Below are 71,006 nucleotides of genomic sequence, written 5' to 3'. Positions count from 1 at the left end.
GAAAAAATCAAACAAAAACAAATTGAAATTACATTCCACAATTCAAATGAACCGGAAATCCCAAGATAAAAATTAGCACCATCTTCAAAAACGGGTGATCTCGGGCGGGATCGAACCGCCGACCTTCTGTGTGTTAGACAGATGTGATAACCACTACACCACGAGACCGCTGGCAAATAGAATTCTCCATTGCATACTTCTTATCGCTGCCCTTCTTTCGTCACCTCGCTATCTCCGCCGGTAATCTAATTGCCATTATGTCGGGTGTACTCTTGGCCTGCTTAGTATCACAGGTGAATCGCGACGTACGAGTTATCATATGCAGACGAATAAACAGGAAATTATTCACAAGTAGCGAAAATGGGGAGACAAGTAATACGCATGATCGCGAATGGGGTTTTGTGGATGAATAATTGACAAATAATTGACAAGTCGCGAAGAAGTCGCCGGCATTTTTTCTTCAAAAGATTTGAAGGTTCAACAGAGTTTTGTCTTGTTTTCGTTTTTTTATTATCATTTTTTGTAATTTCTGATTTTAATAAAATGCCCCGAACTAATTATAAGCTATTTGAACAATATATAGCGGAAGGTATGAAAGAAATTATTATGATAGCCCAAAAGAAACCATGTTTTTGCAGATGAAGGTCGTGCAGGTGTTGATCAGAATTCGTACAATAATGAAGGGAGAACGAATGATAATGGATGGCCAGAAGTAGATGAGAGTGAAGAAGAAGAAGTTGAAATGGATGAGGGTTGTGATATATCAATTATTGAAGAATCCGGTGTGTTGAGTGGAGGAGATAGCAACATGACATTGGATGATGAACAGACGGAAGAAAACGAATCAGTATCAGGTACTCAAAGAATGTTGCGCTATGGGCTGAAAATAGTTTCAGAAATGAGAGAAATGTTAAAAGTAGTCTCTACGCCAGCTCTTTTGGTAGTTGCGTCCTCGTGTATTTCGCGAGAGTCGAATCAAGGTATGAGAAGGTTAGGGAGGGTGAAAACGTAGTGAAAGATTTAGAATTCCAAAGACATCTTGTTGCACATGACGACAGCGTTGCAGAAGAAGCAGAGAAACTGTGGAATTTTAATAGGAACCGATTCACCACTCACTATTTATGTAATAACTGTGGAAAATTCCTGAATGCGAGGATGTCCGGGTGGTTAGTTCGATTTAAGTGATTGCTAGAATACGCAATTTGTTGTTTTAGTGATCAATGTGGGAGTACGGTAGTTGTCAGTTTTGTGAGGATTGGTGCATTCTGGCAAATTCTGGAGCTAGTGGAAACGTTTTTGCCTGAAATTCTGGAAATAAGAAGACGTTTAAAATCAGGAGAAAGTATGAATCACAACTTGAGAAGTCCATTTTTTTCTGAACGCTGGCAGGATGAGGAAGATGACCATCTGAATTTGTCAGTTGTTGTTTCGATAGACGGCGTACACGTGTCAGGGAACACTAAGTAAACGATATGTCAAGGGTAGAAAGATTATAGATTTTTCAGCAAACTTTGGCCAGTTAGTCTGATTCTGGTCGATTTACCAGCTGGAATTATGCAAAGAACAACGAGTATTGTAATGGAAGGATTATTGGAATGCAAGGAAACACCTTCGACAGCAGTTTGGAATTCCCTGCTTCCTATGCTTTTCGTTGATATTGAGAATGGTTATGGGAAAGTAGAGGGTGTGTCCTTTTCTTGCAGAATCATGACGTGCACGGGAGATCAGCCGGTATGGCTGAGACAGTAGATCAATACTTTCGAAAAGCATTTTCCAGGCGAAACGAGCGTTTTATGGGATGAAATCGCACCATTCTTCATTGTCGTGTTTCTACTGCCTGAGTGCAGGGACGTATTACAAGTTACATGGAGACAGTAGAAGAGAAGTCAGACCTGAAGATTTGACAGTGTGTGATTCTAGAGAGGGTAGAAATGGATTTGGCAGCGTGACTTCGGGACTGGTAGAAAGAATTCTACCGTATGACACACCTATCGATTTACTGCATGGAATGGGGGAAGGACTGTTTGACAAGATTAAGAGAGGTTTGAAAAATGTAAACTTTAGGAAATCGTCTGCAATTTGTAGAGCTGATGCCATTAGACACAAATGTTGCGAGGAAATCAGAACTGTTTTCGGTTGATCAGGCACGTCTCAAACATTTCATCGACAACGTGAGGTTGCATTCTTCCTTCAAAAATGTCGGTTACTGTCGAAATGGCACAGACAAAACAAGCGTGAGACGATTGTTTAAAAATGTAGTTTGAATGTTCCGTTTCAGTTTTTCCGGTTAGTGCTGTGTTTGGCAGCCTTAGAATGTGACGTCATCTCACCAGGAGCTAGAGTTGTTATTGTGGCACTCAATCTACTTGCAAATAAAATGTATACAGATGTTCATGCTGAAGATCTTTTCGATGTCCAACTGTGCGCCAGTGCTTGTTGGTTTCTCTCTGAAGCAAGTGAGCGATACATTTCTATGAAAGGGCACGTACGTAACAGTGATAAGTATTATTGTCCCGCCATCCGCAACGTTCTATTTAGGAAATCCTCTTTCATTTGCCCGAAGTTAACCGAATCTTCCGCAACACGGGACCTCTATCCACGCATTCCTTCGAAAGCTATTATCAATATGCTTTGAGTGGTTATAGCTCTTCTGTTACTCGATACTTCTCCCAAAACGCAGTTACGAAGTAGGTAGATGAGTAGAGACCCCACAAGATCTCGAAATTTCAGAGTTCTACTTCATATCAGTGTCAGGAGAGAGATTGCTAGGCGGGCATCTAAATTTCCATCAGCAAAGCTTCGTAAATTCATTTCCTTGACCCCGGATCTAATACCACAGAATACAAGTTGGAGCGGGGAAATTACACGGTTGGGCCCTCTGGATTTAGCCTTGATTCAGGAACCGGACACGATTTTTTTCGGAAAAATTCACTTGGGAATCGGAAATTTAACTTCTAAGCATTCTTCAATTCATACTTCCGATGACATGTTTTTCGCGTCCTGGGGGAATGAGCACAAATGTTATCGATTCGTTGCTGCATTAGTGCGAAATGAATTGGAAGGGATATTGGCCGAACCGGTTGAAGAAGTATATCCAGACGAGAAGTTCCGAAGTTTCCAAAACCTGAGTGAAGTAGTATTTGGAACTGATTTGTATTACACTAAAGAAACCGTCAATGTTTTGAAAAGTTACGAGGGAATGCAATGTGGAAGATTATCTGGAAGACGTGTCATATTACCTAAGGAATCAGTTGTTGGAGTAGCTTGTTGTTTTCCTTCTACCAATTACACTATTTTTGTTCAAGCGAATGGCGCATTGTTGCATAATTAGATGAAATAAATTATGAATGACGATATATGGGATCTCACCGCACACGTCAATATTCTTTCAGAATTCATTCATCGCCCTGCACGATCTGCTTCATCTTCGCTTCAAATTTAATGACATCTCGAAACATACCCTTCTTACCATTACTTCTCCCTAACCAGGTTGCGTAAAGCTATAGTAGATTTTCAGAATGTTTCCAAACGGAACTCCTAAGTCTAGCCTCAAGACTGCTCCGTATCGAATTCCGTTGAACCGACGCGGAATGACCAATGCTTCTTCGATCGAAAATCTATCTCCTTCCAACTCAATGAGTCATCACCAAAGCGTGAATCGAAGTATGAAAATTCGTGAATCGAAGTATGATACCGGTAGCTCATCTTCCACTTCTGGTATGAGTAACCCGCAACTTGGTACGCTGCAAGCAACAGTAGACGGTCGATGGAGTCCATACGGATTCGCCGCAACACAGCTTTATGATAACATTCAAGGAGTTCCCTTGGACCGAGAAACTTGTGAAGTGAGATTGCAGATTATCTCAAAGTTATAATTTCCAAATTTGCAGGCGAATCTTCAGAAACTGGTCAGGAACATCAGGGAAATTGATTACTACGAGTTCCTTACTTCAGCTCAACAGTACCGAGAGCAAGGCAAGCCCCTTCTCGAAAAGACTTCTTTGCAACTTGCTTTCATGGCTGCTTTGGTAATCGTGACACAAACGAAAATCTCTGAAATTTTATATTTTATAGAGTAATAAACAGTATGGAAAGGCTTCTAATCATCCGAAACAAGAGGTGCGGTTATTTTCACGTCACAACGTTCACCCTGATTTTCAGAAACAATCGAATTTGGGTGGTTACCATCTCTTCTCTTTAGACAAGGCATGTGCCAAATTCGACGGGATTGTTGAGCTGCCAAACAGGAAATACTTCCAACTGTCGAAAGCTTTCCGTTTGGAAGCTGTCGCAGAATGGTGCGGATCGGATCAGCGAAAATCGTTGAGAAATTTTGGTCGATACCTTTTCGATGAGGTCGTTACTATTATGTAAAAATGACATTAGTCACAACAAAATTTTCCAGATCGGCAAGCGAGACAACCAAATGATTTGCTACTCTGCTTCACAAAATGCTGGAATGTATTTGCCTGTGAGCGACGCATTCTTCAAGACAATCACTGGTATCCTCTTTCAAGAATTATATCTGTTAAACCTGAGTTATAGATTTTGCTGTCGAAGGATTCGGAAAAGAGCACACCAGCGACGTCTCCGCGCTCTTCTTGTTAACACTAAAAGATGTCCTCGCAAACAAATTGTCAGTTTCTTATTTTTAATCTACAAACTCATTACATACGTGACATTTTTACAGGAATCGTCTCAGAAAAAGTTACAATCATCAATACGGAAAAGGGGGCAGCGAATCGGCAGTAATGTGGTTGAAAGAAGAATTGGCGAAGCCTAATGGAGCCCTCATTCGGTAATTTTAATATCAAACATCAAACCTCGTCTCAACAATTTTGAAAGCTCTTGAGTGCTCTCTTTCGGCTAACGAATTGCCCTGGGTCTCACCATTTCCTTCCGCTCTCCTGCCATTGGACCATTTGTCGAGTAGAAACAGTCCCTCTGAAAATTTCGGCGGAGAGTACCTTTAGTTACAATGCCAACTAACCGTACGACATCTTTGTATCGGAAAATCAATATAACAGCTCGTAAAACAGCCAGTGAAACAAAAATTTCTCAATACAGCTATGCATAATTACGGACGACTAAACAACGCGCACCCGGCATTTCGGAGCGTTGTAGTGAGACTACTTACTGTAGACAAGTATTCTATAGAACGATTGGAACGAGAATCCCCCAAAAACTCACACAAATAATTAAAACATTACATGAAATAAGTTAATAAGACTGAACAGTTTCAGTTTATATTTTTATTCCCGTTTTTTAGCTCCGAAATCGTCTTCTCACCCACAAACGACGGCTCCAACTACGTTTACGATGAAGTCGACCAGGAAGATACAATTCCGGAAGACGACGAAGATTACGAGAACCGCGAAGAACAAGTTATTGTAGATTATTAGGCGTTTTCATTGTAAACCAATTTCTCACTTTTACCCATTATTCATTGTTATCTTTTGTTTCCTTCCTATTCATTGTTAATTGTTTCCTTCTTTTTTTCTAATAAACCATTTTTGAAACCCATCGAATACAGCTCATTTTCGCGATACGTGAATAATTACCGATCGCGATCACACAAATATCATACGTTTTTAGTCGCGATTTGCGAGCAATATATCAATAATTCGTCAATTTTCGGGATTTACCAATTACACACCAATAATAGATATCATCGCTTGTACGTATCGGGACAAATCCGCGAACAATATTTGACAAATTACACGCTTGCCGCGATTCACCTGTGATAGTGGTTAGTACTCCACGTTGTGGCCGTGGCGACGCTGGTTCGATTCCAGCAGCAGGCAACTCTTTTTTGTTTGCTTTATTAGTTTTTCATAAAAAAGATTAGAAATGGATGAAAAATTGAGGAATCGTCATCAGCACAAACGAGGCAACTTTTTTTTCAGATTTCTCATAAAGATGATTTGGAAAAGAGAGTTTAAAAAATCTCAGCACCAGAGTTGAGCGGAATTCCGCCTTCCGCCTCCCGCCTTCCGCTTTCCGCCACTTTTTTCTTTCCAAAACTAACAATTTTCACGAAAAAAGGAAATTTAATACAGATTTAACCATTTTTTAAAGCTTTTTACAACAAAATAAGACCACTTTTTGCCAATTTTTTCATTCCGCTTTTCGCCTTCCGCCTTCCGATTTCCGCTTTAAACATTTTCATTCCGCTTTCCGCCTTCCGCCATTTCAAAAGTCGCATTCCGCTCAACTCTGCTCAGCACCCTTAAAACTAGAACGGGAACAAATAAATGTGAAAATACTACTTCAGGAAAATGAATGCGGTCATTAATTGAATTGAAAAGAAAAACAGCATGAGTAAATATTCTTGCAAAGTTCAGATTCATGAAACATTTATGCTGATTACAAAAATGAAACGAAATTATTACGAAAACTCTCTTCAAAAAAAGTTTTGCCGGCCAAAAAATTCTCAACAAAAATTAGTCCCATTGGAATACGACAAGTACAACTCACAAAATAACATACAACACCTGAAACAGAACATTTTTACTCAAAAGATTGCTGCTTCACGGAAAGTTGAATTGGAGAAACCGTAAGATCAATATGCTGTCACCACACAATATAACAGTTGCTTGATTAGTTTAGTATCATTTTTTGGGCTTAAAATTGGAATTCACAGCTTGTTACAGGAAACTGGGAATATATTTTGGATTAATTTTTTAACAATGCTGGGAAACAGCTTAAAATAATATAGGCCTTCGGTAAAAATATTTGCATATTCACACTAGCAAAAATGAAGAAAATTACTGATGAATGAGGAATGTTTTTGCGATCCACATAAAATTGACAATGCTAATGTTGCGTCTCGATTTCCAAATGTTCTCTGGCCCGTTATTCAGAATATAGCTTGAAATCTTTATCACTTCAATTTTCAGTTTTTTTTAAAGTGTTTTTCCACTTTTCTCAAAATGTTTTGTACCGTTTCAGGAAACTGTGTTCAACCGGAGTAGCAACATTAAAACGATAAACTATTAAAAGACTATAACCTAGAACTAAATTGTTGAGCATTGTTAGAGAAGCGATGAGCAGATGAACCAACGACGTCATTGTTCTCGAAGTTGTAAATCATAGATGAGATCGGCGTGGTAACAACTAAAGAAACGGCACTCGGTGTGTTTGACAAATAACTTTTGTCACTAACATCACATTACGTACCACCTGTTGGTATAATTGGCAAAACGTGTATTGATTCCCGACTACTATGGAGAAATAGAAATAAAGAAAGCTTAATTATCGGATCCGATTCTGTCCGAACAATGATTAAAAAAAGGTTGAGTAATGAAGTAAAACCCACAAAGGTGTGTTGGCATTGAAACCAACATGAAACGGAAGAATAAGAAATAGCAATTGAGCAGAGTTAGCTACTCTCAGAGCCGTTTCACAGGATAAGGAAACAGTGAATTCAAAAATTTATTGTTTATTCTTTGAGGCAATGTAAGAAACAATATTTCTGTTTTATCGTCCGCATGAATATGAAAAAAAAAGTGACTTACTAGTTAATGATGCAACCGCCGTAATTAGCAAAAATGAACCAAGTTAGGCTATAAAAGGTTTTCAACATTTTTTACGTTTTACACTGTCTTTATTGTACCTCGGACCGTTTTACTATGTAGTTTATTTGCCGAAAATGTGTGACAACTTTTTCATGGGATCCAGCAATTTCAGACTTGCAACGGTCCGGTCAAATTTTTTACTATGTTTTTGAATATCGATAAAAACTCAAGCTTACATAAGATTTTTGACTATTTTTGATGAAAATTTCGAAAAATTTAGAAAAATATTGTGAAAAAATTGTACAAATTTTTTGAATCCGGGTCGACAGGGCCGTGTTGAGATTTGGCAAATCTGAGAAATTAGTCTGGCTATAAAACGGTAATGCACTAAAAACTGAAAATTGTGTTTCACCCTAATTGTAAAAATTTAAAATTAAACTTTTTTTTTTGCTCAAAACAATATACATACTACTTAATTGTGTTGTCAGAATGATATTATCATTTGGGAAATCGTTTTCTTACCGTTTCCTTAATTTGTCGTAATGTAATACGCTGACTAAATTTGGTTTCATTTTGGGTTTTCATTCTTTCTACACTTGGAAGCAAATAACAGAAAAAATGTGGATTTTCAAATAGATATCTTTCAGTTTCAAATTGTTTAAAAAGTGGGTTGTTCTTTTATGAGTTACTGTGATCATTTACTTTATTAGATATCACATAGTCTCACAAATTGTTCTTCTGAATTTTCGAATTTTTTAGAAGTGATCAATATTGTGTTAAATTATATGATATTCATCTTCTTCAAACTTATAATTAAAACATTTCATTTCTATTGTCAAAATATTGTCGAAGCTGATTCGTGATTATATATCTGTTTATATTGAAACAGATTACATTGGCTCCTTTTTATAATACTCATCGGTTTCAATGAGATTTTAGGTAGTCGTGAAGATATTGGGTCAGAATTTGTCAATGTGTATCGTTCGAATTCACTAATAACACATGTGCTATCAGTTTTGATAAAACGATATGGAAAAACAGTACATATTTTTCTTGAAAATCCATTATTGAATGAAAGGAATCGGTTCTTTTGGAAGTTTTTGAGGTTATGCTGCACGGTAAATACGAATATCATTCACTTTATGTTCTTTCATATTAGAACTCCAACAAGTCTCTGCTCTCAGTGACATAGTGTTTCAAAATGTTACTGAATTTGTGCAACTTTCTATTAGAAAAGTTCTCATTCCTTCTTTCTGTCGATTATTTTGACAGTTTTCTGTGAGAGTTGAAAAACAAAATTGGTTGCTTTCAAATCAGAAAAACATCGTTGTGTAGATAGATTGGTGTGCCATATAATCCCGATAATCACAGCTGATCTAATATGATGTGGTAGTGAAGCGGTTAATAAATCCTATTTCAAAAATGTGACATTATCGTGTCAAGACCAGACTTACTGCTTTTGAAGTAAAGATGCCAGAAAAGAGTTACACTTTTTCAATTTTGCCAGCTTTACCCATTTTGAATGAAACGGTTTTCAGCGTTTAAATTTCCTAGGGGCGATAAGCGTCACCTTTCGGAAATAATCGTGATGGTTTTAATAGGAAATAAAGAAGGTGACGTTTTTTTCATTATGAGAGGGGCGTTGTTTCGCGGCACCGGGCGACAAAATGAGTCCAAAATTCAACGCGTGCATCATCGGAACACTATAAAAATGATTAAAACTGTTTGATATCAAGATTTAAAAACTGCGATTTTTTCCAGAATTAATAAGATTGTTTATTTATTAAACAAACCAATGAAAACAACACAAAATAAAATCAGTTGATTATATCCACCTCCTCTTCGAGGTTTGGCTCCGATTCTGATTCGTCTAACTTCGGAGACACTGAGTATTCTTTATTTTCCATACCATTTTCCATAACTTGCATAGTCGAGTTTCTGTTGTTGATGAATTGAACCCCTCCATTAAAATGAGTTGAACTGGATGAGAATGGAAACATTATAGGCATAAAAGGCATCGGTAATAATGGGGTCCGGATCGGAGTGAAGCCAATTGGAAATGGGTGGGAAGGTTGCGCTCTCAAAACGGGATTTATGCCATTATGTTTACTAAACCAGTTCTGAATTTGGGTCTCTGTCAAACCAGTTATGTTAGCCAATTCAACTTTTTTTCCGTGAGAAATCCGAGGACATTTTGAGAATTCTTTGTTTAAGACAGTCAATTGAAATTTCGTAAAAGTTCCTGTTTTTGAGGTAGTGTCTCTTCTTTCAGCTCGTTTCCTATTGGTTCTTTGCCTCGCAAACCACCACATGACCTGATTTGGTGATAATCCGATTTCTTTTCCCAAGTCGATTCTCTCCTGCTCATTGAGGAAGGCACATTTTGAAAATCGTGCATTCAAAATAGATAATTGAAGTTTTGTAAACCTTTTCGGATCAGGTATCGATTGATGGCTGAAAGAAAAAATTGAATTGAATACCACGACTCGCTTCTATTACCGCGCTCTACTGTAACAATATAAAATTGCGTGCGAAATCTAGAAACTCGGAGAAAATGATAAACATCTCAAAGGGATTTCAGTGGAGCGCAGTTATAAGAATTGTGCGGAGCTAATAAAAACTTATTTAGATATTTTCAAAACTCACCTGTCCCGTTTTTCCTCCAACGAGCCCCGCGAAGTGTGTCCCATTTGTAACGTAGTAAGCAATGGCAGACGAACCAAAACTGAAAATGTGGAATAAAAAGACCAATTGGGAATATTATGAATGGAAGGTAAAATACGACTTGTGGAATGGATGGAGGACCACAATGAAATGGACCAGATGTGAAAACTTCCTTTCTCAGAGACCAGAGAGAAGCGATGAGCAGATGAGCCAACGTCGTTGTTCTCGAAGTTGTAAATCACAGGTGAGATCGGCATGGTAACAACCAAAAAGGGACACTAAAAAGGAACACTCCGTTCGTTTGACAAATAACTGTTGTCACTAACATCACATTATGTACCATCTGTTCGTAAAATTGGGTAAACGTGTATTGATTCACGACTATTGTGGAGAAATACATAAAAATAGAGAAAGCTACTGATAGGATCTGATTCTGTCCGAACAACGATGAAAGAAAGCTTGAATGAAGTAAAAACCACGAAGGTGTGTTGGAATTGAAACCAACATGAAACGGAAGAATATGAAACTGTGATTAAACGGGATTGAGTTGTTTTGATGTCTGGAATAGTGAAAGCGCAAAAAAGTGGCTATGTCAAATATCTGAACACCGTTGCATACTTGTTTTGGGTTCCGCAATTATATCTGTTTCAAAAACTCCATCTAAAGTTTCAACCATACGGTGTAAATGATTCTGGAATTCCTAGCAGATGAATACTTTTCGCTAAATATACGAACATAACATGACGAAAATTTTTTCTTGCACCCATGTTCTACATATGCAATCTAAAATAAAGCGTTTTGCGTTTCTACTGAAATCTATGAAATTGTGTAACTTTTCTGTACACCATGGATCTGAGTTGTTTTGCTGTTTTTCGTTTTGAAATTGTGGCAACAGTTTCATTCGTTAATTTTCTGTAGGATGAACTGGATGTCCACAATTATTTGTGTTATTACGTTCTCACTAGCAATTTCAAGTAGTACACTGCGACAGAAACATTAGGTTAGTCGTTTTGTGCAATTTTGTCACGATTAAGAGTGATCGAACAGTTTTGGAATCTAAATTTACCTTACATAACTATCCATTTTTACGGGTAAACATTAGACTAATTTTTCGTAGTAAACCTGTTATCCCGATGGTGAAAAAGCAAAAATATCTTTATGCCTCTGCCATATACCTGAAAACTCGTTCAAACTTTTTTCCTGCTTCGCAATTATTTCAGTTTCAAACATATTGAATACTCTTTTATTAGTATTCTTTTTACTCCCTCTTCAAACACGTTCAGAACATTTTAAAAAACTTTCCCGACAACAAAGAGTGCACTCCTGGTAAGTCAGAATGTTCCATTAAGAGGTTTTGTGTCAGAGGTCTAAAACGCTGACTGCATAGAATTCGTGTTGCACATATTAACACGGCACGCTTCTTACAACTGCGCTCCACCGAAACCTAAGAAAATTGTGTGCGAAATTGAGAGACTCAGAGAAAAAGAGACATTTTTCAAGGGCATTTTGGTGGAGCGCAGTTGTAAGAACTGTGCCGAGCTAATAAGCTAAACCTTATTTTTCCAATCAATAGATTTTTGAGAGATTCATGGGAATTAGTGAGAAATTTTCCTTTGTAATAACTAATGTGCACATCGTGTAACAGAATTCCAATTCTCGTTTTTATTTTGAAATTATTTTCGGTTTCATTTGCTAATCTTCCGTCGGATATGTTAGCAGCCCACAATTTCGAATTTGTTAATTTAAATAAAACTTAGAAGTACAATTTGTCAGAAATTAAAATTCGTCAATGTCCCTCTTTTTCTTGATTCGAGAGATCCAACTTACTATTTTTGACCAGTACGACCAGAAAAACTAGAAATAAAAATGATAGTGGTTAGGCATGATTTTATCATTTCCTCATGTATTCTAACAACCGACTGCTGTTCTCTCCTGTTTCAAACCGCCAGGAACTTTGACGTTAGTTTTTTAACTGTGTTAATCTTCAAGCTATCTCCTGGGTTACAATCTAGGATATGTAACTCATCTGCTTAAGGTAGTGAAAGGAGAGTCAGAACAAATATTGATAAAAACTTTTCTGAACGAAACATTTTTTATTTGATAAAATGTGTAGCAAGTGTAAACCGCAATAATTGTCTTTCAACTGGGCCTGTAATTATAACTTTTACCTGAAACGGTAATCAGATTTGTTCTGTTTCGAAAGAACATTAAAGTCCTCATCTTGCCGCAATTAAACAGTTTTCTGGATTGACTGGTTTTAAGTTTGGCTGGAAGAAAGTGCATTTCTATTTAACAAGTTCCGTAAATCAAGCTAAACTTTTTTCTCATAGTAAGCAGGACAATAATCTACGCGTGCTTTCCGTCTCTAACTACTTGAATTAAGCAAACGTTTTTGCACATTAAATTCCTATATGAATAAGTAATGAGATACCTGCATTAAATGAACAGATAAGAAAACAGTATAATTTTAAAACTTTTTGTGGGCACCACCTACTGTTTCATAACTGTAATGGAAGGTTTTTCATTTTTAGACTGTTAATGTTTTTATCATCTCAACTTTCGAACAACCTCTAACTGAGTTCTGATATAAAAGAACTAAAAAAAATTAAATGATATTCGTATTTACCGTGTAGAATAATTTCAGTCAACAACAACATCACAAACTATAATAAAAACTGATTCCTTTCATTGAATAATAGTTTTTCAAGAAAAATATATACTGTTTTTCCATATTGTTTTATCAAAACTAATACATAGCACATGTGTTTATGACAAAATATATTTAAAAATATATCATCGTCAAGTTTAGACCTAAGTTCGCAATTGCATTCTCTTGCTATCAAATTTCTGCATGTCATTTTCCGCTCCCCAACTTCAATAACAAACGCACCCAATTAAAAAAAAAATTTCGACTGTTTTTACCTGTGACAATTCCACGTAACTGTTTCAATATTGCATTTAAAGTTTTCACAAATGGCAGGTTGATAGTCTTGTGGAGGGTTTCAAACTTTATATAATTTATGTAGTTTTGAGTCTTGACAAAGCAGTTCTCTCAAAATTAAAAATTTCTAGGGTTTTGTTAATGTTTCTGTAAAAGAACCGGTATATGCTAAAATCAAATAGAAACAGTTTCAGAAACTTTAGTTGTGATAAAACTTAGAGAAAAGGATATTCTGTTAACCTTGGGATTTAAAATTTTCAATTACAACGTCTCTGAGTCATCAGAATTATGATGTTCCGGAGCGAATTTGAATACTTGTTAGAGAAGTCAAAGTTGATTACATTACGCAATCTGAAAAATCTGCAATGCCTGTTTCAGCATTGGAGTAGTCAGATAAAAACAGATGAAATAAATTTTTTTTAATGTCGTAAAATTGTTCTGACTGTTTCAAAACCTGGAGATATCTTTTTTTCTACAAGGTTCCCATTATTGAAGGACTTATTGTTTTATTCTGCAAAACAGTAGTGCAAAGGGTCAACATTGAATAATCACTTGTTTGATACCACTCAAATCAAATTAGAAATGTTACATATTTGTATTTTTATAACTAAACAAATTCAATGTAAATTCAAAAATAAAATCATCGAAACAGAGAACTATTGTTTTGAAAATAGCAGTTGGTTTTGAAATAATGCGATTGCCTTCATTATGAATTTTTAAACTGTTTCAATGTGGTCAGAAAAAAACTCAGTAAAAATGATTATTAGTGGTTTGAATTATTTACAACTGTAATACCAAGAAGTTCTGATTCCGACAAAAACTTTCATTTACTAAATCATAAATCGAATTCTGTACGAAAAAATTTCAAAAAACTTCAAATTAGCTTTTCATATTGAGATTTTCTAACAGTAGGCTGTGATCGATTTGACCTTAAACAATTCTCAGGAACTGTTTCAATATCGTGTTAGAAATTTTCGCAAATGGCATATTGATAGTCTTTTGGCGGTCTCAAAATTTATGTAATTTTTTGTAGTTTTGAGTCTAGACGAAGCACTTCTCTCAAAATTGAAAATTGCCAAGATTTTGTGTGTGGTTCTATAAGTGAACCGGTATATGCTAAAAATCAAATATACAGTTTCAGAGACTTCAGTTGTGATAAAAACTAAATTTGAAACTGATGCATGAAAAAGAGTCTATCATTTACATATTTAGATTGAAAAATTTGCAATTACAACATTTCTGGTTCATCAGGTTAAGATTATCCTGAGCGAAGTTTAATGCTGGTTAGAGAAGTCAAAGTTGATTGCACCGCAATCAGAAAAATAAGCAATGTCTGGGCCAACATTGAATAATCACTTCGCGGATTGCTCTGTATTAGTTTTGAAAATTCCAGTTCCACGTGGGTTTCATCATCCAAATGTTCATTTGATACCATATACCACCGAAATCATAATTGAACAAACAACAATGTGAATTCAAATATAAAATCATCGAAACAGATAACCATTGTTTCAAAAATAGTCGTTGATTTTGAAATAATGCAATTTCTTCATCACAAATTATTCTAACCGTTTCATTGTTGTCAATTAAATATGAAACAGACATTTCGAAAAATAAATGCTGTATCCGTTATTCTTGAAAAAATAACGAAATAATCGGTTTCATCTTTTTTCACACCACTGAAACTGTGATTTTGGCAAAGATTGCATCAATTTTACATCCTACAAAATTTTCTGTTCACTTCTCAGCCTCTTAAGTTTAATGCAACAAACCCACAAATGTTCGTCTCGGTTAATTAGAATACGTTGAAAATTTTCGCGTTTTAACATTTCTTATCGTGCGTTGCTGTTGGTTTATTTACATTTTGAAACATTAAAAATTGTATTTTTAAGGTTCCATCAACAATGTTTTAAACCGAGCACTGCGTTTTTTTTTATTCTAAAAGTTTTTTGATGTAGAAACTTTGAAATTTCCAGTCAGTTTCTTACACGATCATAAGAATGAGGGTTTCTCAAATTCCTAGTCAATTTATTTTGTTTTAGTGATCCCCTTTTTTACACTGGAAAAAGTACCATAATCATGCTGAGCATGAACTTATGATTTCATCTTTTCTATATTGGTTCACAACAACAAGAACCTTTATTCCTGAAAATTTTCAAAAGCACTTGAAATAAAACAGTTGAAACAGTTGATTTCTATCACGTTCATCATTTTATTCTCTATGAAAATTAATAAAATTGTTGATTTTCCTCAGAACAATTGCACCCAAACGTGTGGTTGCAAATATCTTCTCAATTTACCAGATGTACTGTTCACAACAAGAATGTCGGGAGAGAAGTCTTTTCTAGTTTTTCGAAAGCTTACTAAAACATTAACACAAAACTATATTTTTAACGTTGCACCGTCCATATGAATCTGAAAAAAATAACGATTCGATAATACATGAACAATCTCGGCAGTCACCGGCAACTTTAGCGCGGAAGTTGGTCGGCTTCAGCTCGGAGGTTGGTCGGATTCTGGACAAGACCGCTGCTAAAGCCAACCAAGATCCGACGAAACGGTGAACAACCTCCGACCAACTTTTGATGAACTAGTGACTAACTTCCGACAAGAATCAACTGAATAGTTCGATTATCGATTTATTGAGACCAAAAAGTGAAACAATGAAAAAAGAAAAAAGTAGCATAAAATTCATCGGTATTAATGGGGCCCATCAAAGATGGAGAGAAATTTATTGGGAAAGGGTGGGCAGGTTTCATCCTCAAAACGGGATTTTTTCCGTTTTGTCTACTGAACCAGTCTTGAATTTGGGTCACTGTCAAACCAGTTATTTTAGCCAATTCAACTTTTTTTCCGTGAGAAATCCGAGGACATTTTGAGAATTCTTTGTTTAAGACAGCCAATTGAAATTCCGTAAAGTTTGTGCCTATTTTTCTGGGTGAGTCTCTTCTTTCAACTCGGTTCCTATTGGTTCTTTGCCTCGAAAACCACCACTTGACCTAATTCGGTGATAATCTTCATTAGTTGAACCGGCACTTAGCATATCAGGTATCGATTGAGAACTGAAAAAAAGAGTCAAATTAGATACTAGGTATTAGCACGACACGCTTCTATAACCGCGCTCTACCGATAGAAAACAGCATGAAAAATCTTGAAATTCAGAGAAAATGATAGATTTTTTAAAGTGGTTTCAGGGGAGAGCAGTTGTAAGAACTGTACTAATACAAACTGATTTAGATATTTTCAAAACTCACTTATCCCGTTTTTTCTCCAACGAGCCCCGTGAAGAGTTTCTCCCATTTGTAGTAGTGAATTAGAAATTGGCAAATGAATCAGAACTGAAAAAGTGGAATAAAAGGACCAATTGGGTTGTATATCAGAGGTGAGATCGGCATGCTAACAACCAAAAAGTGACACTCAGTGTGTTTGACAAATAATTTCTGTCACTAACATCACGTTACGTACCATCTGTTCGTAAAATTGGGTAAACGTGTATTGATTCTCGACTATTGTGGAGAAATAGAAATTAAAAAAAGCTTGATTATCGGATCCGATTCTGTCCGAACAATGATGAAAAAAGAAGGTTGATCAATGAAGTAAAACCCACGAAGGTCTGCTGGAATTGAAACCAACATGAAACGGAAAAATATGAAACTGTGATTAAACGTGATCAAGAACTTTTGATGCCTGAAATAACTATAGATCACTATAGTGTTATTATCGGACAATCATTCTCAGCACAACATTTCATTGAGTAGCTGAAAGAGCAAAAAAAAAGTCACATGTCTATGCCAAATATCTGAACACCGTTGTATACATGTTTTGGGTTCCGCAATTATATCTGTTTCAAAAACTCCATCTAAAGTTTCAACCATACGGTGTAAATAATTCTGGGATGCCTAGCAGATAAAAACTTTTTACGAACATAACATGACGAAAATGTTTTCTCGCACTCATGTTCTACATATGCAATCCAAAATAACCTCTGCGTTTTATTGATGTTTTTGTTGTTAGGGGACAAAATACTGACTACATTTAGTGTTTCACACAAATTTTTCAATCTTACTGAGAACTATGAATTTGTGTAACTTTTCTGTACACCATGAAACTGAAGTTTTTTGCTGTGTTTCGTTTTGAAATTGTGGCAACAGTTTCATTCGTTAATTTTCTGTAGAATGAATTGGATGTACACAATTATTGGTCTGTGTTATTAGGTTCTCAATTGCACTTCCAAGTAGTACACTGCGACAGAAACATTAGGTTAGGCGTTTTGTGCAATTTTGTCACGAGTAAGAGTGATCGAACAGTTTTGGAATCTAAATTTACCGTACATAACTATCAAACAAGCATCAATCAAGAATTACACTAATTTTTCAAGATAAACCTTTATTCCGATGGTGAAAAAGAAAAAATATTTTCATGACTCGTTCGAACTTTTTTCCTGCTTCGCAATTTTTTTCAGTTTCAAACATATTGTATTTTTATGAATACTCTTTTATCAGTATTAACTCACTTCTGGTAAGCCAGAATGTTCCATTAAGAGGTTTGATGTCGGAGATCCAAAACACCGACTAGATAGAATTCGTGTTTCACATAAGCTGCATTTTTCAGAATCAATAGATTCAAAGAGGGATTCAACGTAATTAGTGAAAAAATTTCCTTTGTACCCAATGAGCACATCGTGTAACAATTCTATGCGACGTTTTCATTTTGAATTTTTTTTCTCTTTCATTTGACAATTTTCCGTTTTATATGTTAGTAGCCCACAATGCTGAAATGATTACACATATATATATTTTTCAACTAAACTTAGAAGTTGTGGCGACGCCGTTGGTTGAAGTTGATCTATTTATCCCCGCCGACTCCCCTCTTCGGGTAGAGCAGAGATAAATAGGCATCGGTGGTGATAGAAAGACGTTGAAGACGAGATGTGGTTCAGTGGAGGTGGTGTAGTGTGGTTCAGTGGTGGTAGAGAATGATAAGAAGTAGGGGAATAATCATTTATTGGTTTGAGCCAACAGCTGGGGTATAACTTATTGGAGGGAGAGGTGAAAACTCACCTCTCCGCTCGATGGGGAAGTTGAAAGGTATAGGAAAGTGAGAAGTGAGTGGGGCGAAGGAAAACTTGTTTTGTTCTAGAAGGAATTGAGAAAATCCCGCCGAAACATGTTTTGCCGCCGGTCCGGTGGGGCGCGTTTCCTTTGTGCTTTCCTCGGCCACTGTTCCTCGTCCCTCGGCCGCGAAGTGCGGGGATTATTGATTGGGACGATGATGATTGGGGAATTGAGCCATTATGAGCTGGGGAACTGAGCGGAAGCGGTTAGTGTGGACATCGTGAGGTGACGAGTCGAAGATGAGTCGCCGAAAGGGTCGCGGTTGTAATATAGCATATTACGGGCGCGACATTCCGGGGGGAAGAGGAACCTACTTTCGGAGTGAAACAAAGAAAGTAGGTTGAACCACTTAGTTTTGCGAAATTCCCCGACCCTCTTCGGGCCTGACGGAATCTCACTCTGTGGCTGGTGCTCTTCTGAGTCCGGGTCTGGATCGCCGAAAGAGGTCACGCTAGCATGACATTCCGGAGGGAAGAGGAACCGTCTTCCGGGAGGAAGAGGAACCTGCTTTCCGAATGGGAGAATTCCAGACCAAGGCCCTCTTCGGGCCGTATTGGACTTTGACCACGTTTTCCTTGTGGCTCTCCTCGTGTCCTCTCGACTGGATGTATGTCCTTGGAGTCGTCTCGGTGGATTGAGAAGAGTTGTATGGAAGGTGACGCTCCTTGAAGAAGAAATCGACGAGTGGTGCATCTATTGAGTGACGATGCTGGTGATTTGACCACTCTCCTTCCTTTGAGACTCCTTCGTGACTCCTCGCTTCTGTTGCTCCGCTTTTTGTGCTCTGCTCCTTGCTTAGCTCTGGTTTCAGCTTTCTAGGAGAGTCTTCCTCTGCCTAGAAAGTTTTCATCTTCCTGTCTCCTTCGGATCCTTGCTGTTCCTTGAGGACGATTGATTGGATCCTTCACTTGTGGCGGTCCACTTTTTGGGCAGTTGTGGCAGTTCACCATGATTGTGGGTGTATGGGAATGGGGAATAAAGTTGGGAGATAGAAGTGGGGATAAAACTGGGGCTAAAATGGGGAAAATGACTAACAAGGGTAAATAAAACAAATTAGAAGAAACAAAGTGAAGAAAATTTAGATTTGTTTCTTCGTAGTGGCATCAGGTTGTCCAAGATGGGCATTGTGTCCTGAAGCTGGGGAAGTTTGCTTGGGCAAGCTGTGGATGGGCAGATTGTCCAATCGTGTTGCCGGTTGCTGACCATGGTCCTAAGACGCAGACGATGTTGATGGCTGTAAGTCTAGATGGCTGATTGACGACTTCTGTCGACTTGTGTCGAGCCTGTCTCACGAACTCTTCGTTCGTGGACTCATCTCCTGTTCCGGTTGTTGTTGTTGACCCATTGGTGGTTGCTTCTTGATCTTTGTTCACGTCAAGCACTTTTTGCCTTCTATCTTGATTGCTTGAAGCTGATGTTGGCCAAGATGGGGTGTTTGCTGGGAATTGGAGAGTTGAGTTGGAAGAGTATGTTGATGAGCTAATGGTCGGAGGTTTCAGCTCCTTCGACTCGAAACAACTGGTGTTCCTGGCTCTTCTTTTCGGCTCGTGGTTTGATCATCACGGAGTGCTTGATGAAGTACTTGTTGAGGGAATCATCCCCTGGTCCAAGTGTTGAAGTCTTTAGCTTCACCTCTTCGGTGACTCCAAAATCCATTTGGTGGGCGATGATACTTTGGTAAGCTTCTCTAGCTTCCTTCTCCTGAAGGTGCCTTCCTAGAAGCGACGACAGTCTCTGTTTCGCGACGACAGAGCTGTCTACCAGTTCTCCTTGTCGACCAGTGTATGATGGGCCAATGTGGATTCTTCCCTCACCGTCTGGGGTGAGAGACTTCTGGAACTCCTTGATGAGCTTGTTGGTGAGAGTCTTCTCGTTGACGTCATCTTGCTCCTTATCGGTTTGAACTCTTCGTTCGCACCGAGTGCAGAGTTGTTGCTCGACTTCTTGTTGTGACCGGTTTGGAGCTTGTTGTAGGCTTTCAACGTACTGGAAGAATTGAATCCTTTCGTGAGTGACTTCCATCAACTCCTCGAATGACAGATTCTTCTTTTTCCAGATGATCTTGGCTACTTCTAGTTGAAGGTCTCCTTTCAGCTTGCAAACGAATACATGCTTGATGAATTCATCGTCGAGGTCGCATCCAAGTGTCTTTAGCTGCTCCATGTATCTTGCGAACATGTTAGCTGAGCTTGTCAACAACTTGTAGTCGTTGCTGGGGAACTCCAAGTTCTTCGTCTCCTCCATCAGAGCAACTCGTTGAGCTTGGGGATTGTACTGCTGATCCAACGTCTCCGAGGCGAGATGTATTCTTGCTCCGAAAACTCTGCTGAGCAAAGTTCTTCTGCTAGTTTCGTCGGCAAGAGTTTGGCCAGAATGGATTGTTTCAGCCCTGACTTGATTTCGTTGACTTTGTCGATAAAAAGATCGAACTGAGAAATGAATATTCCGTAGTTGATCATCTTTCCATCGAAAGGCAAGATCAGCTGTGTGATAGTTTCAAGCCATCGCGTTGTTTCGACCTCTGACTGGTTGTTGGTATCGCCGGAATCATCTTCTGATTCTGACGATGTACCGTTTGTCGTTGAGTTCGGTTTGGTCTGACCAGCTTCGTTGACTTGTCCAGCTGGGGATGTTGACATCTTTTTGCTCTCCTGATGTTCGTTTGGAGCTGTGCTGATATCCTTGTCCTGGAGCTGCGACATGTTGTTACTGGCTCCTCTTGGGAGCAAGCTGTCCTGATCTCTTTGAACTGCTGGCACGAGCTGCTTGACGAGAAGATTCAGCTCTTCGCTGTTTTCCTCGACTTGAGCTCCTGTTGAAGGCATTCCTCCTTCTCCTTGATCTGGGGCAAGTTTGTTGTCCGTCTTTGACCTGTTGCTCGAATTCTTCGTGTCGGATCGGCGAATTGTTCGACGGGGCACCCTTCGTGGCAAATCCGAAGATTGTTCAAAGGGTGAATCCGTCGTGGCGAATCCTTAGATTGTTCGAAGGATGAATCCTTCGTGGCAAATCTGTAGGTTTTTTGAAGGGGAATCCTTGTCGATCATCGTTGACTGTCTTCAAGTGATGACTGATGAATTGACGATTTGGTTGAGAAGAATTTGTTGCAATTCGGTGATGGATCAATCGAACTGATTTAGATCTGTTCGGTGCTGAGATGCATCTTGGCTTTTCGGGCTTTTCCTGTGAGACGGCTGATTAGCAGGAAAGGATTTTGATTCTTTCCTTTTCCGCAGCCGCCGAACTTATTGTTCCGAATTGCAATAGTTTCTAGCGATCGAATCATCAATATTCGTTCCCTCTTCGGGAAGAACTTGAAGATTGTCGATGTCCGATTCCTCGTTCTTGTCCTAATCCGATTTGCTGGGGATTCTGGGGCTTTATCCTCTGGTGGTAGTTCCAGAACCACTTCGTTTCAGGATTGGGAGTGTTACGCTTCTTAGGCCCTGGGTTTTCTCGAAGCTATAACAAGCAACTTCTAGATCTTCTCTAGGCTGCCAGACAGTGTCTTATCTAGATTACTTCTTCGGTAACTCTAGACAAGAGATTCTCCGCGATTACATCCATGTGCTGCTTCACGAGCTGATAGATATTTGCTGGGAGAAGGACAGATGCATATCGTCGTTCCGTGATTACTTCACTGAAGGTGTCGTTGTTCCGACTAGCCAAGTTTGGTGTGAAGGATTTCCATGTCGACGACTTTGGATGACGGGACATCAGTTGGTATCAACCAATTGAGTGACGAGTTCAGTTAGAGTTGAGGATTCTCGTCCTCCTTTTCTGTGACACTGATCTTTGATGTCTTTGTCATCCGAGACGTCGCTGGGGTTTGAATCCATCCTTCCTTTGTCTTGTCTGGACGGTGTCCCGCGAAATGACCTTCTTTGCTTGTTGGAGCTATTGACTGGAATCTTTCACTGTTTCAGATCTTCTCTGAATCAGCTGGGGAATCCTGTTTTGGACGTTGTGACTCCTTCAAGCTTCTGGTGTATCTGGACTGACAGGTAAAAGCTTCGTGACTTTTTTGGATAGACATTTGGGGCAAAGAGTCTTCTTGGTGACTGAATCAAGCTTCTTCTTCTGAGCTCAAGTTGTTACTCTTGTATGTCCTTCTTGTCATAAGATCCTGGTGTCGTTCTGCTCGGCGTTGTGGGTGTTGAGCTTCTGTGGATCTCAGACTTTCAGACATTTTGAACTAGGGATTCCAAAGTATCGGCTTGTTGACGATTCGAGAATCGCTCCGTTGGTTGCTAAGAAGTGTTATGCTTCTCTGGCTTCAGTCGGCCTAGAAATAATGCTCGCTTCCTTGCTGGATTCCTTTCTGCACCATGTCAAAAACTAGATGCTTGTTGTTTGGGCAAAGTGCTGTTTCAGATCTTCTCTGAAGTAGCTAGGGAATCTAGTTCGGAAGCTATAACTCCTTTGATCTCCAGATGCATTGATCTCGTGAGTGACTGTTTTTGGCAAACCCTCTTTGTCAGAAGCTTGCTTCCGTTGTGTTGAAACCGTGAGTTGCACTCCTGTCGTTGATGATCCGGGGATGTGGTGTCTGGAGCTGGGGAATCATGGTAGACGGTTGTTGTCTACGTCTGATGAGTCTCCTTGGCCATGCCTCCGTTGTTTTTGAGAGAAACAGTGATGCTTTTTGACACTTCCGTTTGACCAGATCGTCGTTGTAAGCTGGACGTTCTTAATCAAGTGATACCTCTCCGGTATCCCCTGAAAGAACGTGTTTGACGATTATGTTCCTTGCTTGAAGAGCGATGAGTGTCTTCCTTGATGTTGTGGTACATCCTCCTTTTGCTCCTGAAGATGCGCTAGGTGAGCAATGATGCTTTTCGACACTTCTGACCGAAACGTCTTCACGACTGCATCCTCATCTCGGACTCTTCTGCCTGGTGTTGAAGCATACTTGGCTCCTTGGACTGGAAGTTTGGAAGCTGGGGAAAGGAGTCGTTGCCAAGATTCTTCTTTCTTCTTCCTTGTAGAGCGTTGAAGATGTCTTCTTGACTGTCCTTGATCCTCTCTTCCTGGCTTTTGACGCTTCTTTCGGGGCAAACTTTTCAGAAGGTTCCTTCATTTGGTTGGCAACCAATTAACGAATCGATTCCTCCTGATTTGTCTAGCAACTAGACTCCTTTGCCTTATCGTGAGTAGTCTGGAGAGGGAAATGTAACACCAACACACCCACCAAGACCCCCTCCCTGGTGAAAATAACACACACACCCGTCAGGTGGCCCAAGCTTCCCCCTAGATTTTAACACACATGTGGGGAGGAGGGGGGGAGGGGGAAGGGGGAGGAGGGGGAAGGGAGGAGGGGGAGGACACAGTAAGACCCTACAGTAGACTCTCTCGTTTCTCTGCGTCTCTCGTCCCCCACCATACTCTCTCGTTTTTCTCTAACCTTTCTCTGCGTCTCTCGTCCCCCACCATACTCTCTCGTTTTTCTCTAACCTTTCTCTGCGTCTCTCACGCCCACCATACTCTCTCGTTTTTCTCTAACCTTTCTCTGCGTCTATATCGAAGAGCCCACAAAAGAGAGCAAGTAGCCGGTGGCCGAACTATTTCACGAGATGGCCGAACTTGTTTCTCTTCCAAGTCACATTTTCAAGAAAAAGAAAACTTTTTACAAACTCGTAAAAAAGTTTTCTTTCTTTTGAAAATGTACGAAAATCTGAAGAAAAAAATTGTGTGATTTCCAATTTGAAAATGCGAATTTCCGTCGAAAAGTAGAAAAATAAAGATTTTTACATGAAAAATGTCTGAAAAGTGTCTGAAAAAATAATGTTATATTTTCAATGTTTTTCCCCATTGCTTTTCCCCAAAAATTGTTAATTTTAAAAGTTGATTTATTTAAAAAAATAAAAATATGCAACAAGAAAAAAGAAATAATAATATAATCACTTAGCGATACAAACTTTGCAGTTGTTACAGAGTTGGACAGTCATCAGCCGGTTCACATCGATCGAAACATTCTCTCTACAGCTTGTACAAAAGTGGATTCCTCGCACATGGGAGAGATGTTTGCCAACGAGTAATGCTGTAAGAAAAATATATAGTTAAAAAAACAATTTAAAATATAAAATTTTCTTACCATGTTTTGGATTACACCTCTTTCTCTTGCTGGGAACAGAATATGAAATTAAAATAGAATCAATGAAACGTTTGGAGAACTGAAAAAAATGCTAGAATTAATGAAACTTTGAAGAAACAACTCACACTCAGAGGTTTAGATATATTGAATTTCCACGTATTGTATTGGGGTTGGCCCAATGTATCTTAGAAATGCCACCCGATCGTCTGGGTGTGAGAGGAGGTATCCGCGAGATTCATATATCTCGCGGATAGTCTCCCTCCTATTTGAGGGACCCATGAGAGATTCGGATCTGAACAAAACATGAATTAGTTTTTTTTCTGTATATTTTTTTCAATAGAACTCACGACATCTCCCATAAAGTAATGCATCCTTTGGTTTTTTTGTTAGTTGTGGTGAGGCGCATTTTCATTGTGCCCCACCCTCTCATCTCCTCATTAACCGCTCTGATCCCCATATTTCTCCAATTGGGAATTTTAGAGTTGAGGATTTGGTACAATGGCGTCCAAGTCATCCTATAAAAACAAATTAGAAGTGCAAAGAGTATCTTTTTTTAAGGGCAGTATTAGATTGATGGGGTTTGCCGACTATTTTATGTACTCTTAAGAAAAATAAAAACTCATTGTAGGAAAATTTTTAAAGAAAAAACTCACTCTGGTCGCGAGATGTATTGGTGGAGAGAATGAGTACTTGGATGATGATGATGATGATGATGATGATGATGATGATGATGATGATGATGATGATGATTTGTGCAATTTTCAGATTTCTGAAAAGAAACAGAACTAGCAAATCATTCAAGACAAAGGAAGAAAAAAGGAGGAAAAAGGAAGAATATGAAGGATTTTTTGAAAAAAGGGTATTTTATGAGGGAGAAGAAAATTTTATACAAAAGTTTTCGTGAGGGAGAAGAAAGACTTGTATATCATTGCTTCAATGTCGACTCCACCTCCAGGAGGGGCTGGCCGTAAGAAAGACTCGTATCTCATGAAGGGGCTGGCCGTAAGAAAGACTCGTATATCAGTGCTTCAATGTCGGATCCACCTCCAGGAGGGGCTGACCTACAAAACAAACTCGTATATCATTATTGTGCAAATTCGACTCCAGGGCGAGGTGACCTGAAAAAACTCGTGTTTCATTATTGTGCAAATTCGACTCCAGGGCGAGGTGACCTGAAAAAACTCGTGTTTCATTATTGTGCAAAGTCGACTCCAGGGCGTGGTGACCTGAAAAAACTCGTATTTCATTTACTGGGGTAAGCCCCCCTTGTGTTATGCTACTGTATGATGACACCCAGTACTCTCTTGAGCAGGCGCTTTATTTCTCGAATACAATTGTCTTCTGATGATGTGGTGGGTAAACAGTTCTCTAGTGAGCAGCTTTTATTTTAGGAGATAAATGAAGAATAGATGAAGAATAGATGAAGAAAGAATAAATGAAAATAGGGAAGAATAATTGAAAAATAGGGAAGAATACTTAAAAATTGGAGAAACATGAAAGATTAAATGCACTGCTCACAAGAAAATTTACAAGACAAATTTTTTTAAATCCTTCTTGACGATTTGAATCTTCTCAGTCTCCTTGTCGAGTTGGCGCTTGAAGCATGGCAGTTCGTGACGGAAAAACTTCACACCGAGTTGACACTTGAAGGTAGAACGGCAAATGGAGCAGAGGTTGATCACTGAAAAGAAAAAAAGATTGAAAAAAGATTAAAAAAAGACAAAGAAATGTTCAAAAAAACATACCCAATTGTTGGTTTTCACCATCAACAGCTTGCATTTCCAGAGAACGACTCTTGATACGACATGGAAGACACATTTGCAAAACAAGGATACGATCATCGAAGAGAAACTTTGGGGACAATTCAGCAGCTTCGGTAGTTGGCATCTCTATTGTTGCGGCTTTTTCTCCAAGATATCTCTGAAAAATTAAAAAATTTGAAAAAATTAAACGTTTAAAAACAAAATTACCTTGCGACCTTCGCTAGCATTGCATACTTGGACATTTTTTGGAGAGCCAACTCGTGATTCCTTTGCGAGTGGTTCAGAACCATCTGTTGAAGCTCCGAAATTTGGTTTAGTATCCATACCAACTTCATCGATGGATCGCTTCCATTTGCCGCCAGATGCTGGTGTGGGATAGGAGTTGAGTTGATTTGAGGAATTGTTGGTTTGGGATTTGGGCGCTTGACCGTGTGGTCGGGAGAAGCGAGTTTTCGAGCCATTGAGAGGAGCAGAAAAAACCGCCGACATTCACAAAGTAAAATGTTAAGAATGAGACAAAATGAAATTGTGGTGGATATGATCTTGAAAAGGGGCGGAGCCTAAAAGGGGTGGAGTTTGAACAGCTGACAACTTTAAAAAAAGTAGATGACTCTCGTGATACGTCCGTCCAAGTAAATGTTCACCTTGATTTGAGAATCAATATTGCCGGTATGCTAAACAAAAAGATAATGGAAAGGAAGATGGAGAAAACTTACAATAAGATTCCAATTTGAAGGAATGTGGGTTTCTTTCAGAGGTTGTGCAAATGCGGGAGATTTGTTTGGCCAATCGCGGGGGTTAGCAAGGAATTCGTCACCCCAGAGAGGCTCGAGGAGAATCTTAAAGAAAAAATATTGAGAGAGTCAAGGAAAAAGGGGGGAACTACCTTCGTACGACCGCTCATCGACAAGAAAAAAATCGACTCTTGATACGACATGGAAGACACATTTGCAAAACAAGGATACGATCATCGAAGAGAAACTTTGGGGACAATTCAGCAGCTTCGGTAGTTGGCATCTCTATTGTTGCGGCTTTTTCTCCAAGATATCTCTGAAAAATTAAAAAATTTGAAAAAATTAAACGTTTAAAAACAAAATTACCTTGCGACCTTCGCTAGCATTGCATACTTGGACATTTTTTGGAGAGCCAACTCGTGATTCCTTTGCGAGTGGTTCAGAACCATCTGTTGAAGCTCCGAAATTTGGTTTAGTATCCATACCAACTTCATCGATGGATCGCTTCCATTTGCCGCCAGATGCTGGTGTGGGATAGGAGTTGAGTTGATTTGAGGAATTGTTGGTTTGGGATTTGGGCGCTTGACCGTGTGGTCGGGAGAAGCGAGTTTTCGAGCCATTGAGAGGAGCAGAAAAAACCGCCGACATTCACAAAGTAAAATGTTAAGAATGAGACAAAATGAAATTGTGGTGGATATGATCTTGAAAAGGGGCGGAGCCTAAAAGGGGTGGAGTTTGAACAGCTGACAACTTTAAAAAAAGTAGATGACTCTCGTGATACGTCCGTCCAAGTAAATGTTCACCTTGATTTGAGAATCAATATTGCCGGTATGCTAAACAAAAAGATAATGGAAAGGAAGATGGAGAAAACTTACAATAAGATTCCAATTTGAAGGAATGTGGGTTTCTTTCAGAGGTTGTGCAAATGCGGGAGATTTGTTTGGCCAATCGCGGGGGTTAGCAAGGAATTCGTCACCCCAGAGAGGCTCGAGGAGAATCTTAAAGAAAAAATATTGAGAGAGTCAAGGAAAAAGGGGGGAACTACCTTCGTACGACCGCTCATCGACAAGAAAAAAATGCAAAATGGCAATTTTAAACGATGGTACTGATCAGAGGTACTCGGAGCTCGTCAATATTCAATATATTGTCAAATTCTCCATAAATCACGGCATAGAGTCCACCTGCTGGAGTCTTCTTCCCGAAATTCAAACGAACTGAGACATTTGTCTGTTTAACCAATTCAAAAAGATTGTGATCCTGCGCAATTACACTGAGTTCGAAACCATAAATTGTATATCCTCCACTTCTAAACATCTCCTTACTGATCGAATTTGACGTGAAATTAGTGCGAGCGTGTCCCAATGATTCTTGCATAAGAATATACGGCTCAATAAATTTGCCATTTTCAAAATCCAAATTGAATGGACGACCCGGTACAGACTGACCACAATAATCAATGTGTATTTGAGACAAGTCAAAGTGTTGAAAGTTGAAGGGTGAAGTTGAATATGATCCGTTATACGCGTCCGCTGATACCAGGCCCACAAAAATACGTCGGGGCATCTTTGATGTAAAAATAGTGTTGGCAGGGCAATCGAACCTGTTAGCCTCAATGTAGAAACTTCGAACCTGTGATGAGATAATTGGGTATTGAATACTTTTGTGACTTTGCAGGGCCATTTCGATTTCATTTGAGAGTCCTTCAGCCAAATCAAACTCATTTACCATAGCAAAAACGTCCGTGACATGGAATTTCAACTTATTTGCTCCAAGATTGTAACCTTCAATAAGAAATTCACTCGAATTAGGGTAAAGAATCAATTTCACATCACATCCGTTGATTAGAGCCTTGTTTTGATTCATCAAATCAATTGAAATGTTACATGCCACCTGAACAGTCCCCTCCTTGTAGACCATTTCACATCGTTTCAAGAATCCAGAACTTTTAGGATTTCCAACCACCTCGTCGTGGAAAAAACCAGCAGAAGTAAGGGTAGAGTTTTTGATTTCTTCTCCATGCATCAAGACAGATTCAAGGTAACTTTGGTAGGCATAATTGGTGGAATTGTGAAAGACCATTTGCCCATTGATATGAAGACTATATGATTTTATTATACTATGTGCTATATTGTTTATAGGACCATAGAGTACCTCAGGAGTCCCACCCATCTGAACATGATTACCAGCTTCATCAGTAATTTTAAAAGTAAACACAACATACGTCTTTTTGGGGTTCATGTAACTAAGATTATTGTTGGCGAGATTAAGTTCCCAAGGTCCGTTTTCGGCCAATTGGTTTTTTAGGGGGACATAGGTGAAACGAGAGTTAGTAATACCACATTGTGTAGCTGGAAGGGTTGAAAAGTCCAACTCTTCAGTGATAAAATCCTGACTTTTAGGATCAATACGGCTCAGCATACTTAAAGAAAGTTGGTACGAGACTCTACCAAATGAGGTTTCAATACGGCAATACTTGGTCCTTTTATACTTTTTCTACGACGTCTCTTTCCGGAACCACTAAACTCTTTTAGTTTCTGTTTTGCAACGGATTTAAGACTTGATTTCAAATCATTACCACTAGCAATTTCAGAAGCCAAAGACTTTGTGGCTCCCACTAGATGCTGTCCCGCGGCAGAGCTTAGAAATCTCGGAATCAACGAAAGAGCAGCAGTCAAAATACCACCAAGGCCAGCACCTCTCATATTTCCACCACGTTGATATCTCGTACCCAGAAAAGGTCCTGATCCTGGAACATGGTGTCTGAGAAGGGCTCTATAATCAATTTTGGTCAAGTCAACAGGTACTGGAGCCATTATAAAAAGGGTGAAATGTTCTGAAATCTGTCCTATTTATACATGTTTTCGAGTGATATTCATAATATTTTGTCCACGGATCCTCATACTAAACCACACTTTCTTGGAGTCTACTCTGCCGATGAACTGCTTGCAATCTCGAAACCTAGAAAAAAGCTTTGCCTTGTTGTGAATACTGACACTAAACTTCAAACAGGCCGTCACTGGCAAGGTATTTTTGTAGATTCCAAACAAACTTGTCACTTTTTCTGTTCTTTGGGTGAAAGGCCAAATAGCCATATAACTACATTCCTCAAAACGTTTCCCAAAGTCTTACACAACACGTATAAGAATCAAAAGTCTAGTGAAATAACATGTGGGGGTTTTGTAATATTCATTCTGACTATGATGGCTCGTGGATATTCATTTAAAACCCTCTGTACACTGTTGGACAATTTGACAAGTGACGACAGTTTCATACGCACATATTTATGGGATAATTTCGGGTATCAGCTGCCCCCATCTAACTCGCACCTTTAGTCATTTCACTCGAAACTCGCCACAAGCATCGGTTGCCTGTTTATTCTTCTCTGAGAAAAATGTCAACTCCTCACTATCCCCTCCATCTTTACTGTCGAGAATGCGGAATTCTCTTCGAAGATGATTACACCTTCAACGTTCACTGCTGCGTGACCCACTCTGGAATCACTCCACTTCCACCAGTCATCTCACAAGATGAGTTCAATAAACTCCCATTCTGGACGACTTCCCGTCAAGCCCAGACTTGTCCTGTATGCCTAGTGCATTATAGGTCAATGGCAGAGCTTGTTGCTCACATTCGTCTTCATCACCCAACAAGAAACCCGCTATATCCGCGCACTCATCAAACTAGCCCAGAAGTTCTCGAGTTCTGGGCCCACTCCGTGACCCGCAATTTTGGATACGAAGCAGGAGAAGAGGTAAGTATTTTTTATTACTATTTTTCCCAATTTCAATAGTCAAAATTCTAAATTTTCTCAATTTCTATAGTGAAAGGTCTATTTTTGTTCAAATTCTATAGTCAAAATTATATTTTTCCCATTTCTAAAAACAAAACTCTACCTTTTTCCTAATTTTAATAGCCAAAATTCTATTTTTTCTCAGTTTCTATAGTGAAAGGCCTATTTTTGTTCAAATTCTATAGCATTTCTAAAAAAACAAAATTCAACTATTTTCACAATCCTATATTTGATATTTTCAGATGTTGCGCGGGGAAAAACATCTACAATGTCCACGGTGCCCAAAAACCCACGAAAGCAAGTTCAAAACGATAGAGGCTTGCTTGGAGCATATGGCAGGTCGACACTACCATAATGTATGGGAAGCATCGAGCTCAGTAGTCTACCGCAACTGGTCGCGCTACGTCCAGTTGGTTGCTCCAGGAGAAATGGAACGACTCGAAATGAAAATCTTCACAACTCCCAAAGTTTTGGGACAGTCGAGAAACCCCATCAATGCTCCGGGGACCACTCCTCACAGAAGAAGGATGAACATCAATACACTCTTTTCAATCGAGTCGATCCCACTTCCACCACCACCACCGCCACCACAAGAAGTACCACTGGAGCAGTTGTCACCACTCTTCAATCAGCAAGTTATGGCAGAACTTCACCAGGAGCAGCTGATGGCTCGTCAAATTGCTGAAGAAGATTGGCCAATGTTTTAATAAGCAAGTTTTTTAAAATTTTCAAAAATACTCTACTATTGATTGTATAACTCTATAGGAAAAAACCCCATTTTTATGTACTCTGACTCGCATTTTATTTCACATCTTTGTATAACCGAAACTTTCTTTATTATTCTTTATTATTCAACAAATAAAATAGATATAACAGTTAAAAAGCCATCTTTTTAAAATGCAAAACTGCTATAGTAGTACCCCAGCTGAATGGTACTGGGGTTCCACCATCTGTTAGTAGTTCAACACGAATACTATCAATAGTACTATTAATTATTGGGACATATCGAGGGTTAGGGACAGTGTAATAAACAACAGAACCATGCTGACCTGTACAGGGAATGACAGACAGAAGGTTAGTCTTCTTATTACCAACAATTATAGGCTCTACAAGATCAGAATACAAGTAAATAACACTAACATCACCAAAAAGATCAACTTTATGAGGGGCAGAGACACTATTTCTGATAATTGTATCGTCGAATCCTAGAAAATAGGAAAAAGGTTTTTCAAATTCAACGAAAAGTACATCTGAATGCAAAAATTGAACTTTGACTCTTCCATACTCTTCAGAAAATTTGACGTAAGGAGTGACATCGAAATTGGCTCCGTCAATACTGACAATTGAGCGAAGTTTTTCAAATTCAATCAAAAGCTCACTATACGTCGCGGGATCTTCAGGCCTATTTTTAACAGATTCCAAAATTTCCTTGTATACGGGAAGATTCTCCTTCACAGCTAGAGCGTTATTTACCAAAGCCAAAAGTTGAGCTTTTCGGGCCTTTTCCTTTTCAGCTTTCTTCTTGGCGTCATCTTCAATCTTCTTCTTGGCATCTTCCTCAGCTTTTTTCTGTGCGTCCTCGTCTGCCTTCTTTTTAGCTAGAGCATCAGCTTCTTTCTTTTCCTTAGCAATCCTATCTTTTTCGGCTTTATCATTGACAAGCTTCAACAATGCTTTATCCTTCTCAGCTTTTTCCTTTTTAGCCCTTTCTTCTTTTTCAACCCTCTCCTGCTCTTCTTTCTCATCATTTTCTGTTTTTTTAGCTTTATCATCTGCTTCTTTCTTTTCCTTAGCAATCCTATCTTTTTCAGCTTTATCATTGACAAGCTTCAACAATGCTTTATCCTTCTCAGCTTTTTCTTTTTTAGCCCTTTCTTCTTTTTCAACCCTCTCCTGCTCTTCTTCCTCAGCCTTTTTCTGTGCGTCCTCGTCTGCCTTCTTCTTAGCTAGAGCATCTGCTTCTTTCTTTTCCTTAGCAATCCTATCTTTTTCAGCTTTATCATTGACAAGCTTCAACAATTCCCTATCCCTATCCGCTTTTTCTTTAGCCGCTTTATCTTTATCTGCCTTCTCTTTGTCAGACTTCTCCTTATCGGCCTTCTCTTTGTCAGACTTCTCTTTGGCTGCTTTGTCCCTAGCAGCTTTTTCGTTTAGAAGTCTTAGAATTTCCTTTTGGCCCTCTGTTAGTACCGGACCGGATGAGGCGTTTCCACCAGACGTTTCACCAGAAACTGCTCTTTTAGTTCTCGAGACTTCTTCAATGTCCCCCTCAGCACCTCTTTTTGGCCTATCCCTTGCGTTGAGAGTAAGAAGTATTTGCTCCAAGTTCAGATAATGAGCTGATGGAAATGTAATTCGAATAGGTTGTCTACCCGTTTTAAAATGGATCCAGTAATGTAGAGGTTTTCCCACATTCACAAAACTATGAGGATACACCAAATCTGTAAGGGCAACCATCCATTTGTCTTTTCGAAGCTGAAGAACCTCAGGAAGTCTGGTGACATATCGACTCGAAGTGTTTGGAAACGGAGGGTTTGGAACGTTGGAGGGTAGTGTCACGTAGAAATCGTTCATTTTCCTGCTCTGAAAAAAGTATAAAAGGGTTAGAAAAATCCTTTAAATAGATTTGAGTCATGTTTTTCCCAAATAGTACCACTTCACTACCAGTTTCTGCCCCCACATTTACGATTAACTTTATTGCTACAATTTCAATTTTGGTTGCAATCTGTCCATGTCTTTTCCTATTCAACCGTCTAAGACGTCGTCAAAACAACTGAATCCTGGATTTAAATTTCGGTTCCCGTCTCAAACTACAATAATTGGGGCTACTCAGAGCGGTAAAACTACACTACTCAGAAAAATAATTGAAAACCACGCAAAAACATTTGAAGAACCCATATCCAACATATTCTGGTTTTGTGGGGTTAAAACCCCAAGTATACCATATCATCTCCCCAATTTGAGAGTTTTTGAAGGCTTACCTGATATTGAGCTGCTAAAAGAGTATAGAAATCAAAGGAATATTGTGGTTTGTGATGATCTAATGACCGACTTTGTAAAGTCCAAGGATTCTCTCAACCTCTTAAATACTCTTTTCACAGTCTATGCCCATCATTTTAATTGTGCCGTCTTCAATTTGGTTCAATCTGCATTCGCCTTACCACCTGTGACCCGCAACAATAGTACATACATCATTCTGATGCGGAGTCTCTCTGACGCGGCACAAATCAAAAACTTGCTCGTTCAACAATTTGGCACAAACTGGAGGGGGGCACATCAAGCATACCAAGACATAATGTCAAAACCCTACCAAGCGATGCTCATAAATAATGACCCACACTCTCCTCCCTGCATGCGAATCTTGTCCGGTATTACAGAAGAGTATCCAATTTCATATGAACCTCTATAAAAAGGTGAAAAGTATAAGAGTTTCACCTCACTCATCATGGCATCCCATCTCATATTGCATCACGATTTTCTACATAAAGTAATGAGACATAACCGATCAGCACTCCTTAGTGCCACCACAAAACAAGTGAATATTTTGGTTGAAATTGTCTACAATATACTAAACTCTCGGAATATTCCATTGAGTAGTAAAGAGTATTCAGTTCTTCGACCAATACATTCAAAACTTTTGGCCCTGACTGGAGCGAGCAGTGTGGATACTGCTAAAAAAATTCTATTTAAGCTCACGAAAACTCAAATTCGGGCATTCATTATCCCCGCACTAGTAGCCACCAAACTCAAGTAATGGCTAAACTTGTTCGTAAATATCATATGATTCCATATGACGAAGGTGGTTCCATCGAGTCTGGTAAACGGTTTTTGGAGAAAATCCTCAATGATCCATCCCTCGATGTCGTTGCAAAATGTCGCTTCTACCAAGATTTACTTTATAAAATTCGTCAGCACATGAACCTCCCTATCGTCAACGAGGATATGTTTAATATTATAAGGGAGAACTTTGCTCTTCACATGCCCACTACTAATCGTTCATCACCAATCCCCTCTCCAGCACCCCTGTCACCAATCCCCTCTCCAGCACCCCTATCTCCAGCACAACTTCAGCCAGCTATGAATGTATTGCCACCACCGCCACCAGTTATGATTGCTCCACCGCAGCTTCTCCCAACACCATCTATCCCAACTCCTCCAGAACCGATGGAAGTTCAGCAAATCGAAGACAAGAAGGGAGCACCTGTAAAAAAGACAAAGAGTGAAAAGAAAAAGGAGAAGAAGAAGGAGAAGAAGAATAAGGAAAAGAAGAATAAGACCCCTAAACTGGAACCTAAACTAGAACCAAAGGTAGAACCCAAACTCGAACCAATGGAAGTTGAAGACATGAAACCCCCAAAGACCAAAGGAGCCCCCGTGAAAAGAATAGTAAAAGGGGAAAGCACGAAGGAAACAAAGAAGAGAGAAATGAAAGAAGACAAATGGGCTGTAAAAAAGGAAAGGGCGAGCAAGGACGTTAAAAGAGAGGTCAAAGAGGAGATCAAAAAAGAGATCAAAACAGAACCCATCAAACATGAAATTAAAAATGAAGTCAAAGATGGAATCAAAAAGAAGGTTAAAAAAGAGCTCATTAAACCAGAAAATATTAAGAAGGAAGTTTTTGAACAAAAACCAGTAAAGAAAGAGCTGATCAAACTTGAGAATATAAAGAAAGAGGTTTTTGATGACGGTGTAGCAATCAAAAATATCAAAAAAGAAGCGGTCGAGCGTCAAAATCTGAAGCGTAAAAAACCTGTTATTGAGAACCTCCCTTCTCAAAATAGACCAAAGCACCACACATCTGGAGCCTACAGAATTGCTACTAAAAGGAGTGGAGAACCTTCAATATTCGATGATGTGACTAGGAAAAATATCAATTATGGAGTTGTGAAAAAGCCCCAGTCAACAGAAAAATCCAGAAGAAAAACTGGAGGTAGTGGTATAGCTTCTCCGGGTTCTCGAATTTATTGTAGACTTTGGAAATTTTAGGTTATAAAAGTAGGTGTTTACTTTGATTTTTTCTTCAATAAAATGGTTTCTTCCAGAGCAGTTACTGCAATCAAAGATGCGTGGACAAATCCAAAACACCCATGTGCTTTCACTTCTGTTGCAAATATTCACAACTATCTAAAACCCCGTTTCAAGTCCCTGAAATATGATGAAGTCGAAAAGGTGTTGGAAGATGTGGAGTCCTTCACCCTTCACAGACCAACCCAAAAACGTTTCCCTCGATTGAAGACTAATGCTGCTGGACTGTTCACGGATTTGCAAATTGATTTGGCCGACATGTCAAAGTATAAGGAGAGCAATGATGACGTCACGTTTCTTCTCACCGTCATTGACATTTACTCTCGACGTCTCTTTGTGCGGCCCCTAAAATCGAAAGGTGGTAAAGAAGTTGTCGGGGCTCTTTCCAGTGTGTTTGAGGAGAGTGGCACCCCACCCATGAATGTTTATTCCGACGAAGGAAAAGAGTTTTACAACGCAGATGTGGGAAAACTTTTCAAAGAGAATGGAATTTTGCACATTTCTCCGAAAAGTGATTTAAAATGCGCTGTAGTGGAGAGGGCAAACAGAACATTGAAAACAAGGCTGGCAAAATATATGACACAAAAGTATGCCTATAGATATATTGATGTTCTCCCCAAAGTTGTAAAAGGGATCAACAATTCTGTAAACAGGGGAATCGGAGTAAAACCTGTTGATGTCAAAAGTGGAGATTTTGTGATACCTCTACCCGATAGAACTGTGACAGCCCGCATCAAATTCAATGTTGGAGATCATGTGAGAATTTCGGCAAAGCGGGGAACTTTTGATAAGGGGTACGAGCAAGGGTGGACTACAGAAGTTTATGTGGTTAAGAAAGTGATTAGTGGAAAACCAGTAGTCTACTACTTGATGGATACTAATGGAGAAGATGTGGAGGGTGTTTTCTATACTCGAGAGCTCACAAAATGCACATATGACCCGAATGCTGTCTATAGGATTGAGCAAGTACTGGACACTCGCACACATAAAGGAAAGAAGCAAAGTCTTGTCAAATGGGAAGGGTATCCAATTTCTTTTGCTAGCTGGATTAATTCAGATTCTATGCTTCCTATTTGAATTGTCATTGAATTGTCTTTGAATTGTCATTGAATTGTAATTGAATTGTCATTGAATTGTCTTTGAATTGTTTTTGAATTGTTAATGAATTGTTACCTGAAAAAGAGAGAAAAAAGAAGATTTTACTTTATTGAAATGCTCAAATTTGAGTAAAAAAAATAGAATACTTACACATTTTAAAAGGGATAATCATCAATTAATGGGGTATTGGAAGGTAAAAGACCAAAAGGAGTAGCCACACCATCGATATAGTGGCCTTTATCCATTCTCGGGTTCAGCTGTTTTTTCATAACGCAGGTCCATAATCCATCGAGAGCATTGTCTCCACGTTTGAACCTCATCATATCCCCTTCCAATGGATCAGTGAATCCAGCGCTGATATAGTCTTCCATCTGAAAAAATGAATAAAGTTACTTTGACATGTTTTGAATAACTTACAGCTTTTTTCATAGAGTCAAAAGTAATGTGTCTCGAATTTCCACTGTTCATAGTCACACCCTTCACTTTGACGCTGTATTCGAATGTGCCATCTTCCTTCTTGATTTTCAAAGCATACACCTTCGGAGCCATTGTGACAACTTCAACTAGTTCGCGTCCTGGAGGAATTTCGCTGACCAGAAAACCCAATTGTTCTCCTTTCAGGTCTTTTAGTGGATCTTCATCTTTTTTCTGGCGGAACATTACAGAGTCAGTGTCTGAAAAAATATTTTTTAAACCCTTTTGAGGTTTAGTAAAGACGTACCACAATAAATCATGTTTTCCACACCGACTCTTTCCATTGCTTCAGTGAGACGAAGCCGTGCTGCAGAAGTTGTGATGGCTGCGATGGCAAGATTTGTGTAGGTGCTTCCAGGGACATTTTCCTTCTTCAATTTTCTCGAAATCCACAACTTTTTCTTTCCGAATGGGATCAAAGCTACAGCCTCGTATTTTGGATCGTTGAAAAAATTGGATAGGACAATGTCGTCATATTTGTGGATCAATTGGACTTCAGTCTTCACAGAGTTTTGAGCGAACTTCCCCCATGCCGCATTCAAGAAAATTTTAGCCAAGTTCCTCATTGCAGGATTTTTCTGGATCTTGGAAGCCTCCAATAAAACTCCATCCTTTTCGAAAATGTTTGCAATGTAAGCTTCTTTCTCAGCATCAGACATGTTTGACTTTGGCCATCCACTGCTTTCATATTTTAGCTTGAGAAGTGGTTTGATGTATTTTGCGAAGAATCCTCCAGTCACCCAATCTTCATCCTTCCAGTACCAGATTTCGTGATACTTTAAGATTTTGTATCCTCGAGAGACGGCCTTGTTAATCTCGTCTGTGCACCATACACCAGTCAAATACCTCTCGGATACGTTTCTATGAGGACACGGTCCAGAAATATTTTGGTCTTCGGCACAGCTTCGACATAGGGTGAACATTAACTTTTGATTGAATCTTTGTGGAATAAGGGCAAGCCCAGTGTCTGTTGGTGGAAGCATATCACAATATACTAGACCACGTAGTTTCAAAGGTTCATCAGTGTCGGGAAAGTCCCTCTCGACCACAATCGGATTTCCTCTCGGATAAGCTGTCCCTCCGGCATTCAGGTAGGGGTACATGCTAATGTAATCCAAGTATTGGAGGATCATCTCGGCGTCAGCCTTTGTGAGAGAGCGAAAAGCCTGAGTTCGTCCACCATAAAGAGCTTCTCTGGGTAGGAGGCGTCTAGTGTACTTGTTCTGAAAGAAAATAGTAAAAAGCTTTGAACAAAAAAATTTAGATACTCACCAATTTGAAAAACTTTTTCATTTCGCGATCTTTTTCCATTTCCTCATAGATTTCACATTCCCAAATGATGTGAACTTTCTTAAACACACTTTTCAAGTCTTCTTCTCTTTCATTGGTTCGATCCCAAAGTTCCTCCATAGTCCAACCACCACACAACGGACTCTTCTTATCTCGAATTGGTTGGCACTTCTTACAGCCATGCCACAAACAACCATAAACCTAAAAACTTTACTAAATGTACTGTGTAAAAAGCTAAAAATACCTCGTAAACTTCTTCGGTACTCTCATTGTATGCATCTACACTATAGTTATGACCATTCACTTTGACTCGATGTTCTCCTCCTTTCAATACGTACTTTAGACGGAGAGTTGGATCCTTCTTCTCGAGCCATTGAATGTATTTCAGAGCAAGATTAGAATTATTTCCACCAGCAAATCCATTTTCAGGGACAACTCCAACATCTCCTTCCTTGATATACTCATGTCTCAGCACAAACATAATGTAAGAGGCCAGAGTGGTTCCATGTACCAAAGGGTTCCATCCATTGAAAATTTCTTGACATTTCTTGATGAAGGCAATTAGGGTCAGCTTCAAAATTTTCACATCGGATTGGCAGTACTTTGATAATTCTTCGTGTAGTACGAAACCATCATTGTAAGCTTCAGAATACCAAGCATTGAACTCGATAAGGACTTCAGGCTTCATGAACTCTGGACTATAATATTCACGTGAGGGTAGAGTCTTCAAAATCTTGTTGTAATTGTCCGGGTGGTTGAAAAGATGAGGAAAAAATCCTTTCGCTTCTCCAGTCAAGCCGAAAGCAGCAGGCATTTTACTCAGTGGCATAGCCAAATATTGGAGAGAATCACGGAAATGGAGCTTCTGCTTCTTGTATTTGTATTCAGCGCTAATGATTGTGTTGCCGTTAAGAATGATTTTCGGATTTTCAGAACGAAGACCCACTTGACGCTCAAGCTCGGCCAGAATCATCACATGGTCATATCTAAAAAGGAAACGTTTTCTCCAGATAAAACTCTTCTTTCTAACCAACCTTCCACCATTGTGACATATGACATAGGCACCATTTGCTATTGGATCATGAAGTAGAAACTTTACAAATCGAGCAAGTGGTTCATTATCCTCGTTGTCGGCATTGGAATCAACTATATCGTCTTCTTCATCGGAATCATCAGAGTAATCGGAATCATCAGAGGAATTACAAGTTTTGTCGTTGGTTACAGCTCTTCTTGCATTATTTTGCTTGTTTCGATAGCTGAATTCCATAGGTGGGGGACAATCATCACAATTTTCTCCAAAACACTTTGTACAGAACACATCAGCACATACTAGGTTGACTTTATGCTTTGGTCCTCTCTCCACATATCCTGAAAAAAAGCTTTTCTATATATTTTTCTACTATGTCTTTTTTTCTAGTCAAATTTACCTCTATAATCTCCAGATTCTGCTGTGATTGTCTCAAGGTCCGCAACTATAACTCGACAGAATTCTTGTTTTTGTCTCTTCTTTTCCTTGTCCTTTTCAGTTGGGATCCTGTGGGAGCATTCGTGGCCTGGCTTTGCCATTTTCTGACACGTATTGCAAAACAAAGTAGCACCACAAACGTGTCCATATTCACGTGAGTCGGGAGCTCGATCGATTTTATGACATTTCTGACAGCTGTAAAAAAATTTTTACTCTCTCTCCATTTTTTTAAAAAAACTAACTAGAAATATTTTTCGCAAAATGGCTTAGCACTAGCCTTTGTAGTCTTCTGGTGGGCATCAAAACATTTCTGACTTCGAAAATGAATGCAACATTTATCACATCGGATATTGAGATTGGCCGGCTCACAATCAGTAGTCCCACATCTTCTACATTTGCCTTTACAGCGATGGAAGTGACTATCCCCATCAAATTTAGAACATTTGTAGCAAAATCTATAAAAAAAAAGATTTTTTTGAAAAAAAGAATTTATCGTGATAACATCTTGATAGAAATGAGTTACATTATTTAAAATATTACGATTAAATTAGGTACCTTGCAGCCTTGCTTCCAGTTGTGTGGCTGACGAACTCATAGTGTCCACCTCGATAGAATAGGCCAATAAAGCGACTTCCTTCCTTATTGAACGTTTCGACAATACTAGCCACTGTTTGACGTCCTTCAATGGCCCATAGGGTTATTTGATAGTCGGCCAAATGGGCAGACAGTTTCGCCAAGTCTTCACGCCCGTGTTCCTCCTGATCAGTTCTCATTCCAGCTTCCTCGAGAAGTTCCTTTGCAAGTATCAACTGCTTTTTCTCACGGGTATTGAAGCTGATCTGAACAACTTGATATTGAAAAATTTTGTTTTTTATTTAATAATTTAATCTTACCTGATCTCTTGTCAGTCCGTACAATTTGGCTTTTAATTCCTTCTTCTCGTCTTCATCTTGGGTGGCTTTCCGGTCACTGTCCAACTTTCCGAGAGCCAGTGCTTTTGGTAGACAGTGGCTTGAACCGATAACTCGGTTTTGCTTTACTCCAAAGTTGATTTCCTGAAGAAAAACATTTTTTAAAGCTTTTTAAATTAGAAAAACTCACTAAAAGTTCATTTTTTATTTTCTCGGACTTTCTAGCTCCTTTGCCAAGCATTTGTTTGTTTTTCTTGCTTTTTTTAGGACGGAAAACGTTCATCGTCACCGTGAATCCTTCATCGATGGAGACTTCCTTATTGGACTGCATTGCGTCGGCCAACTTGTTCATAATGACGCCTCCATCAGTCAGGTTGTATGTGAGGTGGTTCCTGACAATCCCACTCTTCTCCAAGAATCCAGAGTGCTCCAGTCTGAAATAATGTATTTTAGTTGGAAATAATGAATTTTAGTTAGCAATTTTAGGTAAAAATACTTACTGGAACCAAAACTTTGTGTCTTGGAGATTTCCTTTGGCCTTCTGGATCATCATTCGAATGAAAATGTCGAAAAGTGTTGACATATGGTAGTGGAGATCAGGACCAAAAGTCACCTCATCTAGATGAATGAACTTGATTCGAACGGGATCCATTGCCATGTAGGCAGCATTCTGCCTTTTCATTGTTGGCTCCTTTCCGATTGAAACGTTGGCGTGGAAGAAAGCCAGTTCTTCTTGGGTTGGAAAAGAAGTCTTCTTTCTGAAGACCCGAGGGCCACCGCCACCATCTGAAAAAAGTTTTTTTAGAAAAAAATATAAAAATGGTTAAATCTCTAAGGTTGAAGCACTATTCAATTTAAAACTATTTTGTTTTTTAGAAAAAATTATAGAAAAAATTATACAATTGGTTAAATCTCTATGATTAAATCTCTATGGTTAAATCTCTATGGTTAAATCTCTAAGGTTGAAGCACTGTTTAACTTTTTAAAACACTAAAAAACTTACATTGATCAGCACGGATAGGCGATTCTTGTCTCATCTTTTTCATTTCACCACCGATTCCATTGTCGGCAAATAGTCTTCTTTTTGCCGATTTGTTGCCATTGTCCTTTGCAGTTGGGCTTTCCTCTGGAGTGGGTGGAACATCGAACGAGAATGGATGAAGTGATTCGACTGGAGAGTTGGGTACAGTTTCCAAAACAATATCGTTGTTCTCCTCCAAATATCGAGTTGGTTCTCTTGGTGGAGAGTCCGGGGCGAAGAAAGTATCAAATTTCCGGTCACACAGCGGGGGGCATGAGGTAGAGCGACGGGTTGGAGGAGACCATATATTGATTAATGGCCTACCTCTCTCCATAAGAGTTTTGCGGAGAATTGGGTTATTTGGGAGGACTTCGGGAGAAGGTTTTCCATTTTTCACTTTCTCCATGAGAAGATCGTAAGGAACTTGGATTGCTCCTTCCGGGAAGGCATCAAAAGAGTCATGAAGAATTGGGTTTTTCGGGAGGACTTCGGAAGAAGATTTTCCATTTTTCACTTTCTCCATGAGAAGATCGTAAGGAACTTGGATTGCTCCTTCCGGGAAGGCATCAAAGGAGTCATCAAGGAGTGGAGCATCAAAGGAGTCATTAAAAATGGGGTCCAGGTAACCGAGAGCATGAGCGGGGTGATCAGAAGCGAGAACAGAGACGGGAGCAGGATCAGAAGCGAGAACAGAGACGGGAGCAGGAACAGAAGCAAGAGCAGAGACGGGAGCAGAGATGGGAGCAGAGATGGGAATAGTAGCAGAGACGGGAATAGAGACGGGAGCAGAATATGCAGGAACTTGGGCGAAGGGGACATAACCATCTGGGTTTCTCACTCTCTCCATGAGGAGATCGTAAGGAACACGGATGGCTCCTTCGGGGAAGGCGTCAAAAGAGTCCTCGAGAGGAGAAGAAACACGAGAAAAATTGGACATCAATTTGAAAGTCACACTCGATGAATTCAAAAATATGAATGAATGAATTCAAATTGTATCTCCCACTTCATATTGAAGACTCCGCCCATGTCAATGATTAATTGCTATAACAATAGTTACTTTACAATTTTATTTCTGTTGAGTCATATTAGAGGTAGTCGAATGAAATATTGGTGAGATACTTTTAAAAATGATAAATGGGTTATAATGGGAGTGGTGACTTGCCAACTGACACTCTGAGACGTTTGTATTCTTCAATTGCTTCTGGATCGGCACGGATAGAGTCAGCTGCGTTGAAATTCAAAATATGTAGCCCTTCTCGAGAACGTACTCTACTGGCACCAACATAGAAAAGAGCAGGAGGTAAAACTTTTTCAGTGACCAGAAATACACTATCCAGGGTTTGTCCTTGAGCCTTATGATATGTCACGGCATATGCTGGATGAATGTGGTAGTTGGTAGTCCAAGTTTCACTATTGCATCCTTTTGTTATCGGCTCCTTTATTGGTGTAAAGTCAGCTCTTGTTCCATTGTATGAGGACAGTCTGAATTGACAAAAAGATTATTATACATTAGGAAACAGGTAAAAATTACCTCAAATCCATAGAAATTACTTGATTTTCAATCGCTTTAATGTTGTGGACACTACACATTTCGCCATTTACAAGTCGAGAATCAATATTCTTCCCAATCATAATGCGACTTCCTTCTCCAACTTTGAACATTAGTGTATGCTTGGTGTGTAGGCATTTTTCTTCGGCATTATAAGAATAATGTGAATTTGAAATATTGAAAAGTTGAGATTCCTCGAAAAATTTGTAAGTTATCTGAAAAATATGATATTTTTTCGAAAAATCATCATAAAAACTTACCTTTTTGTTCAATTTCCCAATCATTTCGTTAGTATAGGCCAGAATCATAGAGTCTTTTCTACTATCATATTGTTCACAAAACTCTTGAGTCGGGCACCTTTGGGAGAACTTTTTGGCTAGGCTGTTTAAAAAATCTCGATCTTGTTGTGTATGGGAACCAATCCTCCATCTACTCAGCATTTTTCCAAATTCTGGGTCTCGTTCTTGTCTCATGATTGTTTCCAACTCTTCGTATTGGACAAACTTTTGCCAGAGAGGTGCTGAAAATATTATATTTTTTCCTCATAAAAGACTGATCACCTTACATTTGAAAATCCAATCAGTTGGTAGTGGGAAACCATTCTTGTCGTTCCTCGAGACGGGAGGTATTTGAAGTAAATCTCCAAAGAAAACAACAGTACATCCTCCAAATGGGAGATCGTTTTGCATCACTTGTCTCATCCTTTTTTCAATTCTTCTCAAAAGTTTTGAGTCACACATTGATATTTCATCAATAATGAGCAACAAAAGGTGCGGGTGAGGTGGAAGAGGAATGTCATCTTGGGCTTCCGAGAAAGGGTTCAGCTTTAGAATACTGTGAATAGTATTCCCATTTATATTCCTGCCAGCCATAGCAGTGGTTCCACACACAATAACATGGGCAACTCCAATTTGGTCAACTATACAATTGATAACGACAGTTTTCCCCGTTCCGCCTGCCCCTCCCACATACAGCACGAGAGGTTCTGTCTGAGAAGAATACAGTTTTTCCTACAGTTTTTTTCATTTGCCACATACCTTATCCTTTTTGTGGACATCTAACAAAACCCTGTCGAGAATATGAAGTTGTTCAGATGTCAAATCATCCTTTGAAAAAGCGAGAGCCATGTTCGAGAGACGCAAAGAAAATATGACAAAGAGTGAAAAGAATGGAGGAGGAGGGGGTGCCTAACTCTTGCCCCGCCCCTTTTTAAATCTGAAGTTCCTTCATTCTTCATTTCAGCGTCCCCAGAAAACGGTGACTTGTTTTTGAGCTCTCATTTTCTCTTTTCTTTTTTATTCAATGTTATTATTTTATCATCATTTTTTGTATTTTCAGCTTTGAACAGTGGATCCTCGTATTGGTCTTGAAGATTTTCCTCGAAATTTGCTTCCGAATCTTGAGATTTGTTTTGCTGTCGTGTCTCAACATTCTCTACCGCCTTGCTGTAATTGTTCTGTCTTTGGTCGTCTTTCTACATTTTGTTCTACACCCACTCTTTTTGGGAACATGCTCCCGGACCCATCACCAGCAATAGTTCCACCGAGAGTGTCTGAATTGCGATTGGAATCGTATGCACCGCTTACTCCTGAAGGTTTGTTTTTTTCTATTTTTTTCTTTTATTTAATCTGATTTTTCTTCTTTTTCTATTTTTTCAGCTCTTGCTCCACCAGCGAAGACAATTCTTGAAGTACTGCAAACACCAAGAAGACCAATCAAGCCATTAAACGGAAAGCAAATGATCAAAATGGACGAGGAACGAGAAAATCGCGCTCCATATTCTGTGCCAAGCAAGAGAAAGGGGTGTAATCCAAAACAAGGTAAGAAAGATTTATATTTTAAATTGTATTTTTTAAACTATATCTTTTTCTTACAGCACTACTCGTTGGTAAACATCTATCACATGTGAAGGGCATCCACTTTTGTGCAAGATGTAGAGAGAATGTTTCGATCGATGTGAACCGGCTGATGACTGTCCAACTCTGTAACAACTGCAAAGTTTGTATCGCTAAGTGATTATATTATTATTTCTTTTTTCTTGTTGCATATTTTTATTTTTTTAAATAAATCAACATTTTAAATTTAACAATTTTTGTGGAAAGCAATGGGGAAAAACATGAATAAACTGCGAGGAAAACTAGAAAAAAAACGGGGAAAATTAGAAAAAAACGGTGAAAAACTTGAAAAAACTGGGGGGAAAACTAGAAAAAAAGCGGGGAAAACGGGGGAAAATTAGTCGAGCCAGGCGGCGACTCTGTCCAAGTCGTCTGTGATTTCGTCGACGTCCTCTTGCTCGATTTCGTTGTTTGATTCGACAAAATCGCCGGTTTCGCCGGATTCCTCAACAGCTTCGAGGGACGGGTACATGGGTGCGGAGGGAGACATCACTTTCTTGGCCTCCTTCTCGACTTCTTCAGTGACTTCTTCATTGGCTTCTCCTTTTTCTGCATCGATTCCTCCTTCTCCCCTTCTGAATCGTCTGTTGATCCAGTTCAACATTTTTCCACGATTTTTGATGAGCAAAAATGCGATGAGTTGAAGACTTGTGACGATGATGATTGTGTAGATGATGATGGAGATGACGTTGGAGTTGGTGGTGTTGGCGGCGGTATTCTGCAGAAAAAAATGAATAAAATTGGTTTTTTTGTACGAAATGTAAAATATTTCGGCATTTTCATACAAAAATCATCATAATTTTAACGATTTAATAGGGAAAATCTATAGTTTTGTTATTAAAATCACAATATATTTCCATTTTCTCAATAATGTTTTTCGTTTTATTAATATTTTTCATTAAAATACTTACTTTCTCAAGGGAATCCACTGGGATGGTCAAGACACAACTATAAACGGCATCCGAAACCACACAAATCCCATTTTGTTCATCGCATGTCTTGCATTCTACTCCAGACGACGACTCAAACTGAAAATTATATGAAATTAATAACAAAAATCGATTATAAAAATAAAACTTACCATTTTTTCTGCTTCAAAACTGGAAAAAACTCGACAAAAACTCGTCGAGTTTTCCACCGAAAAAGAGAATGTGTTGAAATTCGAAATCACACCCTCTGTGTACCATTGCATAATAAATTACGATAAAATGCACAGATTAAAATCTACAGTACTCTGAAACTTTTTTTCAGACTCATTCAAATTTAATTCAGGTGGCTGGGGGTCGTGGAAGTAAACGCGCCCCATCGGGGTCGCCCGTGTACTACGCGTAGGAAAGAGGGGTCCAGTCACTAGACGTGGAAAAGAGGGAAAATAAAGGGATTTTTGAGGAATTTGAAGGGAATTTGAAGGAAAAACATTGACAATATAACATTATAAATTTTTTCAGACACTTTTCAGCTTTTTTTCAGTTAAAAATCTTTATTTTTTCTACTTTTCGTCGGAAATTCGCTATTTCAAATTGGAAATCACACAAATTGGAAGTCACACAAATTTTTTGATTGTCTTCAGATTTTCGTACATTTTCAAAAGAAAGAAAACTTTTTTACGAGTTTGTAAAAAGTTTTCTTTTTCTTGAAAATGTGACTTGGAAGAGAAACAAGTTCGGCCATCTCGTGAAATAGTTCGGCCACCGGCTACTTGCTCTCTTTTGTGGGCTCTTCGATATAGACGCAGAGAAAGGTTAGAGAAAAACGAGAGAGTATGGTGGGGACGAGAGACGCAGAGAAAGGTTAGAGAAAAGCGAGAGAGTATTGTTTTGATGAGAGACGCAGAGAAACGAGAGAGTCTACTGTGGGGTCTTACTGTGTCCTCCCCCTCCTCCCTTCCCCCTCCTCCCTTCCCCCTCCCCCCCCTCCTCCCCACATGTGTGTTAAAATCTAGGGGGAAGCTTGGGCCACCTGACGGGTGTGTGTGTTATTTCCACCAGGGGGAGGTCTTGGTGGGTGTGTTGGTGTTACATTACCCTCTCCAGACTACTATCGTGGACGATCAGGAATAGTTATATCTCCTCTCCGGAGACATTACTGATTTCGTGGATGCCATTGTTGTTCTTCTGGCTTGTGATTGGACGATTGACGAAAAAACGTTGTTTCCTTGACTGGATTTGTCAGTTTTTGTTGTCTTCATGCTCCGTTCCAATGCTGATAGAAGTTTGAGCTCTGGTTGAATCTCTTCATCTCCGGTGGACTATTGACTAGCTGGTCATGTACGAGATAAGACTATCTCATACATGAGTAATCTTGAAACCTCTTCGGTTTCAGATCACTTTGATCCTGACTTGTCAGTCCAATTTGCTTCTTTCGTTGTTGCTGGCAGTTGGTGAAGACGTCCATGAAGTAGTTGACTTGAATTTGTCACGTGGATGGTTAGAGTGTACCGTTCTAACCATCTTGCATCCGTTGGGGGACGAACTCCTTCAATGGTGTCTTCTGCGCAACGAATCCTGGAAGCTGTCTTCGTGTAGATGTGAGCTGGACGGTGGGGGGGGGGGGGGGGGTGACGATGTTGTTGTCCTTCTTCTACAAGATGATTCTCGTCTTTAAGCTACCTCTTCGGTAGCTCTCTTTCGAGATATCTTGTGTGAAGATTTTCCAGAGCTTTCGTATTTCTTCTTAGGTAACTTTGTTTGACTTCTTTGAGTTACATTCCTTGTAGTTGTGGTCTTCGTGAGCTTGCTTTGTACTCGAGGTACCTCTTCGGTAGCTAGGACGAAGTTCGCTTTTGGAGACCACGGGTGGGGGTAGGGTAGGCTGGGGTAGGGATCTCCTGTGGCATCTTTGTGATGCCATGATAAAGTGGATGGCACGCCAAATGCCATATTGTGATGTGGGTAGTGCCGCGGGTGGCATCATTTATCCACGTCCGAGATGTAGTGACTTTTGATTGTCACCTTTAACGTCCTGATGTAGACGTCTTCTAGTTTGCGTGCAGCATGTTGCACATATTATCCTTGTTTGCTGGGGAGATCAAGTGAGTGATGGTGATGACGAAAATGTGTGAGTTGATGCTGACGAAAATTGTTGTGAGTAGGCGATAAGGCGAAAATGGGATGAGTTGTTCAAGGCGAAAATGTGTGAGTTGTTGAAGGCGAAAGTGTGTGAGTTGAAGACGAAATGAAGACGAAATGAAGGCGAAATGAAGGCGAAAAGGTTTGGAGAATCCACTTTTGTGTGCAGCTGGTGCTAGTTAGTGGGCTCCTCCGGTGCTACCGACGTCTTCCCTTGTTCGGGACAGTAACACCCCGATGATTCCTGCGTGTAGATGCCAGACAGGTTTCTCGACCTCCTCCGCTTTTCCGCTGAGGCCTCAGCTTCAATTGGAGTCGGCTAATCATCGGTAGGAAGCAGGGGGAGAAGGGGCAACCAATCCTCTTCAGACTGGCTCCTCCTCTCTGGCCTCAGGGCCCCTGTCTCCATCTTGATATATCCCTTGTTCGTGGTTGGGAGTGAAGATTCAACACATTGGATTGTAGAATCGATCCTTCCTCGCATTGTTTGCTTCTAGCTTCGAGTTCCAGTTCCGTATCCCTTTGGCCGAAGGGAAGGCTCCAGAATCCGTCGCTGCTGATGTGGTGAAGGCTTCAGAATCTCGATGACACTTCGTGATGGGGATCGCCTAGTCTTGACGTCCTCACTTCCTTGATGCCAATAACGTATCGTTGTCCTTTGATCCGTTGAGTTCTTCGCTGGGGTACAATGTACGTCTCTATTCTTGTGGCCTTTTCAGGCGTTGTTATGTCATCTTCTGACATCTAAGAAACCAGAGCGATTGGGGATCAGACCCGCTGACCGCTTCTGTTAGAGAGTTGCTGGTAGGGTAACCGATTGAGTAAACAGAATTTCTAGTTGAGCTAATAATTGTGCTCTTCGCACTGACTAGCTTCTCTGTTAAATCAGTTACTCACCTAACAAACTGGTACAAGGTTTGGAGCGTCTCTAGTATAGCCTGTCCAGTACGTATGCCCTAGCGTTGTAGAACTACGCAGTTTCTTGGCGGGGCTTCATATACTAGAGAGGCAGCTGCTCCGGGTGCGTCTGGTGCCACGTTGCTCCTTGCTGACGGGAGCCCTAGACGACTTCTTCTTATGCATCACTCTCCTCTGCGTCATGCTGTCGGGCGCGAAACTTCCACGGGATATCCTCTTCGGATTTCCCTTACTAATCCTGTGGAATTCGCTGCTCGGTGTTGTTCCGACGAGCAGCTTCCCTAATCCTTCCGGTACCGAATTCGATTGCTCGCCGGTGCCCCAAGAAGGCAGCGTTGTCGCTGTAGCTCAGGAAAGCTGGGGAGGCAGAGGTAGTGGACTGTGTGATGCTAAGGTGACTTTTCACTTGCCCGGCTTCCATATCTCTGATAATTTTAGATTATCGTACTTGAAGGCATGAATAATCGCACTAGGCGAAACATTCTCCTCCGTTTCCGCGAGATATGGGCGCTGGCTCGCTTCCAGTAAATGATTTCGTTTGTCCAGCACGAAATATTGAAATCTTCCGACAGAAATCGATAATTTTAGCGAATTTTCGCAACAAATAACACAACTCTTCGTTGCGAAATCTGTGACGACGCTTACGCGACAATTCCTCGGTTCTTCACCGCGGAATAATGCCTCGGCTCTTCGCCGGGGACTCATCGCAAGCTTTCGCTCTCGCCTCCTCCTTATCGGTCGATTTTGTCACTGCTGGCCAGTTCTCCGCTTCGATTGAACGAAATTTGTGTCCAGCGAGTAATTTTTTCTTCTCCCGATAGTTGCAAACAAGTGGAATTGTCGTGTTGTTGTGCGCCAATGTTTCGAGATTCTTCACCTCGAAACATGTCGCTCGAATTCCTCCGATTGCATCATTATCGATCGATTACTCGCTTGGGAAATTGTCCATGTTTCGCAATCGTTCAGCGTCTTGTTCTTCGTGTTCTTCCGAAAAAAAAAATTTCGACTTTTCTCTTCGAAAAGCCAAAAGATTCTTCTGCGCGAATCGGCGTCCGAAGTCTTCGAGTTCTCCTTGGAAAAAAAAATCTTCTTCCTTTTCCGGTCGATGTACCATGTGGCGACGCCGTTGGTTGAAGTTGATCTATTTATCCCCGCCGACTCCCCTCTTCGGGTAGAGCAGAGATAAATAGGCATCGGTGGTGATAGAAAGACGTTGAAGACGAGATGTGGTTCAGTGGAGGTGGTGTAGTGTGGTTCAGTGGTGGTAGAGAATGATAAGAAGTAGGGGAATAATCATTTATTGGTTTGAGCCAACAGCTGGGGTATAACTTATTGGAGGGAGAGGTGAAAACTCACCTCTCCGCTCGATGGGGAAGTTGAAAGGTATAGGAAAGTGAGAAGTGAGTGGGGCGAAGGAAAACTTGTTTTGTTCTAGAAGGAATTGAGAAAATCCCGCCGAAACATGTTTTGCCGCCGGTCCGGTGGGGCGCGTTTCCTTTGTGCTTTCCTCGGCCACTGTTCCTCGTCCCTCGGCCGCGAAGTGCGGGGATTATTGATTGGGACGATGATGATTGGGGAATTGAGCCATTATGAGCTGGGGAACTGAGCGGAAGCGGTTAGTGTGGACATCGTGAGGTGACGAGTCGAAGATGAGTCGCCGAAAGGGTCGCGGTTGTAATATAGCATATTACGGGCGCGACAGAAGTAAAATATGTCAGAAATTCGAAATTGCCTACGTGTCATTTTCTTGATGCGAGAGAACTCATTATTTTTTGACCAGAACATCTTCTAACATCGGCAAACAAGTAAAGATAAGAACAAAAACAACAATTAACGACCAAAAAAAAGTAGAACTGAAAATGAAAGTGGTTGAAATGCATGATTTTTTCATTCACTCTAACTAGTACGAAAACCGCGATAATTGTCTTTCAACTGGGTCTGTGATTATAACTTTCACCTGAAACGGTAATCAGATTTGTTCTCTTTCGAAAAAAACATTAAAGTCCTCATCTTGCCGCAATTTAACAATTACGAGTTTTCTAGATTGACGGGTTTCAAGTTTGGCTGGAAAAAGTGCGTTTTTATTTAACAAGTTCCGTAAATCAAGCTAAACTTTTTTCTCAGCAAGACAATAATCTACGCGTGCTTTCCGTCTCTAACTACTTACAAATATTGAATAAACGCTTTCGCATTTCGAAAGACTTCTGTAGAAATCGATTTTCAGGTTTGTTTCTATTTCTGACAGTTTTTTTATTTTGGTTTGAAAAAAATCATTATCTCGGTTTCAGCAACATCCTCGCAATACGGCACGGTGTTATGGTGTCTTCTTTGTATATTATTTGGAGCAGGGATTTTTGTCTTGAATATCAGTAGTTTTTTAAATCAATTTTTGACTAAAATTCAATTAAATTGGTTGTAAAAATGCCGATTACATCAATTTCCTAGATGAATAAGTAATGAGATATCTGCATTAAATAAACCGATAAGAAAACAGTATAATTTCAAAACTTTTGTGGGCACTTTCTACTGTTTCATAACTGTAATAGAAGGTTTTTCATTGTTAGAGTGTTAATGTTTTGATCATTTATACTTTCGAACAACCTCTTGCTATTAGTGCATAAGCTTAAAATACAAAACTGCTTTTTTTCACGCATGGCTGGGATAGTTTGAAAATTAAACAATTCCACGTGACTGTTTCAATATTGTATTTAAAGTTTTCACATTGACAGGTTGATAGTCTTGTGGCGGAGGGTCAAAATTTATGTAATTTTTTGTAGTTTTGAGTCTAGACCAAGGCTGTCGCACGGCCGGCCGCGAGAAGAAAAAAATGAAAAAGGTTGTTAGATTGGTACCAAAAAGTCAAAAACAAAAAACAAAAAAGTTTTGCCACGAGGGGGGGGTCGAACCCTGGTTGTCAGATTTGTACCAAAAAGTCAAAAGCATATCAAGTCATGTTTTCAGTTGATATGCTAGAAAGCCGCGGCCGGCCGCGATTTTCAACAGCCTTGGTTGGTCTAGACAAAACAGCTGTCTCAAAATTAAAATTGCTAAAGTTTTGTGTATGCTTCTGTAAAAGAACCGGCATATGCTAAAAATCCAATAAAAACAGTTTCAAAAACATTAGTTGTGATAAAACTTAGAGAAAAGGATATTCCGTTAATCTTGCGATTTAAAATTTTCAATTACAACGTCTTTGAGTCATCAGAATTATGATGTTCCTGAGCGAATTTGAATACTTGTTAGAGAAGTCAAAGTATAGATTACACCGCCATAAGAAAAATCTGCAATGTCTGTTTCAGTTAAGCTTGAAGTAGTCGGATTAAAAAAAAGATTAATGGAAAACTGTCGTGAAATGACAAGGTGCCAACATTGAAAAATCACTTCGCGGATTGCTCTGTGTAAGTTTTGAAAATTCTAGTTCCACATTGATTTCGTTGATTTCGTATTAGTGTGTTTGCCTTCATTACGAATTGTTATAACCGTTTCAATATTATCAGAGAAGAGATTCAGTAAATTTTAGTATTAATTCGTTCGACGAGGTTGTGGCTAGCTATCAATTGAACACAACATTCAAAAAATAGATATTGTTACCTTTGTTTTTAAAACAATAAAAAATTATCGGTTTCATCTTTCTCAATAAATAACAGAAAACCCAAGAACGAACAGTATAAGTCCCCAATAGTAAGTGTTCTTTAAGTAATAACGAGAAATTCTGGAATCTGACAAAAACCTCTTTGTAGAAATCTTTTACTAAATCTAGTTCTGTACGAAATAATTACAAAGCAAATCTTGAAATTAGTTTCTCATGGTTTTTCGAATTGAACTTGAGAGGAAGTGGCTCTTATAAAACACAAAGAAAAATAGAATACCACTGAAACTGTTATTTTTCAAACAATACATCAATTTGTATCGTAAAAAAATTTCTGTTCATTTCTCGTCCGATCTTAAGGCAACTAACCCAAAGATTTTCGTTTTCGCTAATTAAAATACGTTGAACATTTTCTCGATTGAAACCTTTTATCGTATTTACGGTTCCATTAACAAGGTTTCAAGCCGAGAACTGGGTAATGTTATTTCCGCTGACTTATCGAGAGCAAATGAAACGCCGTCCCAGATGTCAATTTAGAAACTTTGAAATTTTCAGTCATTTGCTTACACAAGACGCCAAAAAATGATGGTTGTTCAAACTCCTAGTCAATTTATTCTGTTTCAGTGATTTTCTCATACTGAAAAGGTACATTATATTGGTTCACAACAACAAGAATCTCTACTCCTGAAAAATATTCAAAAAAGTTAAAATTTAACTAGTTTTTCCATACTTGTCAAATCACGGGCCGGGCCCGCTGAAAATTTCAGGGCCCGGGCCGGCCCGCAGGGCCCGCAGCAAAAAATTATTTTTGAAAAATAGAATTGAAAGTCTTGGAAATTAAATTTTTTCGTCGGTTTATACTAAATCAAGGTCGGGGGATTCGATTAGACTACTTTCAGAAGCCTCCAGCAAGTTCTTGATCAAACGACGAAAAATTTTTTTCAATAGTTTGACGGGCCGAACGGGCCGGGCCGGGCCAGCCCGGGCCGGGCTGGAAGATTTTTTAGCGGGCCCGGCCCGGCCCGGCCCGGCCCGTGACAAGTATGAGTTTTTCGAATGCTTACTAAAACAATAACACAAAACTATATTTTTACTGTTGCACCGTCCATATGAATTTGAAAAAATAACGATTCGATAATACATGAACAATATGAAAAGTTTGACGGCTCATAACTCCGTTCACAGAAGGATTTCAGAAATGCATTACAATGCTTGTTGTATCAAAGTAAAGAACTATATTTTCTGTTTCATCGTCTGCATGAATGTGGAAAAATAACGATTTGATAATACGCGGAAGAATTGAAACATGTTAGACGATAAAAAAATTGTTCAACATTGTTTTTGATATGCATTGTCTTCATTTTATCTCGGTTGGTTTTACAAGTTGTACTATGTAGTTTATTTGCCGAAAATACGTAAAATATCTTTTTTTCATAAAATACAATAATTTCAGACATGCAACGGGCCGGGTGGAATTTTTGACTATTTTTTTAAATATCATAAAACTGCAACTTAGGATTTTTGACTACTTTCGATAAAAATTTTACTCTTCTGAAATTTAAAATGCTTTCGTTTTTCTTCATTTTCTTCATTTAACCGAGTATTCCATTCAAACAGTTATCTTAACTAATCTTTGTACAAAAACCGTTCCCTCCCCCATTATCTTATCTAATATCCTATCTGATGCCCCTATCTGCTGCCGTAAAGGTCAAAAGATAGCAATCTGACTGAGACTATATTCATATTCTCTTATTTTTCCCCCATTCTTTTCCTCAGTACGCACAATGAATCACTACTACTCTCTACTTTTTGGAATTATATTCCTCGTTTTCAGTCAGGTCGGTTTTTAATTTTTTTTGAATTTTCTTTGAAAATAAAATATTTTTTTTTCTAGGTTAAGTGCACCGGATATCTCGAGGTGTCTTTCAAAAGTGACTTCAATCTGAAATCTGTGTTAAATGTCTCAAGTCTCAATACTAATAGCTCCAACTCCCGTCTCGTTCCATTCCTGGTGTCCCCTAATAAGACAGAAAAACTTGCAAAAATTCCAATTGATTTCAATGAAACCGTCATTATAACTGTTTTTGTGATCAATCAGGATCGATTGGGTATGTTCTAACATAATATACTGTACAGTGCAGTAAGATATACAATTAGGCCTAAGTCAGTTGAAAATGACAAATTTTAAGAGAGGGGTACGGTATCCCTGAAGTAGATTATGTATAAAGGATTTGAGGGAGAACTTACTTTGTCGATATGTAACTTGCTAGGGAGTGCTCGTACAAAAAGTTGTCAACTGCAAAAATGAACCTTTACCTCCGGTCTGTATGGTTTATACAAAATTTACTTTAGTGATACCGTAACACTCTATCAAAATTGGTCAATTTCAACAAAAAATGCCATATTGTATATCTTTCTGCACGGTAGTGTACTCTAAATGTCTTATCTGTGTCTAGTTTTCAGATATCGATAACGCCACCATCACCGCAACTTTTACACCGAGACGTGGCATCCTTTCCCCATTAACTGTGATGTATCCTTTCACTGGTATCAAAATCAATATTGAATGTGACACGTGAGTACCTTCCTTTAAAAATTATGAAATCCCACTATCTCTTTTCAGGCAGTACTACGGTGACCAATGCAATGTGTTCTGCTGTTCCGAGACAGCGAGTCGAGTCGGGAAAGAGTGTAATTCCCTGGGACAACTAGGCTGTCCAGTTGGTAAAAAAGGGTTGGATTGCAAACAATCAATCAGTAAAAAGTGGTGCAAATGCAAGAACAAAGGGTCGTGTATCTCATCATTCGGGAAGAACCTCCACGAGAGAATTCAGTGCTCGTGTCCAGTCGGATTTACGGGAATCCAATGCGAGAAGGAGGTGCCTAGTGTCGAAATGATGTCGGTGTATGGAGTGGATCCGAAGAAGTTTGAGATTGGAACTGCGAAGATGTTGTATGAAAGTGTGGTGGATAATGAGATGGTTGAGGTTACGCGACCACATTCCAGTCATTTGTTGCATAATTTGAAGATTAATGATGCTTAAACTAACTTATTATTGAAATTAAAAATTTTTGAAACTTGGCTATTAAAGAATAAACGGATGAATGAATTATCGCAAATTGATATGTTTTTTAAAATAGTATTCGCACTGACTGTGCTAATTTTTTGATAGGTTTTGTGAAATTATTAAGTAGTTGTCAGTAAAATCACCTTTCAGCTATTGAAAAATGTTGTTATTGAAACCGGAAACATTTCAGAGTTAAAGAATTTCTATTGACTTTTTAAATAAATACTCTTTCAACATGTTCTGAAAAAATAAGAATATTAGTGACCTTTACTACACAACATCGATGAAGTACATATTCCTCCCAACTGTACCACTTGTTGTAAAACTGCGAACACCTCGAATATGTTTTCAGTAATTATTCCCAATTCAAAAATTGTTTTCATAATAAGTATGACTTGATACAGAAATTTTCTGTTTCAAAACATATTTTTTTAAATAGTATTCGCACTGACTGTGATAATTGTATAATAGCTCTTTGTCAGTGAAATCTCCTCTTAATTATTATGAAATGTTTTATTGACAACGGAAACATTTCAGAGTTAAATTTCTATTGACTTTTTAAATGAGTACTCTTTCAACATGTTCTGAAAAAATAAAAAGATTATTGTTCTATACTACACTACATCAATGAAGAACATATTCCTCCCAACTGTACCACTTGTTGTAAAACTGCGAACACCTCGAATATGTTTTCAGTAATTATTCCCAACCCAAAAATTGTATTCATAAGTATGACTTGTTACAGAAATTTTCTGTTTCAAAACTATAAAATAAGTTGAAAATTATGAATTTCGTGTTTGTGTAACTGTCTTCAAGATTCTCTGGTTGGAATTATTGTACTCCATTTTCAAAATTATTGACACTAATTGTATTGTTACTTATAGCTCTAGAAAAATGACTAAGAAAGTCTGGAAGACAGAAAGTATATAAAATAAAGTTAGGATTTTTTAGGTGTCAGCTACTGTACTTCAGTTTTCAAAATGGGAAAATAAAGTTCTGGTTTCGGATTAATAAATTCAGGACATTCTGAAAAAAGTAATTTAGGTCTGACAGGAACATTCGTTTCATTACCAGAAAACTCTAGAATACATATCAGGTTCTCAAAAACAGTGCTTTTCAAATAGATTTTTTTTAAGTTTCAGTATTATCTTATAAGGTTTTGAATTCAAACACTTCAATACTCGCAATTTAGCAATAATGTATTGACTATGAAAAAGTAATCAGTTTTTGTTGAAACAAGTAAAAAAAGTGGGCGATTTGAAACGGGGTATTTTTTGTATAAAGAAGGAAATAAAGATTTTTTTTGAAGAATATTGTTAGGAAAAACAACTTGAGCTTCAAGTTGATAGCGGGCAACAGAAACTGGAATTCGCGCATTGCTTTCACGTTTCCAGAGGAAATTGTCTCTGTCAAATATAAGTTCAAACTCACAACAAGTAATAGGAAGAGAAGCAGAACTGGAGTCATTGTTGGTGTGTAACACAAATTAGCATAAAAATTTTACAACATAAATTAACAACAAGAAAAAGTTCGATTTTAATGATTTTTAATTGTTTTTTGTTTAATTGTTTCAACAAAAACTGATTACTCTAACATGACACATTATTGCGATTAGTTTTGAGAGGTATTAAACAATAATGTGATCTAATCTGATAACATTTTGTCAAGCAAAGAGCTCCAAACAAAATCTGAATATCAATTTCTGTTAAAAAAACCAGTTTGAAACCGTAACAATGTGAAACTAAGTACTAGTCTGATGTGAATTTAAAATCCCGCTCTAATTTCTAATATGTATTGATAATGAGTATGTGCGGTGCAAATCGATGACCAATTAACAGAAAACCTATGTATGTATGTGAATTTCATGTCCATTGGAAACAGGCATTTCAATTTTTTGAATAAGATTTTGTGTGTCAGTAGAAAAAGAAGGTTTTAGAAGTTTGTTTTGATTTAACCAAATCATTGGTGTTAGTTGGCTTTTGCTTTCAGAACCTAATATTATAAAATTTCAGTGCTTTTATGTTTATTTGTATACATTGAAAGCAGAGAAACATGACTGAACGCAAAATATTAGAAGGGGGGTCTTTCTAATTTAAATTCAGAAAATCTCCAAAATTCAACGATGCTATGAAACATTTCATAAGAATACAAAAGAAAAAGTTGTCAATTCGAAACAGAATTTTTCAGAACTGGCGAAAAACTAGTTTATAATACTTACTGTTTACAATATGTGATATCTTACTGGTTTTTTATTAACTTTTGCTAAAGCCGTCATCAGGGACATAGTAAAGTATAGTGTGGTCAGAATGATGTCAGAATATTTTTTAAAGATTCTGTATGAACACGTTCCAATGATGTTTCGTTCTTGCTACACATGCATCGTTTATAAAGATATTGTGATAGTAGTTTGCCACAACTGTTATTACTGTTCCGCTGCATTTCATGATAATTGGAAGTCATATTTTTCATAAATTACAGTTACAAACCCCTGTAATGCGTATCCATTCAATACGCCCTTTCAATAAGTTTATGAAATAACCGGGTTAATATGAAATACCAAAGAAAAGATACATAGAATCAATGTATTAGAAATGAAATTAGTGAAAATATCTCACTGTAATTTTTTTTGAACATTTTATGTTTCAAAATTGTCAAATGAGCTTTACAGTATAGTTTCACGGGGTTAAGTTTAAGGACTCAGTTTGTAAATGAAGATTAGTTTTATTGTGCTAACTACTTGTCAGAGTTGCGCGGAATTCCGACTTCCGACTTCCGGCTTTCGACTTCCGTTTTGAAAATTTTACTTCCCACTTCCGCCTTCCGACTTCCGTTTTCGGATGTTTACTTCCGACTTCCGTCATTCCATAATTGTGGAGTTTCCGAAAAGTACATTTTGCAGAAATACAAGGAAAAATGGGCTAAAAGGACAGAAAATAGGTTTTTTTTTCAGACAAAAACTAATTTTCCACTGATTTTTGCGAATTTTATGAACTTTTCCTAGAAGTTTTTGAATATTTGCAAAAAATCTAATTCCGACTTCCAACTTCCGACTTCCGACTTCCGGGCGTTTTTCAATTCCGACTTCCGGCTTCCGACTTCCGTTTTCAAAAATGTACTTCTGACTTCCGACTTCCGTTTTAGAAAAATCCACTTCCGCGCAACTCTGCTACTTGTTATAATTCTCAGAACACTTGAATAAATTCTTAGTTGTTGCATGAAAATTGACGATGAAAATATGCAATTACGAAAAAATTTTCAAACTTAAAAATCCAGATACAAAGCACTTTTCAGTTTCACTTTTTCTAGATATTCGTTCATTTCTGACAACATATAATTCCACTAACGTGCATATTCCACTAAGTATGGTTTTTTTACAATGTTTTTAGACTTGTTTATTCGATTTTACTGAAAAAAGAGTTGCACCTTGAAAATACCATATCCCCGCATAATGTTTCATGCACGTTGTTTCAAAATGGGAAAGTTTCAAGTTGTCTTGGTTTCAAAACTTTAGGAACCCATGGTTGGAAGATTTACAGCTTCTTATTTGTTTTGTTCTCTTCAGAAATTTTATTTTTCAATCTGCATCAAATGCAAAATAGGACTGCAAATGAAAACTAAAAAGGTTCCAGTCTCCTTGCTTTGTTCTACACACCTAGACTGGATTTCTAACGTTGCATTGAATATCTGACACATTTTTATTCGGTTCTACAGACACCATAAAAGAGACACAAAAATAGATATTTTTGATTTTAACAATTTTTTTTTAAATTTGTATTTGATTATATTTGCGTTTTCGGCTTTCCAGCTCCAGTCTTCCGCACATTTATATTAGCAGGATTCGGAACTGTTTTTGCGATACAATGACGATAATACATGGGATTTCACGACTAATCGAGTAGTTTTGAGGAAAAATTAGAACAGTCACAAATCGATGTCGAACCCAATGAATTCTTTCATTTTTCTGTTATTTCTGATAGTATCTTCGTCAAACAATTTTATCCATGTTGTTGTATTTTTGCAATTATACCTATTAATTTTCTAGATTTCAACATTTCAATTCCGTTTCTCAGTTCACTTAATAAATTGGGTTTATGGATCGTGCCAGTAGCTAAAATAGAAAGACTCCAAAAATAGCGGTCAAACTTTCTGAAGATCCGCCTGAAGCCGCGCCCTGGCTAATATGTCCGGGAAGATCTTTTTCAAGCTTTGTATGACTACAGCATTGAATACCTATCATTTATTTATTTATTTATTTATTTATCATTTGTTTAATGAAGGAATGATTGTCACTGACAGAATACAAGAATAGGTAATTAATAAATGTTTTTATTTATTTAATTGTGAGGGTGAAGTTTGAAATATATATCATGAGTAATTGAAACAGAAGGCGCCTAAAATTGATTCAGTGTTTTGCTCGCACACAGTATCAAATTTCTTAAATGAAAAGTTTGGATTAGAAATAATTCCGAAATAAAAAAAACTCATATTAAAAACACTGATACCAAAACTAAATCTAAGCACTGAATGAAACCTAAAAATTTTGATGAAAAACTGATGTGAGAAATACAAAATCAGATTGTTGTTCTCACATAGAATAACTTTTCCATTGTAAGATTTATCTATTCGACTGTTATCACATCTGATCGAAACCGGAATAAAATTCCTGGTTCCGGTTCCAAACATGTTCAGATTTGAAATCGCTGTTTTTATTTAAAAATCTCATTTTAGAACACTGTGCAAATTTCAATGTACATTTCCATTAATGTTTTTTTTTCATTTGTACAGAATCAATTGTTGTACGACCAGTGTTACAGCTTTAAATAATGTCTGTAAGAGTTTCTCAATTTATTGATTATAATAAATGCAACTTGAAAAATCCTAGTTGTATAATAAGTTTCTGTAACACTATTTTTTCCCAATTGTGTTTAGAACTGTTTCAAATCGATCTCTTACCCACTGGATTTGTTAACTTTTCTGTTATTTCTGATAGTAGATGTATTTGTCAGAGACTTTCTTTTCATGCTGTTGAATTTTTATAATTATACCTGTTAATTTTCTTGATTCTAACAACTATATAATGTTTTTTTGTATTCACTAAAACAAAGTTATTCATTTTGACATTCAAGATCGCTTGAAACCTTAGAAGTTAAAAAAAATCAGTTTAAGGACCAACACCAAACGAGTATAACAAAAACACATTAGTAATTTTCATGAGTAATTGAAACTGAAAACACACAAAACTGATTCAGTCTGCTGCTGCGGAAAACCAAACCTGAATCTGAGCGTGTGAAATCTAAGCAATGAATGAAAAATAAAAATTTTGAGACAAACTGATTTGAGTAATACAAAATTAGATTTTTGGAAAACGTGTTTCTATTGTTAGATTTATCTAATCCATTTTTATCACACCTGATCGAAATCTCTTACTGTTTTTATTCAAAATTCTGATTTCAGCACACTGTGCAAATTTTCTATGTACATACATATCTATTAATGATTTTTTTCTCAAAATAACAAGTTTTCGAGAATTTTCCGTTTCATAACTTTTTTTTTCTTTCATTATTTTTTAAAAATATAATTATTGACAACGGCGAATATTTAAAAAAATTGTTTTTTTGGAATGAATAAATTGTTTTAAAATCTCATCAAGAAAATTTTAGAGACAATTGAGACCTGCTTTACAGTTTTAAATAATTTCTGTAATTAGAGTTTCTCAATGTACTGTTTATGAACAACAGAGCAAACTCGGACCCCACGCCCTTCTACTTACAGCATACTTGAAACTGAAAATTCCAGAACGTTCATTCCATCATCTGTCAGTTTTGCTTAACGACCAAACCACCTCGTCCCAAACCACAATTTCTCTCTTCCCTCTTTTTCTCACATTATTTTTTTGCAACACGTGCGTAGGAGTATCATTCCCTGATAATTTACTTTCTGTCTCTTCCAACCTTATCAGTATGTGTCGAGTTCAAACATTAGGTTAAAAAAAGTTATTTGAATAATGACCATTTCCGATAGAGACTGTCATATCTGTACTTATTTTGCAAGTGCCATAGAGCGCGAATGCTATTCCCCATATTTTGCATATTTTAATACTTCCGAATGCTATCACTCCGATCTTTGCCTGATAGATAACAAGTAATCTGAAATGATGACTCTGGAAAAGTCAAACAAAAAAAGATTATAAAATGTCATGAATTTTACATTTTCTGAGTGCATTCTTCTTCCAAAATGTATCGATTTCTATTTTTCTGTGCGATATTATGTGGCGTGACCGATGCGAACAAAGTGGAACAAGTTCATCTGAGTTTGAGTGGGAAGATGGATGAGATGGTGGTGACTTGGTTGACACAGGGACCATGTGAGTTTTTTTCGTGAGTGAATATGGCTGAAGAAGTGAAACGGATAGCTTGATAAATGAATATGAAGAGTATGAGAAACAGTTAGAAGAATAATATTTAACGGAGGACCGAAGCAATATTTTTGATTTTAGATTATCATACTTCAGACAATTTTAAGAAACTTTTATCATTGAGGCGTATGCTGAAAATAGCTTTAAACGCTACATTTCCCGTTCTCCTGACTCAAAAGGAGCTTTGGTAAAAGAGCTTTTCAGCGCGGCCGTGTAGTCCTCCGGAGAACGGGACTTTAGGGCGTTTAGAGTGTTTTTTGGCATATGCTCCAAAGATAAAAGTTTTTTTTTTAAATTTTCAGAAGTATCGGAATTCGCAAGAAAAGATATGGCTTTTTTGATACATTGGCCAGCATAAAAAAAAGTAATACCAGTGAACTTTAAACTTTCCAGTTATAGGCTATCCACTTAAATTTCCATTTAAGCCTTTGGACAGTAATTCTCTTATATGAATTCAAATATTTATTAAACCTTTAGGCTCCGCCTCCAAAACAGAACAATTTTTTTCGGATTTTTCGAAGGTTTTCAAAAAGTTTAATTGCGAAAAATTATTCAGACAAAAATTTTTCGGATAGTTTTCAGAAAAACGGTTCTTAGTGTTTTGGAAATTTTTCCTACTTTAAAAAAATTAAGCAACAAAATAACTATAGTGATTTTTCAATTTTTCAAGAATTTTTTATAATTTTGTACTCAAAAACAAGTTTCTGGGGGTCTGTTTTTAAAATACTCATAAAAATTCAAGATTTTCACCTTCGAAAAATGAGTTTTTTCAGACAGCTTTCTTAAGTTTTTTTTTTCGACTTTTTCGATTTTTTCCTTTTCTTCGCACAGCCCTTTTAAGGCGGAGCTTACCACTCAAATCAAAGTTAATTTTTTCACTTTCACAATGACTACAGTAGAAGGGCACAAAGCAAATTTCAGCTATTTAGAAGCACAAAATAACCCGAGATTATCGTCACTACACCACCATCCTCTTAAAATTTAAATGTAACAGAAAACAAAATTCCAGTACCCAACGTGACGCCATACGTGACATACGGTCTCTCCAAAGACTCACTTCGATGGACTGCAAAAGCCACGACGACTTCATGGAAAGATCAAGGATCCCACGGATATATCAGATATACTCACAGAGCAACGATGACTAAAATGGTAGCTGGCGATGTTTATTGTGAGTTTTTTTCCGTTTTTTACTGTTTCAGATTTCACTAGGGAAGGATCCCGAGTCAAGATAGAGTTACAGGTCGAGATATATATCACTAGAACGGAAATTTTGCGCTGATTTCAAATATATATTCCAATTTTGCTAAACGATTCTCTGAAAAAAGTTATTTGCGTTTTTGTGGCTTCTCAGTGCAAAAATGAGCATTTTCAAGACTCCCAAAATTAACGTTTTTCTTTTTTTTTCAAATTTTTTTTGTGCTGTACGTATGATTACGGATGTAAAGATGATTTGGGCAATATATGATTTCAGAAAGTATTTTCAGAAAAATTTTTGTGTAGTTTCTTAAATTTTCAAAAATGACGCATCTACAAAAAATTTGTCTGAAAATTTTCTGAAGTTCCAACACAAACAATACAATTTACATGATTGGAACTGCACCTACAACACAAAAAAATTTGAAGAAAATAAGAAAAACGTTAATTTTGGGAGTCTTGAAAATGCTTATTTTTGCACTAAGAAGCCACAAAAACGCGAATAACTTTTTTGTCGAGATCGTTTAGCAAAATTGAAATGCAGATTTGAAATCAGCGCAAAATTTCGGTTCTAGTGATATATATCTCGACCTGTAACTCCATCTTGACTCGGGATCCTTCCCTAGTCAGTTTTCTTTTGACTAGTTTTTACTTTTTAGTTGGTTGAATACGCAGTGTTCTCTAAATTTACTTTCCAGACTACAAAGTGGGCAGCTCTCAAGACATGTCCGACGTGTACCACTTCAAACAACCCGACCCTTCCAAAGAGCTTCGTGTTGCTATCTTTGGTGACTTGAGTGTCTATAAAGGGATGCCAACAATAAATCAACTAATTGATGCTACTCATAATGACCATTTCGATGTAATCATTCACATCGGGGATATCGCGTATGATCTACATGATGATGAAGGAGATCGTGGGGATGCTTATATGAAGGCGATCCAACCATTCGCAGCGTATGTTCCCTATATGGTGTTCGCAGGGAATCATGAGTCGGACACTCACTTCAATCAAATAGTCAATCGGTTCACTATGCCAAAGAATGGAGTTTATGACAATAATCTCTTCTGGAGCTTTGACTATGGATTCGTTCACTTCGTCGGATTGAATTCCGAGTATTACGCCGAGAAAATGACAAAGGAAGCGAATGCTCAATACAAGTGGTTGCAAGAGGATCTATCGAAAAATAAGCTGAAATGGACAATAGTAATGTTCCATAGACCATGGTACTGTTCTACTAGGTCATCTGGTGGATGTGATGACCCTACTGATATGCTTTCAAGAAAGGGAACCACTGACTTGCCGGGATTGGAGAAGTTGTTGAAGGATTATAAAGTGGATATGGTGCTCTATGGACATAAGCATACGTATGAGAGAATGTGGCCGATTTATGATAAAGTTGGATATAAATCGGGAGACGCTGGACATATCAAAAATGCAAAGGCACCGGTGTATATTCTGACTGGATCAGCGGTAAGATTTTAATGTTTCTAGGACCTGATATAGTTTGGTACAGTCTCCAGAAACTGTTACGAACCTGACATATGTAGTTTGCTAGAACATTCTCTTGGATTCTCCAGAAAGAACATTGTTTCCAGGGCTGTCACACGCATGAAGGACCGTCCGACACGACACCCCAATCGTTCTCAGCAAGCCGTCTCGGCCAATATGGATATACTCGTCTGAAAGTGTACAACTCTACGCATATCAGCACGTATTTTGTGGATACCGATGACAAAGTTGGGAATTTTTTGGATCGGTTCTATTTGGAGAAGGATTGATTTGTGTATTATACTTTTTTGTTGTATTTTTTTGTATATGTTTCGCGGTGGAGATAAAGAACGGGATAAAGCTTGGGAATTGATGTGTGAGATGGTGGCAATGATGCACATACGATTTGAATGCCAATGTGATATCATAGAAACAGTATTATTTTGAAAATCTTCCTAAACCTTAAACACACCCTATCACGAAAAAATGCATGGTGAGATCCCACTAATGGTCAAAATATAGATACATATATATTTACTGACCCACTTTCATGAAGCGCAAATATCAAATTTCCTTTTGGTGGTATTACTGGAAATAATGATATGGAAAGTTTATCGTCAATTTGAAACAGAAGAAAACTGAATGCGTTTTTTTTTTCGGATTCTCAAAAAATGATTCTTTGCAAAATTGACGTTTCGTCACTTGCCATTTTGCAACTATTCCTCTCACAGCTGCACAGATAATTTTTTATTTGGGTCAATTTGACATTTCGAGTTTCACCAATAAAATAAAAAATTGGGTCAACTGACATCTTTCTTCAAAAATTATTAAAACTTGTATGGTTGCGCAACGGCATGGTTCCGAAATTGATAGTTGCGAAACGTCGCTCAAATAATAAAGTCAAGATGTTAACACTAACAAAAAACTTCAATTTTGAAACATTTTTCTGTTTATTTGAAACAGGAATATTTTAACGAAAACCTAGCGACTGCAACATTTCTACGAACTTACTATTAGTTTACCATTACAATTTTCGTCTTGACCTGTTTTTAGGTGTTTTAATGTCAAATTGTTTTTTATTCTCCAATGAAAAATCTTGCTTTAAATCTCATTTGAATCAGAAATGGGGCTCTATAAGACGCCACATTTTTGAAATTCAACCTAAATCATGAGAAAAATCGGAGAATGTGCTGAAGATTAGCCATTTTGAACTGAAATCGATTTATTTAACTAAAATAGTGATCAGATCCAGATTCTATACAAATTCTGCAACATAAATCCAATACTTTTCTCAAATTCTGTCAAATTTCTCGTTTTTTGCGTATTGCGTTCACTGACTTCCAAAGACTGATATCATATTACTATGTATTGCACATGAAAATGTAGGAAATTGTTTTTTATATCTGTCTCAAAAATTTTCAGTCAAATTGATGTGGTTTTTGTAAAGTTAGAGCGTTTCAAACGTTTGCCCTACTTTTTTTTCAAAAATAGCAAGAGACAGTATTCAGCGTGAAAGTTCAGATGATGTGGAAAAAAATAATTAGAACATTTCACGCGTGACTTTTTTCAAAGAGACCGTGGCGTAGATAAGATCTGATAAAATAAAATTCATTCCAACTCATATTCTCGTCGTCTTCAAAATGGGAGAGGTTCATCCGTGCTGTTTATGTATTCTCTGTATCCTTATTCCGGTGAGTTTTCAACTTTAAAGTTTAGAACATGTTAAAGACTGAACATGTGTACTGCTACTATTTTCAAATAAGAAGTTGTTGAAAAAGAAAATTTTCTGTTCCGGTAAAACCATTTTGAAAAAGAAACTTTGAAAACCTAATTTATAGCCAATCGCCGTGTACCTCAAAAAAGGAAATCGTTGTTGTGCAGCTGTCTGGTGCAACTTGGCTCTCTGCTATCTTCTTTATATTCCTGGAGTCATTCATGCTATCGTCATTTGTTATTGCAAACCATAATCGGAGAAGAGGATGTGAATGAAATTTTAGATTAGTAGTGTGTGAGGAAATAAAGAATTTTAGTTTCACATTTTCTTTAACATCGAAACTAGTTTTTCAAATATGGTAGGTATGGCGGATGATAAGACAACCACTGAAAAATAAATAAAAACCTGATTTTCATGGAAAAATTGCAAGACAGATGGTATAATTGGTTTAACACGATTAAAATAAATTTGCGAATTGTTTGTGTTTAACGGACCATTATAAGTTCTGAGTAGAAGTTCGAAAAATGTTATTATTGAAACATGAAAAAATGGTTTAGAATTTCTAGTAGTGTTCTGAACAAAGCATCATTATCAGACAAATCACAAGAAAAATGGTTTCTGTTTCAAGTTGTTCTAATGTAAAATGTTATTCATGCTTTTCAAATTAACACGCAATTATTGACTGTTTAACTTCGTATTTAGAAACTGTCAATGAGTTTTGTGGTATTTTTAAAGTGTTGAAATTATTAGAATAATAAGAAAACAGAACAGCTCTGAAAATCGTTACACAGCTATACAAACTACTTGCAACAGTGATGAACACTTTCGTTGTTGAATTTAAAAAATTATATAAATTGCCATTTTCATCTAATTTAATTTATCGGACCTAAACAGAAAAGTTAAAATTTAGTAACTAAAAACAAATGTCGGAACATTTCTGGGCAAGTTGAAGCAGAAAAAATGTGAAAAGCTTTCCGAAAAAGTAAAAATGTTACCTGAACTTCATTGATACTACTGTAGTGCCATCTTCATTTTTTTAATCAGCTCATCAAATTTCCAACAATACACGATTTTGGGAATGGATTACTTAAATTTCGGTTTGTTTGAATATAGTGACGAAACGGTTTTTTATTAGTTTTTAAATTTATGCAAAGGTTACCGAATAAAAAAAAGCTACAAAAATGTGAAGTTTGAAAAACTTCACTTCACATGGATGAGCTATAACAGGAGTTTTTTCAAAGTGTGTTTAGAATCGGGAGTCTCGAAGAAAAACTTTAAAAGATCAAAAAGAAAAGAAAGTATTATATCGACGAAACGAAAAGCTTGAAACATTTCTGATAAGATGGAAACAGAAAACTTGTGATTCAAAATAAACTTGATCGATTGATCCTTACTAATAACCGGCAATTAACTTTTATTATGTGAATAATTGCAGCGTTTATTGTTCTTAGAAGTGATCTCGTAATAACTTCAGAGTAGAAGTACAGAACATAAATAAATGTTTATATTGAAACAGGACTTTTCCTCAATTTTGTCATGTAAAAATATTTGTTCAGCTTATTTTGGCAGTATTCATAAAAAAATAATAGACTGGAAAAATCGTTGAAAAATAAATTGAAAAATGAGATACACAGAAAAAATAGTTTTTGTTTCAAGTTGCTGTAAAATAGTATTTCATTCGTGGTCTTTCATTCATTCATGGTCTTTCATTCATTCATGGTCTTTTCGTTATTTCATGAAGGTGATCAATAAATATCATTGCGTTCTTGAAATTTATTAATTCGAAAAACATAAAATCAAATCGCTTTACAACTCTAAAATCATCTCTGTTATGTAATTGTCATAAACATCGAACTGTATTTACCTACTCAATGAGGAGATAACTAGTGTAAATTTGAAAATCTTTTGTTCGAACAGTGTCATTTTATAATTTTATACAAAAATTTAAAGAACCAAAAGTTAGATTCAGTATGAAAATCAACCTAACCAAAACATTTACTGATGTTTAGAAACAGAATATTTTAGGTGAAAACATCATTAAAAATGGGGAAAGGGGACAACCTTCGAATGCTGTTTCACCTTAATTTTTTTTGGTTTTTCACTGTTGTAACGGTTTATTTGAATGAAGTCGTAAATGGTATTTCAGTAGACCAATGCTATTAACTGTGATTTAGGCCGAGAATAAAAATGTGATGGTTTCGGATTCAGAATGTAAACTTTTTTACTGGAAGATTCATGTTGATAGTACAATCTTTTGTTTTGTTTTTTTTTCTGTCTCATTCATTCAAAACTGGCGGCTCCAAATTGTAATTAATTAAATATAAATCACTTGTCTAATTTTGCACTCCTCGAACTGGTAAAAACAGAAAACGAGTTTCAGATATTGAATTTTTGTAAACAGACGGAAAGTTTGGTCAGCGAGAATGTTCTAGAAATTTCACTCAGGTAAAGTTGTTTTTTCAGTATTCTGCTATTTCTGGCGTTATTTTCGACAGTTTTTGGTGTTTTTCTATCAATATTTGCCGTATTCTATCGAATTTATTGAAGAAATACAACAAAAATAATCGAAAATACCGTCAAAATTCAAAAAATCAACGAATTTCTAGTAGAATTTCTAGGCCACGGCCACCAATTTTCTTCGGCCTTCTCAATGACCAAACTTTCCAGCGCTCGCTCTCAGCGGGTTGTGGACCAAATTAAAAAATTCTTGAACTATGAAAATGAACTCGCCGAAACTCATACATTATGATATGAAAATATCACAACAGACCACAACACGCCTTTAAATTGGATTAAAAAAATGTTGACTTGTGGCAAATCGGGTCGGTCCATAACAATTCTGAGAAAAAATGCATTTCTAAATTCTAATTGTTACATTTTTAACTTGAATTAATGAAAGCAAATACAATATTTGCACCGTTGTTAGCACTGTTAATTACACCTCTTGAAACTGAAATAAATGTTTCTGAAAAGCTAGAAGTACATTTAGAAATCCCGGATGAATACTCATCTTAGAAAATACGAATGATTCAATTTTTCCGGCGGTCATAGGAGAAGCAGGATTTTTTGTGACAGATAGTTAATTTTGAAACATAGGCTTAAATGAGTTAGAACCAGCGAAACTTTGATAATGTTGTTTGAAAATTCTTTCATTTTTGCAGTTTTTGTAGAAGTCTGTATTGAAATACGATTTTACTGATGGTCTCTTGTAAAGTACCTGAAACACAGTTTATTTTTGCTGCTGACAAAGTTTGGACTCTTCAGAGAAAAAACTTCCCGTGGGGTTTTCGTGTGTCATTGTAATTTTCAAAAACTCTGTTTCGTTTGTCCCATTTTCGAATTTCATAAACTCCGGATTTAATTGGAAGCGCTTTTAAAATCAGCCAATTTTACAAAAAATGGTTTGAATGCAGTAATGAAATTTTCAACGGATTCGTCGTAAACTTATCATCAAAAGCAGTAAAAAATTTTAAAGTTGGAAATCTTGACACAGGAAAATGTTTCTGTTTCTTATTCTTCATAACTTGTTACCATCTATTTTTAACCATTGGGTAACCAAATTCATTTGTTTTAAAAACTTGTTTCCGCCTGATTGAGGTAAATCTTCGCAGACCGTCCCTCTGTCCTATCTTCCTTGCTGCTGACCAATACTGTCGGACGGCCGGTAGCCTTCTCTTGGCACACTGGCAATTTTTCCGGTGACGTCATAGGCACAACTGGTGCGAATTTGTAAAGCCCCGGTAGATAACTATCCATTAGAAATAGTGACAGTTACCATGTAGATTACGTGGCACGGGAGATAAATAGTTGAGAGACAAAACGGGTCTGAAAGAATATTGGAAAGGATCAGTTTCACCATTTCTCTGAATGCCAGAATTTTAATAGATCAGATGTTCTGGAACACCCGAAACAGTAAGCATTAAAATACGTTCAGGTTGTAAGAAAACGTCAAAAACTAGACCATGTTTTCCAGAGAACCCTATAATTGATTGAGAAAAAAGATTAGAAGAAAAGTTGAATAGCTGATTGTGAAACTGAAATGTTTCATTCCTAATGAGTCATTGAGAAATAGTGAATAACTGAAAATTGATTATCTTGAACAAGGTTGGCGAATAAAAAATCTAAAACGAGATTGTGTAGTTTGAAAACGTTCAATTCACATTTATCAGCTATAGTAGTTTTTTCAAAGAGTATTTTGAG

General features: G+C 37.8%; 12 protein-coding genes and 1 pseudogene across 13 annotated transcripts; 5 read left to right on the top strand and 8 right to left on the bottom strand.

Moving 5' to 3' along the window:
- Positions 1-19,339: 19,339 nt before the first annotated feature.
- Positions 19,340-21,953, bottom strand: GCK72_012339 (uncharacterized protein; the record flags this gene model as incomplete). Its single annotated transcript, XM_053729029.1, has 5 exons — positions 19,340-19,763; positions 19,819-20,577; positions 20,631-21,210; positions 21,551-21,698; positions 21,759-21,953. 5 exons carry the CDS (start codon positions 21,951-21,953, stop codon positions 19,340-19,342), a joined length of 2,106 nt encoding a protein of 701 aa, XP_053583801.1.
- Positions 21,954-22,976: 1,023 nt separating this feature from the next.
- GCK72_012338 (uncharacterized protein) lies at positions 22,977-25,319 on the bottom strand (the record flags this gene model as incomplete). Its single annotated transcript, XM_053729028.1, has 3 exons — positions 22,977-23,161; positions 24,984-25,099; positions 25,249-25,319. The coding sequence occupies 3 exons, from the start codon at positions 25,317-25,319 to the stop codon at positions 22,977-22,979; spliced, it is 372 nt and encodes a 123-aa protein (XP_053583800.1).
- A 537-nt stretch (positions 25,320-25,856) lies between these two features.
- GCK72_012337 (uncharacterized protein) lies at positions 25,857-26,582 on the bottom strand (the record flags this gene model as incomplete). Its single annotated transcript, XM_053729027.1, has 3 exons — positions 25,857-26,011; positions 26,076-26,250; positions 26,301-26,582. 3 exons carry the CDS (start codon positions 26,580-26,582, stop codon positions 25,857-25,859), a joined length of 612 nt encoding a protein of 203 aa, XP_053583799.1.
- Positions 26,583-26,993: 411 nt separating this feature from the next.
- Positions 26,994-27,475, bottom strand: GCK72_012336 (uncharacterized protein; the record flags this gene model as incomplete). Its single annotated transcript, XM_003090682.2, has 2 exons — positions 26,994-27,143; positions 27,194-27,475. 2 exons carry the CDS (start codon positions 27,473-27,475, stop codon positions 26,994-26,996), a joined length of 432 nt encoding a protein of 143 aa, XP_003090730.2.
- Positions 27,476-27,579: 104 nt separating this feature from the next.
- GCK72_012335 (uncharacterized protein) lies at positions 27,580-27,890 on the bottom strand (the record flags this gene model as incomplete). The annotated part of the gene is made up of 3 exons (XM_053729026.1): positions 27,580-27,660; positions 27,703-27,825; positions 27,873-27,890. The coding sequence occupies 3 exons, from the start codon at positions 27,888-27,890 to the stop codon at positions 27,580-27,582; spliced, it is 222 nt and encodes a 73-aa protein (XP_053583798.1).
- A 1,357-nt stretch (positions 27,891-29,247) lies between these two features.
- On the bottom strand, positions 29,248-29,640 carry GCK72_012334 (uncharacterized protein; the record flags this gene model as incomplete). The annotated part of the gene is made up of 1 exon (XM_053729025.1): positions 29,248-29,640. One exon carries the CDS (start codon positions 29,638-29,640, stop codon positions 29,248-29,250), a length of 393 nt encoding a protein of 130 aa, XP_053583797.1.
- Positions 29,641-30,218: 578 nt separating this feature from the next.
- On the top strand, positions 30,219-31,324 carry GCK72_012333 (uncharacterized protein; the record flags this gene model as incomplete). The annotated part of the gene is made up of 2 exons (XM_053729024.1): positions 30,219-30,578; positions 30,860-31,324. The coding sequence occupies 2 exons, from the start codon at positions 30,219-30,221 to the stop codon at positions 31,322-31,324; spliced, it is 825 nt and encodes a 274-aa protein (XP_053583796.1).
- A 3,046-nt stretch (positions 31,325-34,370) lies between these two features.
- On the top strand, positions 34,371-35,603 carry GCK72_012332 (uncharacterized protein; the record flags this gene model as incomplete). The annotated part of the gene is made up of 1 exon (XM_053729023.1): positions 34,371-35,603. One exon carries the CDS (start codon positions 34,371-34,373, stop codon positions 35,601-35,603), a length of 1,233 nt encoding a protein of 410 aa, XP_053583795.1.
- Positions 35,604-44,959: 9,356 nt separating this feature from the next.
- GCK72_012331 (uncharacterized protein) lies at positions 44,960-45,466 on the top strand (the record flags this gene model as incomplete). Its single annotated transcript, XM_053729022.1, has 3 exons — positions 44,960-45,044; positions 45,109-45,270; positions 45,327-45,466. 3 exons carry the CDS (start codon positions 44,960-44,962, stop codon positions 45,464-45,466), a joined length of 387 nt encoding a protein of 128 aa, XP_053583794.1.
- Positions 45,467-45,682: 216 nt separating this feature from the next.
- On the bottom strand, positions 45,683-48,224 carry GCK72_012330 (uncharacterized protein; the record flags this gene model as incomplete). Its single annotated transcript, XM_053729021.1, has 3 exons — positions 45,683-46,063; positions 46,257-46,373; positions 47,955-48,224. The coding sequence occupies 3 exons, from the start codon at positions 48,222-48,224 to the stop codon at positions 45,683-45,685; spliced, it is 768 nt and encodes a 255-aa protein (XP_053583793.1).
- Positions 48,225-48,906: 682 nt separating this feature from the next.
- On the bottom strand, positions 48,907-49,752 carry GCK72_012329 (annotated as a pseudogene). The gene is made up of 2 exons: positions 49,565-49,752; positions 48,907-49,069 (listed from the first exon to the last, which is right to left on the bottom strand). Coding segments are annotated over exons 1-2 (351 nt in total).
- A 4,952-nt stretch (positions 49,753-54,704) lies between these two features.
- GCK72_012328 (uncharacterized protein) lies at positions 54,705-55,964 on the top strand (the record flags this gene model as incomplete). Its single annotated transcript, XM_053729020.1, has 4 exons — positions 54,705-54,758; positions 54,815-55,028; positions 55,384-55,495; positions 55,544-55,964. 4 exons carry the CDS (start codon positions 54,705-54,707, stop codon positions 55,962-55,964), a joined length of 801 nt encoding a protein of 266 aa, XP_053583792.1.
- Positions 55,965-62,222: 6,258 nt separating this feature from the next.
- On the top strand, positions 62,223-65,382 carry GCK72_012327 (uncharacterized protein; the record flags this gene model as incomplete). The annotated part of the gene is made up of 4 exons (XM_053729019.1): positions 62,223-62,352; positions 63,413-63,574; positions 64,299-65,074; positions 65,200-65,382. 4 exons carry the CDS (start codon positions 62,223-62,225, stop codon positions 65,380-65,382), a joined length of 1,251 nt encoding a protein of 416 aa, XP_053583791.1.
- Between the last annotated feature and the right edge of the window lie 5,624 nt (positions 65,383-71,006).

The sequence above is a fragment of the Caenorhabditis remanei genome, chromosome IV, assembly GCF_010183535.1.
Source record: "Caenorhabditis remanei strain PX506 chromosome IV, whole genome shotgun sequence".
NCBI lineage: Eukaryota > Metazoa > Nematoda > Chromadorea > Rhabditida > Rhabditidae > Caenorhabditis > Caenorhabditis remanei.
The sequence above is the reverse complement of the archived record's forward strand: the minus strand, read 5'-3'. Positions and strand labels throughout refer to the sequence as shown.